The 72,089-nt window shown below is 33.0% G+C and overlaps 3 protein-coding genes, 1 long non-coding RNA gene and 1 pseudogene across 8 annotated transcripts; 3 read left to right on the plus strand and 2 right to left on the minus strand.

Annotated features, from left to right (window-relative positions):
- The first annotated feature begins 3,183 nt into the window (after positions 1 to 3,183).
- On the plus strand, positions 3,184 to 9,524 carry LOC111405598 (E3 ubiquitin ligase BIG BROTHER-like). The gene is made up of 8 exons (XM_023034558.1): positions 3,184 to 3,328; positions 5,403 to 5,605; positions 6,195 to 6,420; positions 7,029 to 7,066; positions 7,162 to 7,218; positions 8,135 to 8,259; positions 8,794 to 8,902; positions 9,116 to 9,524. Exons 2-8 carry the CDS (start codon positions 5,462 to 5,464, stop codon positions 9,152 to 9,154), a joined length of 738 nt encoding a protein of 245 aa, XP_022890326.1. The 5' UTR covers positions 3,184 to 3,328; positions 5,403 to 5,461; the 3' UTR covers positions 9,155 to 9,524.
- Positions 9,525 to 11,110: 1,586 nt separating this feature from the next.
- On the plus strand, positions 11,111 to 26,692 carry LOC111406582 (annotated as a pseudogene).
- A 124-nt stretch (positions 26,693 to 26,816) lies between these two features.
- LOC111405597 (probable transcriptional regulator SLK2) lies at positions 26,817 to 34,260 on the minus strand. 5 transcript variants are annotated; one of them, XM_023034554.1, is made up of 11 exons: positions 34,242 to 34,260; positions 34,007 to 34,067; positions 32,094 to 33,036; positions 31,714 to 31,845; positions 31,413 to 31,461; positions 30,239 to 30,453; positions 30,079 to 30,147; positions 29,640 to 29,740; positions 28,660 to 28,753; positions 28,496 to 28,565; positions 27,094 to 27,953 (listed from the first exon to the last, which is right to left on the minus strand). In XM_023034554.1, the coding sequence occupies exons 3-11, from the start codon at positions 33,012 to 33,014 to the stop codon at positions 27,094 to 27,096; spliced, it is 2,511 nt and encodes an 836-aa protein (XP_022890322.1). In that variant the 5' UTR covers positions 33,015 to 33,036; positions 34,007 to 34,067; positions 34,242 to 34,260. The 5 variants fall into 5 exon arrangements, with proteins under 5 accessions (XP_022890321.1, XP_022890322.1, XP_022890324.1 ...); XM_023034556.1 differs by having other exon boundaries at positions 32,094 to 33,051; positions 34,242 to 34,257; XM_023034557.1 differs by lacking the exon at positions 34,242 to 34,260 and having other exon boundaries at positions 32,094 to 32,817; positions 32,914 to 33,036; positions 34,007 to 34,148.
- Positions 34,261 to 50,099: 15,839 nt separating this feature from the next.
- LOC111405599 (BAG family molecular chaperone regulator 3-like) lies at positions 50,100 to 52,752 on the plus strand. The gene is made up of 4 exons (XM_023034559.1): positions 50,100 to 50,838; positions 51,184 to 51,440; positions 51,860 to 52,006; positions 52,094 to 52,752. The coding sequence occupies exons 1-4, from the start codon at positions 50,619 to 50,621 to the stop codon at positions 52,484 to 52,486; spliced, it is 1,017 nt and encodes a 338-aa protein (XP_022890327.1). The 5' UTR covers positions 50,100 to 50,618; the 3' UTR covers positions 52,487 to 52,752.
- On the minus strand, positions 52,737 to 56,977 carry LOC111405600. Its single transcript, XR_002704839.1, has 3 exons — positions 56,848 to 56,977; positions 54,230 to 54,335; positions 52,737 to 52,847 (listed from the first exon to the last, which is right to left on the minus strand). It is a non-coding gene; the product is annotated as an uncharacterized LOC111405600 (long non-coding RNA).
- Positions 56,978 to 72,089: the final 15,112 nt, after the last annotated feature.

A 72,089-nucleotide genomic window follows, 5' to 3' on the forward strand; every position in this document is an offset into this window, starting at 1 on the left:
AACAAAGTAATTAAATAAAGAATATACACAATTAATTAAGATAATTAATTAATGAAATATTTAAATAAGAATTAAAATAAATATTAATTCTTTTATTTAAATAAGTGATTAAATAAATAATTAAATAAAGAAATTAAATTTTAAATGCATGATATACATAATCAATTAAGATAATTAATTAATGAAATATCTAAATAAGAAATTAAATTAAATATTAATTTTTATTTAATTAAGTGATTAAATAAATAATATACATAGCTAATTAAGACAATTAATTAAAATAATATTTAAATAAGAAATTAAAATAAATTTAATTTTTTATTTAAATAAGTGATTAAATAAATAATTAAATATTAAATGAACAATATGCATAACCAATTAAGGTAATTAATAAATAAATATTTAAACGAGAAACCAAATTAAATATTAATTTTTTTATTTGAGTAAGTGTTTAAAATAAATAATTAAACAAGGACCAATTAAGATAATTAATAAATGAAATATTTAAAAGAGAAACCAAAATAAATATAAATTTTTTTATTTGTGTAAGTGTTTAAAATATATAATTAAATATACATTTATCAATTAAGATAATTAGGTAATGAAATATTTAAATGATAAATCAAATTAAACATTAAATTTTTTATTTAAACAGGTGATTAAATAAATAATTAAATAGATTAATTAAATATTAAATAAAGAATATACATAATTGATTAAGATAATTAATTAATGAAATATTTAAACAACAAAGTAAATTAAATATTAATTTTTTTATTTGAGTAAGTGTTTGAAATAAATAATTAAATATAAAGTGAAAAGTGTTTGGTTTTTAAATTTGTAACTTAAGGGTATTTTTGTCTTTTTAAAAAAAGTTCTATCTTTGTAATTGTATAAACTATTTAAGGATATTTTTGTTTTTTACTCAACAAATGGTCATTTTGAAGATTGGCAAATTTTTTTGGTCAAAGTGGAAAAATGACATTTTAACTTGTCTAATCTCAAAAGTAGCCCCCGTGGCGGTGTGTTGGGGGAGTTTGGAGAAGATGAACGGACGGGTTGGGGCTTGTGGGGGCTGAATTTTTTTTTAAATTGTTTAAATTGTTAATATTTGAAATAATGTAGATGTACCATTTTACGCTTTTCATTTGGTCAAAAATGGACAAATTTTTATTTTCTTGGTCAACTAACAGTTAAATGAACGGTTTCCATCCATTTGGACTCTAGATGATAATTTTTTAAAGATTTGAGATTGTTGATGACACAAACTAAATGTTACGATAAAGTCTGCAAAAAATTCAAAAGTTTGGGATCGTTGCTGCAAATTTTCCTTTTGTATCCATAGACTTGCTAGAGAAGGATATAAGTGAGCCAAGATGACTTGCCAATGGGGCCTAATCCAAGCAAATGCTACTTAATTTGATTGGCCCAATCCAATTATCACCACAAATAGCGAGTGAGCTAAACGGGATCTATGTTATGCAAGCCACATGCCCCCGTAACAAAGAATAACACTACTAGTATCAGTCCGTATAACATTATGTATGTTCAATTAATTGTAAAATTATGTAAATGAATTATGCATTCTTCCTTTGGGCTTTGCAACATGTACATTAAACTTAGAGGAAATTACATAAAACTAGGCATTTCAAAAATATAATTCAAAAATCAGATAATAAGTTTGTTTAATCACAAATCAGGTACCCATCTTATCCATTCAAATTCCAAACCCTAAAATTTTCATTTTCACTCGTATTCTCTCTTCAGTCTCTCCGCACCTCCAGCACCGTCGCCCATTGCCGGAGATCGCCACGAACTCATAATGGCAATAGTTGATGGTACAAGTGATTGTTTTCCCTATTCCCTCTTACTCTTCTATGTCTCTCTAAACACACGCAGTCACTTATCTTCTCTTCTCCCTAATTTCTCTTATCAAAATAGTGGCGGCGTCGCCATTGGAAGAAGCTCTTTGACTCAGCGGTGTTACCATGGATCGTCTGCACAGCAACATCACCATCGACCGTCGCGAGTAGCAACACCATGAGCAGTGTGCTGTTGTTCGTTTTACTCACCTTGATTTGAGCATCGCGGACATCGTTGCTTAGCCATGGTTTTGGGGTGGTCTTCAATCATGAATTTGATTTCGTGGTGGTTGTGGAGTAATTTTGAGGTGTGTTTTTGTTGGCGGTAGTGTTTCTACCGTGGCGGTAAAGTTGCATTGGTGGTGGTGTGGTATTGTTGGAAACTTGGTATGTTGAAGGGAAGCAGGTGGCGACTGGTAGCCGACTTGGCTTAGTACGCCAGTTGGTGGGTAGCCATGGTGTTGTTGTTGTTATTGTTGGTGTTGGTTGTGATGGTGTTGTGGCAGGGGGGGGTAATGTTTGTGACGAAGTGTTGTGGTGGAATGGGAACGGGATAAGGTCTGGTGATGCGATAGTGTTGGTGCAAGTTGCGATTGGGCAGTGGTGATTTGGGAACAAGATCGGTGTTGGATTGATCGGTGGTGGAGGTGTTTGGAATTTGTGACCAACTATTTTGGTGTCTGCGATCCATTATTTTGTTGATTTGTAACCAAAATTTATGTGTCAGTAATTAAAAAATTATTTGTGACATATGTAACACATAGATAAAATGTGGTATATAATTTGAATGATTTGTAATTTCGAAATAATCTATGACCTACAAAATTTTTGATCTGTGACCAAGGAATAATCAGTGACCAATTAATTTGGCTATATGTGACCAATAAATAAATCCGTGACTTTTAATTATGAATTTGTAACCATTAATCGTTTAACTGTGATTTTATTATCTTTATTTAATAAATATTTTTAATTAATTAAAAATATACCTGAATTTTGAATTTTTGTACTATCTACCTGATTTTTGAAATGGTGTAAAGAATACAACTGAAATATGATTTTTTCCCTTAAACTTTACCTAATGAATTATATTGAGCCTGTTTGTGCCATATTTTTCAAATTATTTTCATAAAAAAGTTGACATTTGGAATAGGATATGGAATCCCACAAATGAAACAACGGTCAACAATTGCAACTTGAAGAGGGATATAACAGTAAAAAGTTTCATTTTTATGCCCCCAAAAAGTTGGCTCAAACAAAGATATAATGTCATATATTAATCTATCATTTGTAATTTAAATTTAACAATTAAATTTTTCATTCAAGGTGCAAAATCCTTCTAGACCCTTTCATCCTCAACTTTTGCACTCTCTCATTTACTGAGTAAAAGAGTTGCAGTTACAGAGAGAAAGAGGTGGGGGAAATATCAAGAACACATCTCACGTTCTACCTGTCTTCATCGAAAGGTAATTTTTATCTCTACTTTTCCTGCAATTCAGATTGTCAATTTCGGGACTTGGGTTTCTGGGTAAATTCTAGTAAATATGCTGTCTTTAATTTTGACTTTTCAAACAATAATGCTCAGGAAATACAACGGATTCATCTCTACATACTCTTTAAAAATTCTCATCTTTCTTGGATGCACTAATAATTATCAGGATTAACTTTTTGGGATTCTTGGTTTGGTTATTTATAGTGCAGCATAGTTCTATCTTTTATCAGTGATTTCCTGATATGTTTCCAGTATTTTCGTTATAATATCTACTCAATTCTATAAATCTTCTATAAAAAGTATTCAATTTAACAGAAATATATTGTTTGCGTCTCCGCCAGTTAAATTCTCTTTTTTTTAATTTAAGCTTAAACACAGACTTTGGTTGGTCAAATAATAAGCTTTAAATATTCATACACGTAAGTTTATTCATGCATATATGTGTTTTCTTTGGGTTAATTACATGAATGTTTACTTCTTAATAATTGAACTTAAAAATGTATCTCAATGGTCACTAAACTTCATCAAGTATTACTACTTCATAACTAAACTTAAAAATATCTAAATAGTCATCGAACTCTGCACCATGTTACCCATCCATCACTCAACTGGAAAAATCCATTAAGTTCAACAAATAGCGTTGACTTGAGTGATGAATAAATAACACGGTGCATAGTTCAGTAATTATTGAGATACATCTTCGAGTTCAATTAAGTAGTAGCACTTGATGAAATTTAGTGACCATTGAAATATATTTTTAAGTTTGGCTCTAAGTAGTAAAAATTTCTTTTTTCCTCAAATTGACTTCTTTGAAAGAAGAAACTAAAGAAAATGAAGGAAAAGAAGTTCTATTTTTATTCGATATACAGTTTCAATTAGGATGAGAAGTACGTTTGATTTTTAGATCAACTGGTATCAGTTCACCATATCTCGAATTTCGTATAAAAAGATTGAAAGAGAAACAGTAGAATTACTTAAAGAAAATGATAAAGAAAAAATAAAAAAATGTTCGAATTAGTACCAATGTAACTGAGGTCGATTTGATTTTTCAACTTTTTTCCTTTCATTTTCTTTAGTTTCTTCTTTCACAAAAGTCAATTTGAGGAAAAAAGAAATTTTTACTACTTAATGACAGAACTTAAAAATGTATTTCAATGGTCACTAAATTTTGCCAAGTGTTACTACTTAATAACTAAACTTAAAAATATATCAACAGTTATTGAATTATGCACTGTGTTACTAATCCACCACTCAAATCAACACTGTTTGTTGAACTTAATGGATATTTCCATTTGAGTAATGGATGAGTAACACGATGCATAGTTCAGTGACCATTGAGATAGATTTTTGAGTTCAGTTATGAAATAGTAACACTTAGCAAAGTTCAGTGACCACTTAGTGTAGTTTTTAAGTAGTAACATATGACAAAGTTTAGTAACCATTCATGTAATTAACCCGTTTTCTTTTATATTGATTTCTCACTTGAATATACTAAAAATATGCCTCTGTTCATTAGTTACAACTTATCCAATATTAAATTACTGCACAATTTTGCACATTTCACGGGGAGAGGGGAAGAAACTGTAATGTAAAATTCTAAAACTGTGAATTTTTGAGAATTATTCTTGAGGTTAGGCATACTTTTTTTTTCCCTCTTAATGATTAGCTGAAGTTCTCTTTTGGAGCTATTATTAGTCGCATGATGGACTTCACGATTATCTGAAGTTTTTCTATGAATTCTTCGTTTTTTAATGTTTCCAACCCTTATCATCAGCTATCTTATATGTTACATCCTGTAGAACAAAAAAGCAAAAAAGTTGAAATGGCTAATACCTAAAAAATCAAAGTATCATAAAGAATTATTATAAGTTGCTATCAAGATTATGTCATGATCTTTACATGGGTATGTTATGTCATCACATGTAAAAATAATATGAAACTATGTTGGCATCTTTTCTTAGAAATATTGTATGCATTTCCTTAGACTGCTTTATTTATAGTTAAGTATTTCACCTGCTACTTTTGAAATCTTGTTCTTTTTTATTCAGAAAATCAGGAAATTTGGGGGAATTAAAGAAGAGAAGTTGTAGGCCTTTTTGTGGTTACGATGTCTGAAACAAATACAATGAGTAACAATGAGGTGGTTCACCATTATTTTAGTGGTACAATACCAGCTGAAGTTGCTAAAAATTTGAAAGAGATCTTTCCCGAGTTTGGGGATCTTGATGACGACGAAGTTCTTTTGCAACAGGTATTTCAAAATTTATGCAGCTTTTTATTTTAGATTAGCTAAAGATAGTGTTAGATTGTCGAATTACATAAGGATAGTGTTGGATTGTGGAGCCACAAGAAATTTCCAGCACGGATGATGGAGGAAACAAAGCCATGAACAATGGATCTTGTGGAGCTTAATTGCACCTTACATTTTTCTGTCGACTATGGGATCTCGCGTCATAGGGGTGGTTGCCCCCAAGTCAGTTACACACGCGCGCGCACACACACACACACTCATATATATCGCTCTAATACTCCGAGCATATAAAGAATTTATGAAATTCCACTTTTGGATGATATATATAGATTAAGAGGTGTGAGATCACTATTGTAATTCTCCTAATCTCCTTATTATATTGAACAGTTTGCAATGGTGAATAGACATGAATTATTATAAATCTGTGTGCTTGCTCATGTGTGTTGATGATTTTTTTTGGCTTAATATGCTAGTGATATGGGAATTATGTCTTAATCCACCACACGTAGGATACATGCTTTCAGGATAGTCTGGTATTCTGCTTTTTTATTGTCAAGGAACTAATTGACAACTTTCTGTTGTGTTCCAGGAAAGTGCATACATGTATATTCAAGCCAATGAAAAGAACAAAGATACGACCTTGGCTTCTGGTCAAACCAGTAACAGGAGTGAGTTTTCAACAGAAGTGGGCGAATCATCACGTGGCACAAGCGTTGAATCACAGTTGGCCTTTGATGAAGCCCTTGCTAGATCCTTGGAGTTGGGAGATGATTTTGACAGTTTATATATTTTGGAGCACAGTGGCGCTGCAGTTGGTAATTAATTCCCGTTGGTAGTCTTTCTTTTTATATTTTACTCAGGTGTTGATTTTGACAATACATCTAACTTCTGCAATATATGTTCTTTAATTGATAAAATTGCCAATTTTTTCGTCCTTCTGTGTTGTAAAAGAAATTTTTCTGCACGTTTGTCCTCGATACCGAATGGATATTGAATTATACCCATTTCCTTTGCCTCCTTTTTTCCTTTTATACCCAAATTGGTAAGTGTTTTCCATCCCCCATATCCTTTCCTCCCCTTTCCCACTATATCAAACTCGCAAAAGCAATTGTTCTGCATTCTGTCTTAATAGTAACGTGATACAGAAAAAAACTCTTTAAATTAACATTTTAATGCTGGTCTTGAAAATACCAAGTAGGACCAGGAAGTAAATAAGAAGATATAATGCATTTTTTGTTTGCTAAATCCTGAGAAACTGTAATCGAAGGCAAATATATGAGCAGGTATGCATATGTACACAACTATGCATACAACATTTACATCCTTATCAGTTTAAAATTTTTATATTTTCATTGCCATATGGAGCAATTATTCATTTTTAATGAATGCTGATTCTGTAAGTGACCTATATACTTATCTACAGAGAGCAGAGAATCAACACCTAGGGAAACACCTATCCGGGTACTTGCGCTACTTTATCATGCTTCATGCTTTTTACTTTTCATTTCATGAGTTAAAACTCGTGGTATGATATATCATTTGTGTTTAAAATGCAGATTGTGAATCAGAACATAAGAGATGATGAAATTGATACGGACAATATGACCTATGAGGTAAGTAGACTGTATAATCGGCATAAAAAGTTATGCTTGACTTGTAAATTGTTTGCTCCAAACTTTTAATGATTTCTGGTTCATTTTATCCATTCTCATTTCTCCTGCTTATTGCTGTGGTTATATGCTTTTAACTTTGAGTGAAATGATAATAATGGATTGTCCATCAATTCAATTCGATGGTGAGTTAATTTACACCACATAAGTACCAATATGAAAAATATGTTAAATGCTATTAGGAAACATAAGCACATCATATTTATTGGGACTATGCCCAAGAATATGTCAAATGACTTGTGACATGTATGGTGGGAGGATTGAATAACAGTAAAAGTATCTCCAAGAGACTCTTTAAAAAGTCTCGTGATTTCCAAATGATAAAATATGCTTTTTAAAAATAGAGAGTCTATTGGAGATGCTCTAAGGAAGATAAAGAAGTTAAGACATTGTTTATTGGATGTCCAGTCGTGTCTGCATACCAAACGTGCGCTTGGAGTTCAGAAAGCTCACACACTCCAAAGCCCTCACAGCAAACAAAGCACAAAGCCGAAGATAGGGAAGGAATAAATCCCGAGAAAATTTACAAGCACAGAAGCATTCATCTTTTGTTGTCTTTTTTGTTTCACCTCATCATTCCTGCTCCAAATGTACATATAATAGCCACTGGACTGTTGTACGCTATCCGTATAGAATCAGTCTACATGTACGGGGGAAAATTGTACAGAAGCGTTACAGATTACACACAACAATGGGTTGGGTGGTTTATTTTATGCAATAAAATATTCACATGAGGCCCACCCCAATGTGAGGGCCCTGTAGAACTTATGTGAATTTATTCCCTGTACACGGGGAATAATACATTCGTATATGCATTCTTTTCTGTTCTTGCTGATTCTCTCCTGTTTCATTGTGTTAGCAACTGCAATCACTAGGGGAAGCTGTTGGACATGAGAGCAAAGGACTTTCAGAAGATCTCATCGCACGATTACGAAGTTTCAAATACAAAACTGGGTTGTTTTCAAAGAAAAGGGAAAAGGAAGAGTAGGAACCTATAACTCAATACATCCGTTTGTTGAATATGTTGCATGTTTGAGTAAAATATATCACTAAAACACACATTCATTATTAGAACTCGTAAATGACTTGTTTAACTGACCTATGATCCGTGATATAATATATAAATTCATGTTTATTATTGTTGTGTTACATGAATTCAAGACGTATATTGACCTGATGATGAAATACACATAGGATAATATCGTCTCGTTGGTGTTATTGTTTTCAAGAAGACATGGGGTCTTTTATATAATTATTCGTCTATTACATATTATTTGGTGACTTTTCTCTTTCAATAAGTTATTTGCTTTTTCATTCTTATTTATTTCTTTTTTTGTTGGGGTAACATAATTCCTACACAATGAGTTGTGCCTCTGTTAGTGTCACGTATCTGAGGATTTATCTCTCTTCTATCATCCATTCCTTTCTCTCTTCCTGAAATTATGTCTCTTGCATCATTTATAGAGAAAAAGAAATTATGTTTTTATTTATTGCCTTCTTTTCATCTTTATATCTTAGGTGTGTGATATGTTATGCCGAATACAAAAACGGGACTCGACTGACAACTTTGCCTTGTGCACACATATATCATTCAAAATGCATTATTCGGTGGTTGAAACTCAATAAGGTACCCGTTATTTAAGTCTTCTAACTCCTAAATTACATCTTCAGAGACTGCTTGGCTAAGCTTGAAAAATAAGTAAAATTTACTTTATAACAACTTAATGTTTCAAAACATGTTTGAATAAGTTACTATTTTCTTACTCTTTATGTTTAAAGAAGTTAGTTACATTGAAAGTAACTATGTTCCATTGAAGTATGATTCTATCTCTATTAACAGAATTGCCCTGTGTGTCAAGAGGAGGTACGAGATGAGTAATTTACAAAAGCTCACCGGACAGAATGCAGTTAAAGTCTCTGCTGCTCTAATATCAGAATTTCACCAGTTTTCCAGTTCCCAAATTCTACTGCTTAAAAGGAATTACTCGTATTTTTCTTACTTGTGTATAGACAGCTTCTGGACTTTAAACAATGTAGAAGGCAGTGTATGTAACCTTTGTCTTGTTTTAGATTGTCATTTAGATACGTTTACTGCAGCAGCATGTAAACTATATGCTGGTTTGATATGCAGTGGTATAGACAAAATTACCTTTTTATAATTCAGTTAGCCAAACAAGCTCGATTTTCTGTATCAAACCTGACAGGTTTTTACTTTGCCAACTTTTAAATATTACTCAAGCATTTACGCATCTTTTAAAATTAATTATCGATCCATTGTTCACTGAAAATGATTCCAATTGTCGACGGATAATCTCAAGTGATAGTGGAATCCAGCTATACGAGTTCATATATTTTCAGTTCATTTTCATCCAACCTCTTATTTTCCTCCTCCAATCAAAGGTAATACTCCAAATAAGCTAGCATCTGAAATCAGGATGGGACTACCTTTCTTGCAAAGTTGCAACACGAATTTGGAATTTCTCTAGTTCGTAACATGCATTACTAGTTTCCAGTTATCTGTTCCATTTCTACTCACTGGCATTAAATATAAAACATTTTGTCTCAATTATTTTTCCATTTGCAGCATCGCCTATGTTCGAGTTGTTGGGTGACCACTCTCACCATCACAAGCTAAGCATTCTCAATATTAATTTTAACTGATAGAGGTTTGGTGCAAGGCAAGCGTAAGGGGTTGGGAGCAAAAGATCCTCAACATCTTACTGGGAGCTGGACCGATTGATTCTCCTTGCCTAGGTTTAGTTTCTTGGTTACTTTGCTCATTCTCTGTGTTTCTTGCCCGCCCGCATTACTCGTACTAGCTACCATGTCATTGAATTGAGTGCTCGGGCACCTTGTAACGGGGAAATGATTGTTTGAGCCATATTATTTTCATAAAAATGCATTTTTGAATGGTGTAATGATGAAAAATGTGCGGTTAAAAAATAAGAAAAAGTTTTTGATTTGCGTGTAACATTATTTTATTGAAGAATATGTGGTTGAAATGATTTTAAATTACTATTTAAAAATGTATTTTTTTTCAAATAATGAGGATCAAACATGTCCGGACTAGAAGAAGTTGTTTCTTTGTTAAGATCTTTTGAATTGGGAATATTAAGCTCAAAATTTTCGTAGTGTGTATTGTATTGAATTTATGGCATCTTTTCACTTTCATTAATTTGTTTATAGAAAATTAAGTGGGCAAGGAATATTATAACTGAAATAACAGTTTCATTTGACTACACAAAATTATTCTTATTTATATCGACACACCATCAAGGAAAAAGAGAGAAAAAAAAATAATGATATATTTATATATAAACAAGACAAAATAAACTAAAAACGGAAATTCTGAAAGTAAGGGGTTATTTTATTTAATGAATGAAGTTTAACGTAAATATGGATTGCTGAAAGAAAAAAATTGAATGATCAGTCTCAAAATTCACACTTTTCCTTTCATAATGAATGGAATGTACTCCACGACGAAGAAAATCCACCCTTTATCTAAAGGGGAGCTCGAGAATTAAATTGAACAACTAGAAATAGAAAAATATTTGATGGTGTGTAAATGTTATTTTTAAAAATTAAATTTTATTAGTATATAGAGTAAGAATAATTTAAAAATTATATTACAAAATATGTAACTTGAAATAAATCTAGCCTAATATTCTGGCTTTGAGCACGACAAAGATGGTCTTATTCTTAAACGAATAAAATCTTTGCAAGAAACCTCTAAAATCCTCGTTCCATTTTATAGTAAGCTTTTAATGCTATTTACCTCCAGACACTGGTGTCGCCTCCCTCTACTCTATTATACCTCCGCCGCTTCTCATCCTCAATGGGCGACTCGTCCGCCGCCAAGTCGAAGCCCAATTCCAACTCCGCCTCGCCGACTCACTCCAAAGACGAAGCCTATCTCCAAACGGTCATCCCCAAATGCCAACTCCTATTCGAATCCATCAAAAGCCAGCAGCGAATACAGCGCCTCTCCCTCTCTCCTGATCCTATTCAGTAATCACAATTATCATACTGCCATCCAAATCACCATCCTCTTTTTGCTTTTATTTTTATTTGTTCTAGATTTTTGTTTCCTCAAATTTTTGAGAAAAATATGTTAGGATTGTGTTGCCAGATGGGAAAGTAAAGGAGGGAAAGAAGTGGAATACAACACCGTCTGATGTAGCGAAAGAAATTTCGAAGAGCTTGTCGTCAAATGCGTTGATTGCCAAGGTTGATGGGCTTTTGTGGGACATGCATAGGCCTTTAGAGGGTGACTGTGAGCTCGCGCTCTCACTTTCGATAGTGATGAGGGCCATGAGACCTTTTGGCATTCCAGCGCACACATTCTTCGCCAGGTTCAACACACAAGCTTACTACAGTTTCAGGTCCATGTATGTTTGTGCGATATTCCATTGAAGTGCTGATAAATGCGTTTTACACAATTACTGGGTCCACAAAACATGACTAATTGTTGATCAGTGCATTTGGATTATGGTTTAGTTCTGTATAATTTTTTTGGTTGGACTATGATGGATTAGGCGGAATTCAAGAGAAAAGAAAAATGGGGAAATTCAAAGTATGAGGACTAAATTGCAACATTTCAATAATTGATTCGGACCACAAAATGAAGATTAAAGGTGCTGCGGGTTCAATTGGATGCAATTACAGCTCAAGGGTTGAAAACGCAAGAGAAAGGACTTGAAAGAATCAAGAATCGAATTCAGGAGCTAAAATGCAACATTCGAGAGTTTTTATAATTGTGCGACGGCCCAGTTATTTAGAGTGGGTGACTGCCCAACGTTAAAAAACAATTACCGAGAAGAAAACTTTGAACCAGACGATTGCTCGGGTGACTGCCCAAGCCAATCGCGGCGAAAAAAATTCTGGTTTCCTATTCTGATTGAAATGTTGATGGAAATAAATCTTTGGAGGTATTTTACAACCCCAGTGCTGTCCCTAAAGGGTGAGAACGCATTGAGAAGGAGAAAAACACATATTGGAGAGAATTGGAGCACAACAACGAAGAAAAACACAAAGACCGACGGAATTTCTCGCAATTAATTAACCCGGTGATGTTATTTCTTCAAGTTATTATGTATTTTGTAATTTTTTCCATGCTAGGCTAGAAATTTTTGTACTATGAGATCGACGAACTTTGTAAAGTGATTTTTTTTCATTTTTCTATATTTTTGACATTAAAACACGTATTAAATATTTTGAATGGTTTATATACATTTAAGTTCTTCCATAATTATTGGGCCGTAATTGTGTGAGTATGGTGATCTATTTCTTGCATTCGAGAGAAGGGGAATAGGTACGACAAGGTATAAATCATCGTAAAGTCCGATAGGGGGATAGAGATATACCACTATGCTCTATGTGAATTTTTAAGTGCTCACAAAACTACAAGCACTCTTGTATATTTGCACTCATCATAGAGATATAGGCTGGTGTTATATGAGAGTAGGTTCAACTTTACTCGAGAGAGACTGTTGGATAGATTTAGGAGCATTGATTTTTTATAATTTCAACGTGTTGTCAAATTATAGAACTGGGGTTAAATTGAGCATTATTTGGAGATTCGTGATCCTAGTACGTTATACATTCATTGATTACATCAAACTTGCGTTCCAAACATTCAATTTGTAATTTTAGTTAATCTAAGCGTCAGTTTGCATACTAATTCATTCAGCTCGTACACATTTGCATACCTAGTTTAGGTTAATCACTTTTGATAATCTTGTTTCGGTTAAGGCCAACATAAATAAAATTAGGCCACTCAATTTCTGTGGGACGATATTCGAACTCTAAATTCCACTTTATTACTTGTTACAAACCGTACACTTGCAGTGTTTTAAATCGAAAGAATATTTTCGTGAACAAATGCATGATAATGATTGATTGTTTGTATGTGATTTTTGTTTTACAGTCACTGGAGGTGACTTAAGGATGCAGACTGTGTATTGGCCGTGCGCTACAAGAGGAGAGGTGAAAGCTTTTATTATTATTATTTTGTTGAATGTCAGCCAAATTTTACGATTGGTTTTCCTTTTTTTTCCTCGTGAAATCTTATCGAGCTTGTAAATTGGTGGGCATTTGGTTTTTGATTGCCGATTTGTTACTAGTATAATCTGGTAGTAATGTTATTGGATATTGCTTTCTCGCATACAGATTATTAGTTTAAATTTTATACTTCAGTTTGAATGGAAAAGTATGGAAGGAAATAGTAGGAAAACCTGAAGAGGCCGTTTTTCCTGTGTTTGGTAACAAAGTAAAGCTGGTGGAAAGCAAGAATAAACTGCACCAAGTGGTATACTTGATTTCTTTACATCTGAGTTTCGCTAATGTTGATTTATATGTATATTGCAATATATTTTTTGGATCTCTTTTTAAGTCTAGAATGGAAACCTACAAGAAATTTTTGAAGTGAAGGTAGAAAAATTAATTTCAAGGCGTCTAGTTCATGAAAAGTATAAATAGAATACCTGAAAAATGCTAATGTCATATAACTTCAGTAGTATGTAATTTATTTTTCCCAGATATGTTTAAGTAGTTTAGTGTCATATTTACTTTATTACGATGGTTCCATTTTTGAGTATATTTCTCAATCTTCTTATCCCATACTGAATTAAATGTGGACTAGCTTGTACTTTATATTTTCTTGAGATCACTGCGTTTGGGTGGTTCCAAGTTTCTCATTGGCTTTTACTTATACTAACCATTTCCAGTTACTTTCCTTGTGCTGTTTCCCTGCGGCTGCATATTTAATGAAGTAGAATTTCAGTTGGTATTGATTTCAGGTTCTCCATTTAGGGGGATGAGTCCAAATGGGTCTATCAACTTGAGCATTTCTTCCCGTTGACGTCAAGCGATATTTTTAATCAACTAGTATATTTTACTCAATTTATGAAAATTACGTTGTTTACTTTTTTTCCGAAGTTTGCATTATATGCTTATTCACATGTAATTGTATCATTTAACTGGTAAAGTATTCGTATTTGGAAGGTTTCTCACTATAATCAACTCATTATACAATCCCTTTTTCCAATAATCATGAATTGGAAGAATGATTGACAGGGATTTTATTATGATGCATTTTAAGGTGATTTGGGATTGATTGATGACCACTTTAAACAAATTGAAGCAGCAGCAAAGAAAGCTGTTGATGTATGGCTCTTTCTTTATCTCAAACCACTTTATAATAAATTACCTGCTTTGCACACTTCTAATCACATTGTTTCTGCTAGTGGTATTGATGTTACATTTTTATTCTTTTTTACTTTGGTAGATTTGGAATTCAATTTGACCCTTATCTCATTTTCTTGATCATATCAATTATCACATCATATCTTTGCCTAGTTTTATTCTTCATATTTATTGTCTTCGCACAATATTTGAAAGAAGTTATACTTGCAATGTTGTCCTCAACTCAAATTCTATCCAAATCTAGATGTTCCGAACTCAAACTTCAATAGATTAAATTAAAATCCATACAATGACTTGTGGATTTCTAATGATTTTATTAATTAGAAGGATTTGAATAGATTTTGGTGGATGTTTAATCAAATATAAATACTTAGCTCTTTAGAAAATATTGCCTGACCTCTCAGATTCCAATGGATGTCAAGCCCACAAATATAAAGTTGAAATTTTTTATTCTTTTGACAAAAATAAAAAATATTAATAAATTAACTTAAGTAAGAAATGAAAAATATAGAAATAGATAGTAATAAAATAACTATTTTCAATTTATCAATTGGAAGTTTAAAGCGAGAAAGAAAAGGAAATGAGCAATTGAGTTCTTGTTCCTATTAAAATTTGGTATCAAATTTTATTATTGGCAACTAAGAAAAAAATGAATTAGTGCATTTTGCTTTTGAAATTCTATTCACCAACTAGACATGTTTTTAATTTAATTATTTATATTTATTTGCTCGATTTTGTAGATTGTATTTTAGTTCAATTTTTAAGATGGAACTAATTTCTAATTTGTTGATATTTATTTGCTTGATGTTCTAGATTCATGACTTTAGTTCTTTTTTATATGATAAAATTATGAATCTTCTGTAATAAAAATGATAAGGTTATGAATTTTTATTTTCTAATTACAAAGCTGTAAAGCGTTTGGGCAATATTTTAAGAAGTTATATAATTTTACAGCATGCTGGTTATCATCCCTGTTTTGGTCCTACTGTGTTACCAGCTTTTCTAGACTAATTAACAAAAGATTACATGTAATTGCTGTTCTTTCCTATTGCTAAATCTCCACAAACATGTTTCCACAGGCTTTTATTTTTCTTTGTTTAGTTCCATGCCAATATCACGTTTAATGCCCTTTATGCCCTCAGGAAAAACAACCTTTTGAACGTATTGCAGTTACCCAGCAGCAAGCTCTAAAGATGTTTTCTGATAATCCATTCAAGGTTGATGTGTTTAATGAATTGTTCATCCTTTTTTTTTCCTTTTCTTTTAGTTGATTGTGGTCTTCCTGTTCTTACAAGGTTGAAATTATTAATGATTTACCTGAAGACAAAACTCTCACAGTATACAGATGCGGTCATTTGGTTGATTTGTGTCGTGGACCACATATACTAAACACATCTTTTGTGAAAGCGTTCAGTTGTCTGAAGGTGAGATCTAGTACCTTTTATTGATACTGCCTATTTGCATAAGAAGGTTAAATTTATCTGTTCTTGTACTTTGTGAAATTAGGCTTCCTCGGCCTATTGGCGTGGAAACAAAGACCGTGAAAGTTTGCAAAGAGTTTATGGCATATCTTATCCAGACCAAAAGCATCTGAAGGTTACTTTCTATTTTATTCTATTTATGTTCTTTTTCACAACTCGATTCTGTATTCTTACTCTCTTGTATTGATGCGAAAATTCTTTGTCATTCTCCAGCTATTGGTTTTCTATTTAACGAACTCAATCAATTGTTCACTTATTGATGTAATGCTTCAAATATTATGGTTACCAAGTTAAGCCAAATAGATTTGTGGACGGTTTAGCTTTTTTATGGATGACATAATGTATGAACGTTTTCAGCTATTTACAAGCTTCAAACTGCATTTTTTTTTTCTGTGTGCAACCTACATCTAGAAGCTACAAGTTCCAATGGTTTTCAGATGGAATTGTTCAGATATAACTCATTATTAATTAAATTTTCAATTAGTTCTTGTATTTCATTTCCGGATCATTAGTTAGGCAGTAAGAGTTATGTCTAGAAATTGAAAGGTTGACTTCAAATGCAATGTTTCCCTCCTTTTTTTTTTTTTTTCCTTTCACGAAATTCGTCTTTCTTTGCATCTCCACTAACAGTTGACATTAGACAACACCCTGAAAATGTTACGGTCTGGTTCTACTTTTAGATACACAATAACTGTATGGTTAAATTGAAATTACGTTCATAAACATAATTTTCTTTTTTGCATTGAACCATGAGATGTCTGAAAATTTTGTTGTCCTTGTTGAAGTTTGCAAGTGATTCCTCCTTTAGTAGACATCAAGTAGGAAATGTTGGGTTAACATTGTATTTACCTTTTGGCTCATGTCTAAGTATGTTCTTTGTTATTGGCTTTGATCACGCTTCTTGATAATTTGTACTGTACATATTTTTTAAATCAAGTTCTATCAAATTGCAATTTAATCGTACTTAGAGCACATATATATTATTCTTGCAGGAATACAAGACCATGCTGTAAGAAGCGAAGAAATATGATCACAGAGAATTGACTAAGAAGCAAGGGCTCTTCTTTTTTCACCCACTTAAGTAAGAATAGATGCTAGCTTGCCATCATTTTTCTTGTCAAGATAGTTGATGGTTTTCATTAGATGTGTTACGCATGCAATTTAGCCCAGGAAGTTGTTTCTTCCTTCCTCATGGTGCCCGGGTTTGCAGCAAGTTGTTAGAATTCATACGAAGTCAGTACTGGAAAAGAGGCTATGAAGAGGCAAGTTAGATTATTTCATAAGTTGTATTCCTAATACACAACTCCAGGGAAAAGACTAAATAATTATTACTGGATTTTTGCAGGTATGGACTGCAAACATGTAGAATATGCAGCTGTGGGAAACTTCTGGCCACGCTGCAAACTACAAGGAGAATATGTTTGTGTTTGAGGTTAATATTCTCCCTCGTGTTTAAATCATGATGGTTTTGTATGAAACATATTCAATTGAAGTATAACTAGCTTTGATCTGAGATTGCCATGGGATAGACTTTTAGGCCCCGTTTGAACCACATTAATAGAAACTAGTCGCTGTCACGTGCGTTGCACGAATTTTATATTTATCATATTTTTATTAGCGTATGAATTTTAGTTTTTTGGAATGTTTTTGAAGCAATATCTAGAAATATTTTCATGATATAAGAAAATAATTGCAAATTATTTTTACTATTGCATAACAGTATTGTGTCATCTAGAAAAATATGCTTGTATATTTCATGCTTAAATAAGAAATATACGAGGTTATATAAACTATTTTGCCTGTATGCTTTGACAGTGTTGATATGATTGAGTTGAGTGTGAAAATTATATTTCTAAATTTTGTGTAATTCAATATTGGAAAATTGAAGATTGAGCACAAAATTATAAATTGACTTGCATATTCATATGCGTTTATATTTTGTGTTTCATATATTTTAATATTTATTTTCTGCTTATGTTGAAAAAATAAAAATCTGGAATTTTTTTTTTGACATTCGTTTTGTTAAGTGAATGTACGGTGTTCTGCATTCTCGATATTTATAAGTGCAAAAATCGGCATATGAAAATACGGTAAACTGTAAATACGGTAGGCAGTATATACGGTAAGCTACAAATGCGGTAAGGTGCAAATGCGGTAAGGTGCAAATACGGTAAGTTGCTTGCAAATACGGTAGGCAGCATATACGGTAAGCTGCCTGCAAATACGGCAAGCTGCATATACAGATTTATAATTTATTATAAATGTATAAAATTTATAATATTGAATTTCTTAATTCTTCAGAACTAAATGTTTTGATTCAATATTGTCTTCTTTTTATATAATTGTTTTTTCGGGAATTAAAAAAAAAAAAAAAAGGATGGTTATGTAATTGCTAAATTTTTTCCTAGTGACTTTCCCATTTTAAAGTCATTCTAACAAATGAAAAGCATTGCTGACTAAATAAAGTAGATTAAATGAGGAAAATAGTAAACACATTCATTATGATCTGTATTTTATACAAGTGAAAAATAGATAGAAATCATATTAGAAACAATCTTTTAAGGTTTGAGGTAAAAGATGAAAAACTAACTTAGATATTTTGTCAAGAATCTATGGTAAAAAATCATATTCGAGAGGAATATACATCTGAGAAAAGTAGATAAAGCGGAGAGGAAAAAAGAAAAAATTACCGATAAAAAAATGACCATCTCTTCGCACAGTGCTTTTCAATTTGGGTGGACTAAAACTTTTTTTGGGGACAACTTTTTTACCATGTCCTACTATCTATCGACTAAAATAATTAATCTAAAAATGTATATTATCTTTCACATTGAGAATTTATGTGAATAAATTAGAATTTTGGTGGAGAATTGTTACATATATGAGATTACAATGAAATTAGATTTAGAACTTGACAATAGTTTTTGTATCTTGTATACATTATTTTTTCGTTTAAATGTGAAGATTATATTTCTAAATTTTGTATAATTCAATATTGGAAAATTGAAGATTGAGTACAAAGTTATAAATCGACTTGTATATTCATATGCGTTTATATTTTGTGCTTCATATATTTTAATATTTATTTTCTACTTATGTTGGAAAAATAAAAATCTGAAAATTTTTTTAACATTCGATTTGGTAAATGAATGTACGGTATTCTGCATTCTCGGTATTTATAAGTACAAAAATCGGTATATGAAAATATGGTAGGCAGCATATATGGTAAGCTGCAAATACGATAAGTGCAAATACGGTAATTTGCCTACAAATACCGTAAGTTGTAAATACGGTAGACAGTATACACGGTAAGCTGCAAATACGGTAAGTTACATATACTGTAAGCTGCATATACGAATTTATAATTTGTTATAAATGTATAAAATTTATTTAATATTGAATTTCTTAAGTATGTTGTAATTCAATATTGTTTTCTTTTTATATAATTGTATTTCCAGAAATTTAAAAAAAAAAGAAAAAAAGAAAAAAGAAGGGTATTTATGTGCTAATTTTTTTCCAAGTGATTTTCCCATTTTAAAATCATCCTAACAAATGAAAAGCATTGCTCACTAAATAAAGTAGATTAAATAAGGAAAATAGTAAGCCCCTGTTTGATCCCCATTACCTGAAAATGGAAATGGGGGAAATAGTATTTTTTAGAAAAATGAGTGGTTGAAAAAGAAGGAAAAGTTTTCGATTTACGTGTAATATTATTTTATGGAAGATTGTATGGTTGAAAATAGGAGAGAGAAAAATGAAATGTAATGTAATTTAGTTTAATGGGGATCAAACATGGGCTAAACATGTTCATTATGATCTGTATTTTATACAAGCAAAAAATAGATAGAAATCATATTAAAAACAATCTTTTAAGGTTTGAGGTAAAAGATTAAAAACTTAGATACCTTTGTCAAGAATTCATGGTCAAAAACCATCGAGAGGAATATACATCTGAGAAAAGTAGGGAAAGTAGAGAGAAAAAAAAATAAAAAAATTACCGATAAAAAAAAAGGACCATTTCTCTACATTTTGCGGAGAGAGTTGATCTCTCCGCAAGTAGAAATAAAGTTTCCACTTGGGGTGGACTAAAACTTTTTTTGGGCCAACATTTTTACCATGCCCTATTATATATCGACTAAAATAATTAACCTACAAATGCATATTATCTTTCATATTGAGAATTTATGTAAATAAATTAGAATTTTGGTGAAGAATTGTTACATATATGAGATTACAATGAAATTAGATTTAGAGCTTGACGAGAGTTTTGTATCCTGTATATATTATTTTCTCGTTTAAAGACTTATTATATATTGCTCTCTCTTGAAAGAATCTCAGTCGGCTGGACAGTGAAGCGGAACTACTTTGCCGGGAGAGGAAGATTTTCCAATCGGTTCAGTGAAAAAGGGAAGTCAGGTCAGAAGTAAAATCATTAGTGCTAGTAGTTTGGTTGAATTTATGACTATTTTTCATGTAATGCAAGATTATTTAATAAGCAATAAGGATTAACATTAATTAGTTAGTAGTAAAATGTGTCTATATTAACAGTCAGACATAATCATAAGCCATATAAGGTGAAAACACGAAGTAACAAACTTTTAAGAAAAATGTTATCATTTGCTCCGAAGTAAGCCTTACATTTTTGTGTTGTGCAGAGAATTGGGAAATATAGTGTTGGAGTATTAAGAAAAATATGTTTTGTTATTGTATGACATATGGAACATGGTCTTGTATTTATGCTTGTCATAAGAAAGGGATCTGTTAGACAAATTTTTGTAAATCACTTTAGAAAACTTCCTACTCAATTTTGAGCAAATTATAAGCATGAAATAATTTTACATAGTGAAGATTATGCTTTTCCGAAAAAAAATTATCTTTCTAGTCATCTTGAGTTATAATTTTGTCTCTTTTTCTTCTCTTTCTTTTTAAATATTTTCCTCTTTTGTTTCTTTTCTCCATGTTTAGAGTATGATATTGTATAAATTTAGGTACATTGTAAAATCGAGCAATCTTACAAATCCAAAAAATATTTAATTTGATCAGAAGCAAAATGTGAATGAGCTTAAGATACATTATTTTGGTAACTTGCTAGTAGAGTTCACGAGAAATTGTAATAAGACCGTAGAACAAAGGTTAGTACTTAGAGTTTGAACAAGTAAATAAGTTTCATCAAAGTATCTAAAAGGATGATCGACTTGATTTTTTGATGAGTTTCAGCACAATATTAAAGTTTGACTTGAACAATAAAAATATTAAGGTGTTTGAGAGATAAAATATGAATTGAACAAAAATTTTACAATTTGGTTGAGAGAGAGGAGTTTGAGAGAAAAAGAAATGGGGTTGTAGGAGAGAAGAAAGATAAATGGCGTAAAGAAGTAAGAAAAAATAGATATTGCGTAAAGAAATGGAGAAAGTAGGAAAAGCAGAGAAGGATAAAAAAGAAAAAGAAAATCTCTCTGCACAGTGTAGAGAATTGCGGAAAGTTGGTTTGTCATCTCTCCGTACTGTGCAGAGATTTTTTTTTACTTCGCACTGTGCGAAGAGTTTGCCAACTCTCCGCACATGGTTCAACTCTTTCCGCACTGTGCAGAGAGGCTTTCTTTCTCTCCGCACTTTTTTTATTCCGCACATGGTTCAACTCTCTCCGCGCTGTGCGAAGAGTTTTTTTTTTGTTTTTTTATATGCTTTGCACTATGCAAAGAGTTTGCCAATTCTCCGCACATGGTTTGTCATCTCTCTGCACTGTGTGGAGATTTTTTTTTTACTCCGCACTATGCGAAGAGTTTGTCAATTCTCTCTCCGCACATGGTTCAACTCTCTCCGTACTGTGCGGAGAAATTTTTTTTCTTTCCGCACTTTTTTTTTACTCCGCACATGGTTACTCTCTCCGCACTGTGCAAAAAGTTTTTTTCTTTCCACACTGTGATGAGAGTTTTTTTCTCTCCGCACCGTGCAGAGAGTTTTGCCATGGTGCAAACTTTCTGCACTGTGTGAATAGTTTTTTTTTTAATTAATACTTTGCACTATGCGAAGAGTTTGTCAACTCTCCGCACATGATTTATCATCTCTCCGCACTGTGTGGAGTTTTTTTTTGTTCTTTTGTTTTTTTTTTTACTCATGACAGTTTATATATATTTAAATTATTATTATTTTTTTAATACTAGTGGCATGAGGTGCGGAAGAACATTTGTTTGACCATAAATAAAATGGAAAATAAAAAAATGACATCATGCACATTAAAATTGGATTAATTTACTGTTGTATCAACAGTAGTCCTCATTCCCCTTTTTATAATTATATATAAGAAGTTAGAAATGAGAATGAAAAATATAGTCGTTACGGGACCACACAAAATAGATTTTCAAATATGGTGGCTTGATGTGATGGATAACGGTAATATTTTTCATTTTAATGAGTAAATAATGGGAAACAAACGGGGGCTTAATATTTTGTATGTGTTATTATTATAATTAACTATTCTTTCTGAATCAAACTTGCAACCAGGAAGATCATATTGGATAATATAATAAATATACTTTTTCACCCGTTTCCCTTAATGGATAATGCAGTTAAAAGCTCTTTTACAGAGTTACAAAGTACTGATTGTGTAAGTTTGCTGAGTTTAACAAGATTGTATGAATGGGTTCCGTTGCAGGTTGAGAAACAAGAGTTTGGCCTCAAACCCATGAATTGCCCTGGTCATTGTTTAATATTTGATCAAAGAGTTCGTTCATATAGGGGTGAGTTTAATTTTATTGTGTCTTATATCTGTTTAATAGCATCTGTGTACCTTTGTACTTCTTCAGTCGAAGCCAATATTCTGTTTCAAGTGATTTCTTTGTCTGATGTTTCCCCCCCCCCCCCCCCCCCCCCCCAAACACAAAAAAATGGACGCTCTCAAAGCCGAAAAGGGACAATAGTGTAGGGACAATAGCTTTATATCACTGGAAATGTCATAAAATGAATAGTAGTAGTCAATCCACTGTACATCAAGTTTCCCCTTTAAAAAGGACGCTCTCAAAGCCGAAAATCCACCAAGAAACATTTAAAGAGATTTTTCCAGCTATAGTGTGTTGAGATGGGAATAAAGTTATGGGTAACATTAGTGATGCTAGTGCTTTCATTACTAAATGGATGGTACTGTTTAGGGTGTTGGGAGGAAGAGAGGGCTGCTCTTTTGCACCTCAAAGCAAACATAAACTTTCCAGATGGAAGATCGCTGACTTCATGGGTGGTTAATGAGATTGGAACTGACTGTTGTCAATGGCAAGGGGTTGAATGTAGTAACACAACTAAACAAGTAATCCATCTTAACCTTGATTTCGCCATGGATCAGAAATTAGGAGATTGGTATTTTAATGCCACTTTTATTCTAACTCAATGGTTTTATCCAGGATGATGCTCATATCTTCTGCAGGGAATCCCAGGTAAAATAAGATTTTCTGATATGCAGCTTGCAGTTAGTGCAGGTTGTTTGACCCATTCTTTCATTTACAGATAAAAGATGAAGTCAAGGGCGTCTTAGAATTCATCAGTAACGTGTATAAGATATTTTCACTTTTGACCTGAAATTATCTACGGTATAAATTTTTGGTTGTTCATTATGGTTCTATTATTCTTGTTGACTTTAGAACAAATTAATGTTAATTATGTATTAATATATAGTGCTTGTTTGATTTAGAAAAAAAGAAGCTAATTTATCAACTTTTCAACTTATCAAACTCCAATTTTATTCACACATCTCATTACTCCCACAACTTTTATCAACATTTATCAATATCTGCTAAAACTTTTATCAAAGCTTTGTCAAATGGATTAGTGCTTTACCTGTGCTGTCTATAGCTCGCACAAGTGCTCATCTCTCTTCTTTACCTTTTGAAAAAACTGACAATGCATAGCATGAAGCATACAGATCTAATCATCTTTTATGGTGAGAGTTTAGTAAAAATATAGTCAAAAGAAGTTTATGTAACATGGTTTTTGCGTTGCAGAGACCAAAAAAATATCTTGGAGATTTAGAAACATGGAAAAAGGCCGAAGCTGCTCTTGCAAAAGCATTGGATGAATTCGGCAAGCCCTGGGAGGTTAGTGATCAATATCATGTGATATGTTATGAATCCATCCCCATTGCATAATATATTTCAGTTATGAATTATTGAGGAGATTTTGGTCACATTAACTAGCCCAATGTTTTTTATACCTTGGTGTATTCTGTCTTTACTATTGTGTTATCGTGTCTTAGTATATATGTTTTATTATCGCAACTTACCTTCGTATCTGTCGTCCCTGTAAATAGATAAATGAAGGTGATGGTGCTTTTTATGGGCCAAAAATAGACATTAGTGTTTCTGATGTAATGAGAAGAAAATTTCAGTGTGCAACATTGCAGGTTGGTTTGTTACCTTGAACTTGTAGATTATAAGACAATTTTCCACTTTTCCAGAAATCACAACAATTTAGTTTTAGATACTTTTTGTTACAGCTGGATTTTCAACTCCCTCCTTGTTTCAACTTATCTTACTCAGCAGAAGATGAGAGCAAGATGGAACTTATGATACACAGAACCATTCTTGGTTCTGTTGAACGAATGTTTGCTATACTTTTTAGAGCACTACAAGGGCAAATGGCCTTTCTGGCTTAGTCCACGCCAGGCAATTGTTTGCCCTGTTTCTGACAAGTTTCAGTCGTATGCACCGGAGGTGGGTTAAGTGCAAGTGCTTTTTACCCTTTTCTTATGGACTTATAGATGGACCCCCTTCTATTGAAATCATGAAATGTGAAATGTAACACTGCTTGTTATCACATTGATGGAAAGAAATGTCCTAAAGCATAACATAGACTACGTATTACTGCTTTGTCTTCCTTTCAATTCATGAATGTTTTTGGTCTTAATAGATTACTTCCTAAAATTGCGGAAATCCTTGTCTTGTTGAATATAGGTAAGAAACCGCATTCCTGATGCTGGCTTCTATGTTGATGTTGATACAAGTGACAGAACAATCCAGAAAAAGGTGTGTTTAGAGCTTCTCCCTCAAAACTTTATTTGCTACCGTGTCAACTGCTCTGGTGTTCTGTTCTAGGAAGAATTATGTTCATAAAATAATCCATATTATATATTTCTCTTTTTTCTCCTAAACATGCTTGTTTCTGGTTTTTCAATCCTTTGTGGTGGGCACCTGTGTGGAAATTTTTATCCCAAGTGTCCCTGCGTTATTGTTGTGACCAAGGACCCTGTATTATTTTTTCAATTTCCATTATAGGTTTTCTCATTGATCAAAATTTGGAAGAACTATTATCACTTTTTTTACTGCCTATGTGATAGCATAATACATCCAGAAGGATGAAGACTAGCTAGCATATCTGTCTCATTACAATTTTACTCAGACCGCTCAATTTACATCAAGCTTATACAGCTCATGTTAGGGTCATGGATGAAAACATTGTTTGACCAGAGATGAGAATAGTATTCATTTTGCTGAGCAATTAAAAACTGCATAATAATATAATGTTTTAGGATAATTTTAAGCATTGTACAGGTTTGTCTCCAAAGCCTAAAGCATGAGTTTTCATCTGCCAACTATTTTAAAGAATTTTTGAGCTACAGGTTAGGGTTGAGTGTGGGGGTATGTGGGAATAATAGTATTTTGTGAAGCTGGAAAAATGAACTCGTAGACCTGATAAAGAATTCAGATACTCATTTTTATGAAGTTTTTCACATGTAAAATTTTTGTTGTATACCAAATTGCGCGGTAGGTACTTGTAGGTACGAGAAGCTCAATTGGCACAGTACAATTACATATTGGTGGTTGGTGAAGAGGAACCAAACAATGGACAGGTTAGAATCTGCCATTTTGTGCAATACTAAAAACTTCACATGATGTGAACTTAGTAGTATTTTATGTCTTTATCTCAAAGGCAGAGGTGTCCTGGTTGAATTTTCATTTGTGACATCTTTCCACAATCTCAGACCTCGTATCCTTTATCGACCACGCCCCAGTCGCTTTATAGGAAGAAGTGTGGATTTGTGGTAGTGGCATTGGTTAAAGTTATATTCATATGTTCCTAGGATGACAGGCTTTGTAATGTCTCAAGGTTGACAATATTTGTGGATGTCAGCCTGGTATTCTTCGAGCCAAATGATTGTTCAGTGCATTCATAAGCAGCGACAGGCTGCAAATATCCTCTATCTTGACGTGTGCGCGCTTATTGAGGACCCATAAATTGACATTGCTGGGTTAAATGCAATTTTTCATTGTGACATCAAATAAGATATAAAAATAAAATGATAGATGTTTCTGATAGAAAATTTCTGAATATGTTAATGTTATGGTGAATCTTTTCTTGTACTGAATTATATGCAGTGTGGAATTCTTTGCATGTCTCTCTTTTTATTTTCCCCAATTTATTAAAAGTTGTGTTAATTATTTTTGATAATCTGTACCTTTTCATAAAATTATATTTCCAGGTTAGCGTTCGGGTTAGAGACAAGGCCAATCATGCTGTCAAGAGCATCGAGAGCCTCCTCACAGACTTTAAGGAAGAAGTTGCAACTTTTCATTAGAATTCTCTATCCATTGGAAGATTAGCCTGCAACTGAGTTGAAAACTTAAGAAACAAAAATGAATCCTTGTATACAAATATTTTTATCGAAATAATGGGGTTGGTCCCTTGTGTAGGTATATACCTACATTTTTTTTTTGTGCATGTTGGAGTTTCCTCATCCCTCCAATTTATGTTTTCGATTTAATTTGTGAACGTATACAGTAATGGAAGCCAAGAAATCGCAACAAAATCAGTTACGAATACAATAAGAAACACTTCCGAGTCGAGTGATGGATTGTTATCAAGGAATAAAGATAAGAAAACCAAGCCAAATTATCAATATGAAGTTAAAAGACATTTCAGTTTATATCCTTCGATTACATTTTGCCAGAAGATTATGAAAAGAAAAGCAACAAGAGGTTAACCATATAAATATTTTTGAAAAATAGTACACTACTAAGTGCTGCAGGCAAGCTCCGTAACTTTGCAGAACAAGAAGAAAAAGAGAAGATAATGACTGGACAAACTGTGCAGACATTGATGACAAAATTCACACCCTGATTATAGCTATTAACGAGGTAAATTACATTAGTCATGCTTTCCAGCTATAGCTCATTTCATCCAGATCACTGTCAAAGAACCCATTCTCTGTGAATTCATGCACAATGTCACGTACTATTTCACCTGATAAAGGTAAACCTGATGATGCTTTTTGGCTGCATCCATTATTCCCACCCCCAGCAGACGATTCACAGTGTGAAGCAGTTTTGAAACTATTACTCCCACTTAGAGTAGGTCCAACAACATTTCCAGGTCCATATGCAGATGGAGCAGTTGCCCCTGAATTAGGTCCGTCCCCTGGTACATTGCCACCTGCACCTTGCATAGTGACGGGCTGCTGTGGAACCGAAGTCCCATTATTGTTATTGTTCATGTCCTGCAGATATTGCTGGATCATTTGTTGTTGTAAAGCTTGGCTGCCTTGGGAAGGTTTAGGTTGATTTTGCAGCATTAACCCATTACCACTGGATGCACGTTGCTGTTCATGCTGCTGTAGTGCATAAGAACTAGAAAAGCCACTGACCGATAAATTCTGCAAATTACCAGTAGATGAGCCTCTAAGTGTAGAATTGGGAACCAGGTTAGAATTATTAAAAGAAGAGGACGCCTCCTGCTGAAGAGAATTGTGGTTTGAGTTCGTTGAGTTTTGTCTCATCAACATATTTTGGTAGTTTGCCAATGGAAGAGCACCCTGCACTGATCCAGTCAAAGGTTTTCGACCAACCATATACTGGTTATTGTTCATTTGGGTATTGAGTCCAGGATGCAATGACATTAGTTTATTGAGCGTGTCACGGTCAGTAGGCAGACCCTGAAGACCTCCCATCTGCTCCATCTCTTGCATCTTTTGCATCTGAATGTTGGTGGGCCGCGGAAAATTCTTCAAGCCATCTGAAAATGGAAGATGGAAATATATATATCTATATTAGCATTCTATGGATGTCTAGGCATACTTAAGCCCCAGTTCGATGGCCATTATTGTGTAAAAATGATGTTTTGAATATTAATTTTTTTTGGAGAATGTGTGGTTAAAAAGTAGGGCTTTAAGGAACGAATGGAGATTAAAAATTTACGTGCAAAATATTTTAATGTGTAAATATGTGGTTAAAAATGGGTATGAGAAATAAATTCTTCTGTTTTAAAGGGAGACAAACAGGGGCTTCACTAGAAATAGAGAAATCAAATTACAAAGATGGCATTTGCAGCCAAAAAAGGGCAAATCATTCCATGCATGGATTGTTGCACTCTATTGTGAAGTCTCATCAATGATCTCCCGACATATGTGAATGTACAGAAAGGAGTGTATACATGATTATATTTTTGGCTAACTAAACAATATTAAGGTGGAAAAAACAAAGCTAAAATACTGTTGTCATATCCAGTACTCTGTACCAAACATGCTCAAAAGAATAAAAACTGGCAAAACATATTACCAATTGGCCCGACTTTTTGTTCCCTGCAGAAATTCATCAGGTCTTTCATGCTATTGATAACCTCAGCTATCTGTTTAAAGCAGACAAATACAAGAGGCCTATTAAGAAACCTTCAGCGATCAGTCAGTAGAAGTAAAAGGTTCACTAAAAGGTAAGAGACGTGCCTGTAGGCATCGCACATATCTTTTGGAAAATCCAAAATCATTAACTGATTGTAACTCCAAATTCCTAGCAAGTTGACGTCCAGCTGTTACAACCCTGAAATATGATGAGACACCCATATAATACATCAGAACAGCATACAAATTATATAGTCTGACAGAACAAGTCTACTAGGCCAGACTTTATAAACAATTGAAGTTCGTCATTATATTTTACGATGTTTACATGATTCCTCTCAACAAACATATAAAGCCAACACGAGAAGATAGACAGGCTGTTTCACATCTCTTTCCTATAGGACATGTAAATATTCATGTAGTCAACCCATTCAAGAACCAGTTGGCTTTATAACTAAATGCCAGAATTCAAGAAAAATCCAGTTTAGAAAAGAGTAATTATTAAGGGCGTCTTTGACAAAGCCTTTTATAAAAGTTGATGAAATATGTGGTTGAAAAGTTGATAAAAGTGTACGTCCCATAATGTGGTCAAAATTAATTGACTTTGACCTCAATTTTTAGCAACTTTTTAAGCTTTTCCAAACAAGCATTATCATTTCTAGCTACACTGTGAGCTTTGAGCCAATTATAAATATCAGATCTTATGACCACGGAGAACTTTACAGGGGCTAAGGCATCAAAGATAGAAATCTCTTTATGTTCTACTTCTAAAACTTACATGCTTTACCATTATTATGAATGATGTACAATCCAATTACAATATAAAAGCTCTCAAAAAATCACACGCAATAAATTCTAATAATTTAAATGGTATGCAACCTTCCAAGAAGATTATGTGCAATCAAAATGCACTTCAAAATCCAGTTCGAAGATCTGGTGCCCCAACTCTTAAAGATATAAGAATACTATCTTTGCAAACCAAGAACTATGAAACACTCAAATACTTCCCTTTTTATGGAAAAGAAAATAAATTAATGGACTAGACTTGGTGGAAATAAAAAAGTTGAAAAGAGATTTTCACTCACATAATGCTGTTTGCCTTTAAGTCCTTGGGAGAAACTCTGTCAGGTCCACTTTCGTCGATCGAACTTTGGCACTTCTGAGCAACTTGCAATAATTGGTTTACCTGTGGAAGGCATTTGTTCACGAGTTACACCATCAAAATGTAATGCTGCATATCTAGACCCACTTTTATGCTAGATGGTGTTTAGAGTCCATATTTGGTGCCACAGATCCTATATCTCTTATCTCACAGAGTAAAAAGGAAAAAAGACTAGCACATTGATTAAAGCTGGGATGTCAACTTAATATATTGCTCAGAAGTGTCAGTAATGCCACTAGCAAAACTAACAACTGGCAAGCCTTAACTTCATTGAGAATGTCACTTGACTTCTTCATAATTGTATAAAATAAAAAAAGATCAAATTCAAGAGATGAGTATATCAAACATTATACAATATTTACCTGTGGTGCAACTAATCTACGGGGAAGAAGTTCTTCATGGCGCCGAGCACAGAATTCCCAAGACAGTATCTGTAAATGATCAGGAACAGAAAGTGGTAAAAAAGTAAATTGAAAAATAAAAAACAAAAAATATCCAAGTCAAATTTACTTCCCAGTTTACCTTTAATTCGGGGGTGAAAATAATACGTAGCTGACCCTCATGAACAACACGAAGTTGCTCATATATACTTTCTTGAACTGCCTTTGAATACTCCACCATCATCATTCCTGAAGGGAGTCTACACTCACTTGGCAAGTCCAAGAACAAGATCTCATCAATGACACCACTGCTAAATTTGATTTCATTAAGTCTAGGGAGTATTTCAAAAGTTGCCTCTATTGACCCCCAGCAAGAAAGAGGAAAAATAGGGTTAGAACATATAACGTGAAGGCTGAAGTTCAATATATACTTGGCATGAGATGAATGAAGCTTCAACAAATTCTGCAGTAATCTCAATTTAGAGTCCTAAGCATCACTTGTGACTATATTATGCATATGTATCTGTAGATTTAGCAGTAAAGAGAAGAAAAGTGCTATTATAATCTAGATGTTGAAAGTAACACAAAATATACTTTTACTAAAGCCGTAATTCTTTTAGACCTGTTCTCCTATAAAATAATATAATAAAAAACGTAAATAAACCATAACAAAAATATAACAGTAGAAGCAAAGAGACAAAGTTGGAATAATTAACGACTAATACAAATTAAGCAAAAAAATAGATACGCTAAGGAATGGATACTTAAGTCGTAGGAGGGAGCTAGGAGTCTTCCCAATTTGACTGTAGGAAGCAGTGGTGTAGAAGAAAATGGAGCTCGTAAATGAAAGACGCAGAGTGGAGTTTGAAAGAGGCAGAGTGGAGTAAGACGATGGCAGGGGAAGTTTGGAGATGGAAAAGGACACGAGATGAGACAGAGATAGAGACTCAAACTTTCTCAAAAGGTCCATTACAGTCCATCACAATGACTAATTTGACAGACTCCAATTTTTCAAAACTACAGCATCTTATACTTCAACCTCCTTACAGCTTTTTGAGGTCCCTGAGGTTAAAACATCAGTTCAATGCCAGATAACTAGATTTTCCCATTGAAAATTGCTGGCAATTCAAGAGTATCCCATAGTATACAAAAACCTACTGCCCCATAAGCATGTTTTAAAAGTTAAACAATAAGGACAAGTTAAGGAAATGACCGTGGCAAAACATAATATCTTACCTGAAGCACAATATAATTAACATTTATGGGCAAGGAAAGAAAAGAAAATCAAACATAGAGAACTGGAAAACACAACTCACCAAATCCCCTCCCAGATTTTGAACCACAAATGTCACATTGCCATGCATCCTGAACAAAAAGGAACCGATAAAAAATGACTGATCAGAAATTGTGCTTCTCAGAAATGCCACCCAGGGACATATTGGAAGGAAAGATAAGAGAGGACCGAGGAGGTAAAGACAATTCATAAATGCGAGAAAAATTGAAGGTAAGCAATTAGTTATATAATATATTTGTAGTTCTGTGTATCCATATCAGCTGAAACTTCAAGTCAAACTATAACACATTGAGCAAATATAATCGACCATCCAAAAGAATTACCATCGCTGCCTGGGGGAATACCCCGAGCGATTGATGGCCAACGTTATCATACAAGGATAGACACCACCTCTTCTTTGCACGTGGAGAGTAATATTCAGCCACAAACTTCTTCCAATAAGCATAAGTGTTGTCCTGGCAAGATAGAATTAGTTAAAAACAGAATACATGAGAGACAAATTTCAATATTAACAATTGGAATAGAGGGAAAATAGAAAATCAATACTACTAAACATACATTTGATGTAAGATGAGGTGTGGGGAAAGAAAATAATCCCACCAAACACGTCAGATGCAAATTGTGTGTCGGTGAAAGATAATAGATGGTAGAAACAAGTTGTAAAATATGGTACCAAACTGCTAATTGACAGATATTTACTCACAGGAGGCCGCTGTCTCTGATGAAACAAGTATTGCATTAGGCGGCGAGAGCATACACCGTTATCATTGGGACGCTTCACTGCAGATGCAGGTTGCAATCCCCGTTGTTGAAACTGCTGCCTTAACTGCAACTGCTGCTGTTGCTGCTGCAGCAACTGAGCCCGCTGCATTGGTGTCATAGACTGTAGAAGCTGTTGTTGTTGTTGCCTTAGTCTCTGCTGCTGAATCAGAGCTTGCAACTGAGGACTTGGGTTCTGTAAGTTCATGGGATCTTGTCTCTGTAGCAGCTGCTGCAGAACCTGCTGTTGTAAAATATCTTCCTGCTTGATATCCAATCGGGGTTTCTTTTGCAGATGAGACACATTCGTAGGATCTTGAATGAAGGCACTAGGGAGCCTTGGAGCACCAGGAAGCTGAATTTGTCCCATCTGAGACGTAGGTAAAGATGTGGCACTTGAAGCTCCCTGATGCTGCTGCCTTTGCTGGACTTGTTGGGAGCTTGGATCTTGATGTGAGCTTTGCTGCACAACAGAGGAACCATCCATAACAGACGAACCAGAGATGCTAATGTTGTTAGATGAGAAGGACATGGGTGACGCAGGCAAGCGCATGTAAGATTCTGTATTAATGCTAGCACTTCTCTGCAGACGGGGGCCTCCTGATAGTCCTGAATTGGCATCTGTGACCAAAGAACTTGCCCCGACACTTGGCCCTGAGCTTGCTGCACTGTTCAATACTGTATTACTAACATCTCCGGAAACCAAACCCATATTAACAAAAGCATTCTCTGGTATTGAATTAGACGAGTTCCCAAAACTCAATTGGGGATTTCCTTGGACCTGGGATTGCCGGTCTCCTTGGAAAAAGATTCCAGAACTCGAAGAAGAGTTTGTCATACCTCCATTCACCCGAGGGAGCACCATTGGACGCACCGTTACCTGGTGGCTGAGATTCAAATATCTACATAGTTTTAAACTTCGCAAGCCAAGCTAGACTCAAAAGCTGATATTAGGAAAAAATTAACTTCATCCAAACACCAAAGAACATCTCCAAAAATGCTCTTATTTAAAGAGCATATTTTTATATATAAAGATAATCTAATAGAAAATATGAAAAATAAAGAGTGAGATTTTTTTACAACTCCAATAATACTCTTTATATTTATTCTTTATTCTGCTTTATTTCCATAAGCTATTATAATGTAATTTTTTCTCCATTGTCTACCTTACTTTCATCCCTAATATTTTATCATTTTCCTTGCACGTTTCTTTATAAACTAAAGAGATGCAGGCAAAGTTGAAAAATATTGCATGAAGGCAATAAAAGTATAATATGGCTCTGGAGAGTCAATTTAACTCTTCATTTTAAATTTTAAATTTAAAGAGCTAGTTGGAGCCCTAAAAAAGAAAATTGACTCCTACAACATAGAAAATTAAGCTAATAAAGAGCTATTGGAGATGCTCTAATATAAAGATCCAAAATCTAAATTTAAGATAAAAAGAAAAAAGAATCTTGCAGATTCATGTTCTCGCGTAACCCCCGTGTTTTAAGCTCGAAACACACCAACCTTCAGACAAATTTTCTAAGAGTTCTTGAAGAAAAGGAAAAACAGAAGCATAAAGCTCAGTAGGAGAGAACTCAAGAAAACAAACCTAGCATGGACAATATTCACAAAATCAATCCAGAACGAATTGAAACTTAAAAAAATCAAGAAGCTCTATATTTTGACCACTGAGATTAAAAACACCCACACAGTAAAGCCGTAACAATGAGCTGAAAACAGGACAGATTTTTCAGTCACAATTGAAATAAAACTAATTAATTTCTTTATTAATAAATCAATAACAACCATCCCAGATAAAAAAATAAAAAAGCGATCGAAGTCAAAAATCAGTTAATTCAATAAATTACTAACCAAGTTCTAAATCAACAGTGAAAAATCCGCTAACCTCTTCTATTCAGCACCCATTTTACACCTAACATTCACAATTATTAAAATCGAAAATTTATACAAGAAATGATTAAAATAAAAATGTACACCAAGGAATCAAAGCTTTATGCTTCAACAAATTACGAAAAAAGAAAATAGAGTAAAATTAATAAAATTTAGATGAAATTAATATAAGAAAGCAAAGTATTGAAATCCGAACCTGTAATTGCTGGGAGAATTTTGCTTTTTCTGTACTGATCGAATTTATATACCTAGCGGAAATTGGAAGACGGCGTGACATGCTACAGGCGGTAGATGCCAGCTGGTGACCGGGTATGGGCAGTGGTTTTTTGACACGTGTCTGTAATTACAGGAGCATTGAGTCAACAGTGTCAAACGCGAGGTCATCAGGTTTCATGAATTTCGTGGCGAGATAGTATTGGTTCTAAACAAAAAAAAAAAAAAAAAAAAAGTTGAACTCCAACTTTGAGGGTCCTACCGTCCCGCCCTTAGAGCTTTGTGAGGGAGGTAAATCGCAGGACGTGCTTCAACAAGTCAGGGAACAAAAACTGTTTGTACACTGTGCCTACAGGAAGTCCAATTCCATATCTCAGGAATCGAACTCTCACACTGCGGCTGCCAGTAAGGCGTGGGATAACCTCACTCCTATCATTTGCACTACTGGACTATGCCCCGAGAGGCAAGATAGTATTGGCTCTAGAATTTAATAAGAATTATGTATTTGCAATTGCTCATTATCGCAGTCGCACTGCGTGGCATACATATGGCAGTTATAATTTAATAAGAATTATGTATTTGTAATTGCTCACTATTGCAGTCACACTATGTGTCATACATATGACATTTAGTAATTAGATGCATGAGGCAATAAAAAAATTACTACATTGATGCATTAAATCACTAAACGCCGTATGTATATTAAGTAGAACGACTATATCAGTAAGCGATTGCAAATAGTATTACTCATTTAATAATATTCGATTAAATCGGGATTATTCTCTTGTGCTTGTGATGGATTTGCAAGAACACAATTTACCTCTTGAAGACAATCATAGTGCGACTTGAGTCAAGTGGAGTTGGGCAAAAATGAATTCAAATAGTCCAAACCAATCAATCCAGTACGGGTTCTTTTTAAGTTCAATATGTGCTGGGTTGGATTAGAAAATCAAATTTAAGGTCAGATTGAATTGTGTCTTGAGTTATGAGTCAAAACCTAATTCGACATGACCCAACAAATTAAAAAAATTAATACTTAAAATGAAAAAATCTACATAGACATAATAATGGATATAAGATAAAGATTAAGAATATACAAACGCCCATTTTTTAACATAGGCTAGTTGGTATGAATACAATGTGCAAATGCAAAATAGTAAAACAATAAACTAAAAATTAAGGACACGAAGTGAAATGAATAAATTTCAAAAAATTATATAAAAAAAAAATTCCATAGTTTCAAACTTATTTATAAACTAATTTTCAGAAAGAATTTTTTATATAGGTTAAAAATAATGAAAATTTTCAAGAAGTTTCAAACTTTAAAAATTGTTCAAATTCAATAAAAAAATAATTGAATCCAACTTGAAATGGGCCCAACCCAAGCACAAACCAACCAATCCAATCCAACCTATGCCAACCCTAAGTCAAGTACGTAGTGAAGAAAGGGCCTTTTTAAATTATAGTCTATTTTTAATGGGGAAAATTTCATAAGTAAGAAATTAATTATGGCACATTTTAAAAATAAGAAAACAAGTTTCAAATTTCAAAAATCAGATTTTTATTAAAAATTATTTATAATTTAATTAATTAATTAATTAATTATTTTAGCAATTAAATATATTTAAGTCACGAATTTATATAATTTGGTCACAAATTAACGATTTAATTTGTCACTTATTTTTTTTTGTCACAAATTATTTTACGATCACATTTCAAATATTTTATAGGTCACAGTTTGTTCATCGGTCACAAATCGAAAAATTCATAAGTCACAATTTATTTATTGGTCACAAATATTACAAGTCACAGCTTATTTTACAGTTACAAATTTTCGATCACAAATTAACATTTTTTTAGGTCACACATTATTTTTCGATCACAATTTATCTTTTTCATTAGCTACATATTATTTATTGACTACAGATTAATTAATTTAATGATCACAGTCAACCAAATAATTTGTGACCACCACCAACACTTACGATTCACAGTCACAATTTTCAGGTCACATATCCAATTGTGAGTCACAAATCAACCAAATCGCCACGGCCACCACAACCAACTATGACTCCCGAATTGTGAGTTACAATTGGAAGTCACAATCACAACTTTAGGTCACGGGACCTATTATTTGTCACAAAATCATCCAAACCGCCAAAACCATCACCACAACCACTGTAATCCACCACCACAACCACCGCAATCCACCACCACAACCACCAGCATAAACTAATGTAAAAATCACTACAAAACAATATAAAACCATCGTCGATTTACAACTGCATAACCACTATCACCACCAACCCCAACGCCAACGCCGCCACCACCACCACCAACATCACAGCCAGCAGCACTACTTTCTGTAACAAAAATCACAACCACTATCTCAAATTACACCACATTCAACAAGAAATGCCCAAATCACCACTCTATCAACAATGTCGTTGCCTCACCTCTCTGCACAGTTGCAGTTGGCCTCAGTTGAATCGTTAGATCTATTGCAACCAGTTGAGCCATCGGCGATGATGGGCGCTTGTGGTGACTACCGGAGCAACTCCATTGCCAGTTGTCGAATCTGAATTGATGAAAGGAGAGAGGGGCGAGCAGCACACCAGTTGAGTCACCGGCCGCTCGTCTGACGATGACAGGTGCTTGCGGTGACAACCGACCAGAGCATCTTCATCGTCGGCTGTTGAATCTGAAATAATGAAACAAGAAAGAGAGAGGGGCGAGCCGGCGTCGAGAGAGAGAGAGAGAGAGAGGAAAATAAAAATAAATTAGGGTTGTCTAAAATTTGTATTATAATATTTAATAATTAAAATATCTGATTTTTGAACAATGAAATCTTCCCTATGATTTTAGAATTTTGATCTTGAAAAGAAGGTAGAGATGGAATTTCCATTTTTTAATAATATACGTACTTATTAACAAGAAATTACTTGCTCAAAAAATAATAATAAATAAATAAATAAATATAAAAGTCATATAACTAATTTGACTTAGTGTCCGTTTGGCCCCATTATTCCTCTCATTATAATAAGAATTTGATTTTGGAGTAATATTTTTTGGAGACTGTGTGGTTAAAAATGAAAGAATTTTTTTTTTTACATGTAATATTATTTTATTGAAGAATGTGTAGTTGATAAGAAAAGAGAGAAAAATAAATTATAATTTAATGGGAGCCAAACAAATTCTTAAAAATCTCTGTCTCTAATGAAAATGTTGTATGTAATTTGATAAGTAATATCTGTCCTTAAAATGTCATAAGCTGACATTTATCTTTTGTTGAGAAGAAGTTGGTTCATTTCAGCTATATTGTGATTCAAAACAGCCCCACTCCATTAGGGGGGCGCCATTTTTATTTTTTTTGGCCGGTTTTTGAACCTGGACAGAAAGCAGGGTTAGCCGAATTGTAGAAAAAAAAAATTGATTTGTTTGCCTTTTAAGCTAAAACATGCTGTTGATTCGATTTTATTGATTTAAGAAATAGATCGAACCGAGATCTGGTGTCGGCTAAGCGTTGTTGGGCCTGTACTCGAGACGAGTTGAAGAGCTGACAATAGGCCTCTTAAATTATGTTGGTTTTTAAGGTCCAAAAGCTTCGGATAATTTTGAGGGTGCAAACCTGCAATCCTATATTTGCCCCAATAATAATAATAATAATAATAATGAAATAGAGAAATGTTATCTAAAGGGAGAGAGGATGTATGTTTATCTTGTGTTTTCATATAGGAAATAAGTTTTTAAATGTTTTTTTTATTTATTCTTAAGATGGAAAATCGTACTCGAAACAATGTTTGGGTTAATAGTTGTTATTTTGTTACCAAAGGAGATAATTTTTCTCTTATTTATTTATATATTGTCTTTGACATGCACATCGATATGCTGGTCGTGTTATTTTCCACTAAATATACTTTGAGATGCAAGAATGAGTGGCCATTTAACGAGTGTACGGTACAATGGCGAAGTTCACGACATGGCGGCCCAAGACAACAGTTACTGGGCCCAATAGAAACTAGACGGAACAACTTGGTTCTAGGCCCAAGAGTATGATCGTTCATGATCGGGTGTGGTCATATATTCATTGTGATGGTCGAGAAGGGAGAAAATCTACACTTCCTCTCTTTAATCGATTGTCTTGATTTGATGATGCATTGGATTAATCACCAATTATCAATTTTGACCTTTCTTGAATCTTGATCGTAATTGGTCCAAACTCTAATTTATCCTAAGGTGACAAATGTCTTCTATTGAGTTGTATAGCCCTATTTATCATTGCATACTCTATATATAACATGGAGGCCAGTAGCTCCGTCGTATCATTAGCTTATTTATCCTATGTTTAGTCATAAATATTACATAGTAAACATTCAAGGTGTAGTTATAATCCAGTATATGTATGGCAGGCCTCCTTTGCCACAAGAAAAAGTCTAAATTTTGTTTGATAGACCAGTGATAGCCTAAGTCTTGTTCGGCTTATCAGGGCCCGCAATCTGTCTATTGCGGCAAAGCCCCTTTTGAAGTGGTGGGACTGAAAGATGTGCATTGTGGAAGGTTGATAGACAGCTCAATGAATGATGATTTTAGGAGGAAAATCCTGAAAAATACGACTCACTTTATATATCTACATGTGGGAGACTAAAGGAGTTTGGGAGAGTGTGCACGAGATTAAATTCATTGTTTCGAACTTGAAGTTCTCTAATAAAATTTTTAACACCTTGACATATGGCATTTCTTTAGCAAATAGAAAGACCCCGACACAATTTTCGACACAAGGATAAATTGCATCTTGACGTCTTCCCATTTGCTAAGAAAATGTGATAGATAGAATTGTCAAAAATGTAATATAGGAATAAAACGAATTTCAGCTAGTTGTGTAAGGTTGATTACATGAGTAGTCACATTTTTTTAAATTTTAGTTGGCTTATCATAGGTTTAAATATAAAAGTTGTTCGATGAATTAATTAAATATTTCAAATGGTGTACAAGTTGGTGATCAGCATCAAGGAGATGACACAAGACTCGAGTTGTTTCTTGCTTAAAATCTTTGAATTATGTTGAATTTTTTGATTTGGCTTGGAGGCTCTGCGTTTTTGTGTCAATTTTTGTGACTGTGTGTAGTAAGAAGGGTTAAATCCCTGTAGAAGTCATTTGAGTTAACAATTCATGATTAACTGATTATGTCAAAGAGTGACATTGCAAACTTAACTAGTCACTTTACTTATAAAAGGACTCAAATAATAGGCAAAGATGGATTTACTTAGGTGCCGTAGCAACATTCACACAGTCTTTGCAGCAGTTGAGTCAAAGATATTTACTCGAGTATAGAATACGGGTTAATACTTATTGTACAGAAAAAAAATTCCAGAATTCTTATAGATGTGTCTCAGATGGGGTAAATTAAAATATTACAAAAAATAACCCACCCACCCTGTATGTGTGTATTCTGTAAGAGTTTTGTACAATAATTTCTGTACGAGTAGCATTGCTCATAGAATACGTACAAAGTAACAGTAATATGGGCCTTACAAAAAGTAGCAAATGAAATGAGTTAGCATGTGTTAGAGATAATAATCATGAAATTTGCAAGTCTTTAGATACAAATGTTATCATCACATTCTTTGCAAGTACTTCTAAGAAAAAAGTAGGTCCAAATCAAATATCTACTTGCCATCATGACAACTTGACTTTCTTTAAGGTCCATTTGGTATACATTAATGTAGAAATGAGAATGAAAAATATAGTAATTACAAACCTCACAAAAGAGATAGAAAATTAAATATGGTGGCTTGATGTGATAGATAATAGACATATTTTTCATTTTAATGAACAAATAATGGGAAACAAATGGGGGCTACACCTCCTTCCCCCCTCCAATTATAGCCCCAGTTTGAATCTCATTAAGCCCCCATTTGACCCCATTTTATGGAAATGAAAATGAGCGGAATAATATTTTTTTGAAAAATGAGTGGTTGAAATTATGATAAATTCATACGTTCAAAATCTAATTAATGTTTAATGGGTATTTGGTCAATCCATCTATATTAAGGGTCCGTTTGATTGTAATAATGAAATTTGGGTGGAAAGAAAACGAATTGTAAAGAATTGAATTGCCTAAAACTTGTTTTACTGGAAATCATCAATTAAATTTGTTTGATTGGTATAATTTTCTACCTGAAAAATGTTGAAATTTTGGATCTATTGATGTTCGTTTGACTTTATTTTTCATGAAAATTGTCAATTAAATGGATAGATTTTTTTACAGTTGTGAATATAATTTGTTTCCATAGCAAAAAATAAATAAAAATTGAAAACCCATTTTCTCATCAAAACCCAAGGAATTGAAATTCATTCAAAACCAAGAAAATGGCTTCACGTGAGGGAGAAGTTGAAAAGTAATTCCATGGAAAATTTTGGGAATCAAACAATACAAATTGGGTGAAAAACTAAATTTTCATAAAAAAATGGCTCTATCAAATAGGTCCTTAATATTACTTAGAAAATTAAAGGGGGAAAGAGAGAAAATAAAAACGAAAAGAGGAATATAAATCAAAATATCTTCTTTTTGAACCGAACACTGCCGCCTAACCAATCCCTCATCAGTGCCCGTGCCAGTGCCAACTACTCTTTAGAGTGAGATTTTATACTAATACCCTCTCTTTCTTTTTCTTTTTCTTCCTTTTTTCCTTTTTTTCCCATTTAAACACATATCTTATCTTAACAAAACATAATTATAATTGTAAATTATTCGGGAAGCATTTTAAATCTCCTTATTTAACAAACAAATTCATAATCATAAATTATTCGGGAATCATTTTAAATCATTATTTATGTTTCAGTGTTAAGTTTGTTAGATTTACATGAAATGGACCATGCTACTAACTTGACACATACCATCGCTTTTCCTTTAAGTACAAGAATTTGGTCACCCTTCAGCTGTTTGATGTTCATTTTCTTTGGCTGTTGGCCCCTTTGTTTTCATGTATAATTATATACCAAACTAAATTGGCGATAGAAAGAAATCACCAATGAGAGAATAGAAGTGCGATTTTTTCTCTTTAAGAAACAACTACAAATAGAAAGTTCGTAAAAATGTTAAACTTGATGTAACTCTCTTTTTTTTTTAGACAATTTGGGTTAAACGCTACTTAAATCTAAATTGTCCGACCTTTTATTATTATTATTATCATCATCATTTTCAAATCTCCATATATACCTCGACTTTCTACTATGGTTCAATTATGTTCAAATCGACCATGCTCAAAATGTCGTATAAACCCTATAGTCCAATATACTTCCCACAGAATTTGCATAAACCACTTGACATAAAACAATTATATTTACTGTGCAAACTGTCGGTACAATGTCTCATTATTAAATGCACGAGAAATTTGAAAAATAAAATATTTTTTAATTAATAAATAAAAATATATTACAAATTCAGATTGTCAACAGCGACGACCACCCTAATTACATTAAACTATATTTCTTTATTCATACGAAAGTCGGTTGTACCGTCTCTGTCGGAATACGACTGCAGAGAATATTATCCCATGTGTTGACGGTTCAGAAACTGACACGTGTCGAGTGGTTTAATCTTGTGGTCTGAAAGTGTCGGTGGGATTTTGTTTTGCTTTCAAGGTAGAAAAAGAGGTGAAGGCAGACAACTGACTTGGACAGATAGGCGGTTGGGGACATTGACTGACACTTGGAGGTGATGATATGTGACGTAAGCATCACTGTTTTGTTCGGCTGGCCACGTATTAATTAGGGAAAATTGCAGCCACAGTACCAAATCTTTTTCTTTTATGCAGACTTGATTCAAACTTTTCATTTGTACCCTCACAATACCAAACCTTTCAAAAACTTATACCTAGAGTCCAAATGAATGATTTTTTGTTAGTTTGATAGTTAGTTGTCCATAAAAAATAAAGTTTGACATCTTTCGACCAATTTTGACCAATTCAAAAAGGGTAAATAGGTACTTTCATAATTTTCTACATAAAATAATTATATTAATTAAATAAAATATAAAAAAAAAAGGTTGTTCTTCTTTTGGGTAATTGACACAAAACGCCCCTACCTTTAAGGTTTATTGTGGAAAACGTCCCCACATTTCATTTTTTTTGTTTTTTTGTCCTTATTTCCACATTTTTTTGCGAAAAACATCATTTTCACCATTTTTAAATGTAAAATGACCAAAATACCCTCCTATTTAAATAAAAGCCAAAAATAAAATAAAGAATAAATTACAATCTTACTCCTAAATGTTTTAAAAAGTGCAAGTGAATCCAAATAATTATTAAAAGGCCTAATAGCACAAAACGTCTCTACGTTTGGTCTATAGTGTGAAAAACATCCCTACGTTTCAAATTGGTGAAAGTGGTGTTTTCCGCAATGAAACGTGAAAAAAGGGATGAAAACTCAAAAAATTGAAAAGTTGGGGTGTTTTTCTGCAAGAAGTGTCAAATGTATGGATATTTTTTGCTATTAACCCTTATTAAAATATTAAAAATAACAAAAACTTTCTCTCTCCCCCTCTCCCTCTCTCTTTTCTCTTCTTCTCCAAATGTGCCAATCACCTAAGAAGCCAAAAAACTCCAGCAAATCACCATCCAAACTGGACTACCATACCACTGAAAAGCCCTTACTTCCTTCTGCACATATCACCCAACATTCAATCTTGAAACCTTCGTGCCAATAAATTTGTTAGGAATTGCAAACCAAAATACCCAACTCGCGAATGTAAATATTGGTGGCATCATCTATTTCGGAGAGACCCATGTCATTTCCAACACACCAATCGATTATACTCACTAGGGCGTCTCTCTTCATGGTCTTAAAATATCAACAGATAGTTTAGCGATATTGAAGTTCGACGATTTGGGTGATGGTTAGTGGAGGTTTTTCACTTCTAATGTGGCAATCCCATTTGGAGAAGAAGAGAAGAGAGAGATATTTTATTATTTTTAAATATTTTAATAAGGCCTAAAAGGAAAAAAAATCCCTACGTTTGACACTTCTTGCGGAAAATGTGCCTATGTTTCAATTTTTTTGCGTTTTTATTCCTATTTTCGCGTTTCATTGCGGAAAACGTCCCTACCACAAATTTGAAACGTAGGGACGTTTTTCACACTATAGACCAAACGTAGGAACGCTTTGTGTTATTAGGCCTTTTAATAATTATTTGTATTTACTTGTACTTTTTTAAACATTTAGGAGAAAATTGTAATTTATTTTTAATTTTTTTTCTTTTTTTGGGTTTTATTTAAATGGAAGGGTATTTTAGTCATTTTACATTAAAAAAAATAGTGAAAATGACGTTTTCCTCAAAGAAAGGTGGAAATAAGGGTAAAAATATCAAAAAATATAAGGTGTGGACGTTTTCCACAATAAACTTTAAAGGTAGGGACGTTTTGTGTCAATTACCCTTCTTCATTCCTCCACGCCACCCATCCACTCTCCAAAACCAAATCCAAATGCCACCACCCCCTTCCACTGTAATCGTCGACACCACTACTTTAACCTTTAGCCCCAAGGCCGCCTCAAAACCAGGCACAGCCAAATTATTTGTATATTTTTTCTCTTCCACGAAATTATTGTCCATCGATAGAAGCTCGAGCTTGGCAATCGGCGAAGCCATAGTTCCAACCAAAAGCTGAGAAAAAGAAAAAGGAATTTGCTTGGAGAAGAAGATGAAAACCACCGTGCAACACCATCGACGCATCTAGGGACCTAAACCTACCAAGATTCTGTTGAGACCGATTGACCAATAATGCAGGAATTGAGATTTAATGAATACAACTTGTTGTAATTGAAATAATTAACAAGATCACGAATAACCCAAGAACAAGATTAAAGTAAAGAAATAAAAGAACTGATAGAGGAACGATGTTATTTTATTCAATCTATGAAAGGAGAGAATTACAACAATAATGGCTTCTGCAATACTGAAAGAGGAGCCTTGTATTTATAGTATAAAATTTAGCCCTAAAAAAGTCCCAGAAAAAAGTAAGAAATCTAATGCAATTTAGACTCCTATTTGAGTCACACTTCTAACAATCTCCACCTTGACTCAAATTTCGGTGCAACGAACGAAACTCCAAAATTTCTCCACCTTGAGAAATAATCCGTCTGCATCAGAATGAACTGACTAATCTCCTCAACACAATAACCAAACTCTCCACGATAACACGTTTCCCCGCCCAACGTCCACAAGCGACACCCAAACCCAAACCCGGGTTCCCAAAATTCCTCCTGGAATTAACAATTATTGGACAGGGTTGAAGCACACCCTGTAGCAGAAACCACACCAAATGCACAATCAGAAGGTCCCTTGCCAATATTGTCGCCTTCAATGATTTCTAAAGTATTACAGATATTTCTAAAATCGTACCTACGCTCCATGAGTCCATTAGCATTACAAGAACACAGTGTACTCGCTAAAATTGGTGGCAAAGCGGAATCACCAACACTCCCTTGAGCAAAGTTCTTAACTGACCCAGAGCCAAACCCGAGAGGTACTGTATCAAATTGAATGTCCACCACGGTACTGAATTTGTCCAAATGTTTCTGAACTAGTTCTGTGCTCCCCTGCAAGATGTGCAATTGGGATTTCCTCCGTCCCTCCAGTACAACCCGGACACCCTCTCGAACCTTCAAGACTCCACCTCCATTAGAAAATTTGTACCCTTTTTCATCCAAGGTACTCAGTCATATGAGATTCTTTGTCAAGTCTGGAACATGGCGAACTTGATTAAGTGTCCTCACTGTTCCATCTTGTAGTCTCAATCTGATTCGACCGATTCCTACAACCCGGCAAGATTGATTGTTTCCCATGACAACTCCACCTTGGTTCACCGTCTCATACATTTGAAACAAAGCCCTATTGGGACACACATGATACGAACAAACAGAATCCAGAATCCACTCTTCAGGTTTGGATTTCCCGTCAGATACAGCCAACATCACATCTCCATCATCACAAAAAATTTCAGCAATATTAGTCTCGTTCGAATTACCTGATTGCCCCGCATGATTTGCATGTAAATCACTTTTACCTTGCAACTTATCGCAATTTTTCTTGATGTGTCCTTTCCTCTTGTAGTAATAACAATACACATTGCTGTACTTCACCTTCGATCTACCCCTCTGTCGATCACCATGAGTAACAAGAAGCATCCCCATTCCTAGATGCAGGATCTCCAACCAACAACTCCACCTTCTCTTTTGAGAATAGGGCGTCGTATACCTCCTCAATGGATAACGTGTCACGACTATATAAAATAGTATCACGAAATGACAAAAAAGAATTGGGTAGCGAACACAACGGGACTAAGGCTAGATCCTGTTCATCATATTTTACCTCCAACGTCTCAAATCTGCAACGATCTCCTTGAACACAGCAAGGTGGTCCTGCAGTGACCCTCCTTCCGCTATGCGATGAGAATACAACCTCTGCTTTAGAGTCAGTTTGCTCGTCAAACTCTTTGTCATGCACAACTGCTCCAACTTGAGCCACAAACTGCCGTCTTCTCTTTCAAAACATCTTGCAACAAATTGTTGGATAAATGAAGTTGGATTTGCGCTAAAGCCTTCCGATCCTTCCGTTGTTTCTCCTCCATAGGCAAGTTTGCTGGCATCCTATCAAAACCCAGTAAAGTATCATCAAGATCTATATGCATTAACACAGCTCTCACATTTACTTACCACAGCGAAAATCTTGTATTGTGATCCAATAGCAGAATTTCATACTTCAACGAATTCATCTCTAAAAAATCTCAATCAAATCAGGAAGAACTTGCAACCTGCAACACCCAAAACTGAAAAACTACCGAACGTGCAAGAGGCAAAATAGTCTACAACCACAATTTTGTCTAAAACTGAAATTGGACACTACCACAACGTCCGTCTTGTCGTTCGGAGAAAACTGCCTGAAGACACCATCACCGAAAACCGCCGCACGTGCCGCCACTCTCCTCACTGGAGTTCCATCGCCGGCAACTGACCGGAAATTCGTCGACGACCTGTGACCCTTTCTGGACCGTTTCTGCCTGCTGAGTCCACTGGTGGTGTTCGTTTCTTCAAATTCTTTCTGGTTTGGCCAGAAAAAGAAAAAACAGATCAAGAAAAAAATTGAAAAATTGGACAGATTCGTTTTCTGATTTTTCAGTAATTTTCAGACGATTTTTCGATCAGTTTCAGGCCAAAAATCCACCAACAACCCCGCTTCGATACCACTTGTTGAGACCGATTGACCAATAATGTAGGAATTGAGATTTAATGAATACAACTTGTTGTAATTGAAGTAATTAACAAGATCACGAATAACCCAAGAACAAGATTAAAGTAAAGAAATAAAAGAACTGGCAGAGGAACGATATTATTTTATTCAATCTATGAAAGGAGAGAATCACAACAATAATGGCTTCTGCAATACTGAAAGAGGAGCCTTGTATTTATAGTATAAAATTTAGCCCTAAAAGAGTCCCAAAAAAAGGTAAGAAATCTAATGCAATTTAGACTCCTATTTGAGTCACACTTCTAACAGATTGTAGCTTAGGTCTCTAACTTCTCTCCAAATTCGCCTCCATCTCTTCCACCCGTTGCAGACTCTAGGCTACAGCCAAAAATGACGCTTTTAATCAACTGCCCATTAACAGACTCAAGACCGGACCCAACAACTTTATCACAATAAGCATTTCCAGATTGAGTTATAGTAAACTCACAGGCACCAAATTCATTTGCAAATAAACTGTAGAATACCATAAGAGAACCAATGCCTATTGCTTCTTTTATGCTCAATTATTTACTTGTACAAATTAAGAGTGATATTTATATTGTGGATTAGGGATTTTGATAGAAATTGATTAAATTGTGTGCGAGTTTAGAGTGTGCATTCCGTTAATGGATGGTTTGCAGTATGTGGGTGGAAGGAACGGTGGTGGAAGGAGCAATGATGTTGGCGTGAGGGTTGGGTGGCGATGGCGTCGATCGTTTCCACCGGTGGTTTTGGGACAAGGGGATGGTGGCGGGCAGTGTATTTTTTGTTTGACTTTTGACTTTTTATTCAATAATTAATATATTATAATTGTCTTTTTAATTTTAAAAAGGTAAAGTTACAACTTTATCTTTTTAAAATTAGTCAAAATTATGGTCAAAGTCAAATCTCTGATTAACTACCAATCAAACTAACAAAAGCCATTTATTTGGACTTCATGTGCGAGTTTTTGAAATGCTTGGTATAGTGAATTACACAAATTAAAGGTTTGGGAAATTTGCATAAAATTTCCCTTCTAATTATCGCTATTTTTTGTCTTTCTGTTTTCAGCGTGAAATGTTGAATGACCCGTAACACCCTGGTAAGGAAGACCTCATTTGACCATCATTATTTGGATAAAATGAAGTTTTATATTGTCATTTTTCAAAGAATGCGTGATTAAAAATGTAGAAAAAAATTTGAATTTACATGTAAAACTATTTTATGGCATGTATTTGTAATCGTAAATAAGTATGTAAAAAATGAGTTTTTAATATAATGGTTGTCAAATAGGGACGAAATATGATTGCTAGGGTAATTAAAACGAGTGGCAATTGTCCCCAACTTATCACCAATTTTTTTTTTTTTTTAAATTAACTCCAACATCACGTCAAAGAAAAAAGTAGGGTCAACGGTCAAAGACTTAGATCAAAGTTGAGGTGGGACTAAAAAAAAATTGAAATACATGAAAAAAAGAAGAAGGGTTTTTGCTAGAATGACAATCGAGGGACGCCACATCCACCCCTTGTTCGTCTAGGGCCTGTGTTTGGGTTTGACGGGTTATTTAGAGAATTATTTTGAATAGTTCAAGTCTTCTGTTTAAGTTCCTAATTTTTTGGTTGATCTTGATGGTATAGTCTGTTTTCAACTATTTTGCTCATTACTTTATAAATTATCGAGCTAAATAGAGCAAATTGATTATCAACCTTTCATTATTACAATTGTCCAATCAAACTTATTTGATCGAAAATAGTAACACGATTCTCATTTGTCCGATCACGTTAAAATGAAATATGACTCTCAAGGATCAAATTTTATAAAGTTAGATTTTATTTTCCAACTTAGATATGTTAAAAGAGGAAACCAGTCTTAATTTGGAGAAATTGTCAACATTATTAGTTAACAAACATTTATATATCAATAATTATGTATAAATACCTATATAATATGAGTATAAGGTCATTATGGTGCACATATTACTCCTAATAAAAAAATAATGGGAACAACACACTTAACTTTATGTGAGATATTTTTTTTAAAATAAAAGTAACCCAAATAATAAATGCATTTTTAATACATAAATCAACAACATAACAAATAATATTTAATATATATTCCTTCTTCATTATATTTTATACCTTCACTTTATCGTATCGAACATGTCATTCTTGTAGGTTTTTTTTTTCATAAAAGATTTTTTATGTGTGAATTTTTTTTTTTTAACCTATTAGTCCGTGTTAAAATTTTATAGATCCTTAATCCACCTCGACCAAGTTGATTCTAAGTCACTATCAAAACATCGTGTAAAATTAAATTTTTTTTGCAATTAAAAAGAATTATACTAATTTAATACTAGCTCTCTTTTAACTTGCCCTATTTAAATCAAGAGCCTGTTTGGGAGTGATTTTGAGAATTAATTTTTTGATCGTTAGGCGAAAAGTGGGGTTCACCTGTGAGAGAAGAAATCGAATATGACGATTGAAATAGTGAAATAACGATCAAAAAATTAATTTTTTAAAGGAAATAATCACTCCCAGACAGATACAAATATAGGAGGTATAAAAAGCATATATCAGATGTGTAACAAAAGCAAAAGAACCGGATTCGCTTACTGGCCATTTCCAATCATCCTACTGTAAAAGGACGTCTGCTCTTATAATTAACAACACAATGATTAGCCGCATCTCGAATTCCTAAAACACCCTTCCTTCAAATCAATAAAACCTATTAATTCTTGGCGTGTCTATTACTGTAGCTTTCTCGGTTCATAAATCATACGCGTCTCCTTGCTGGCTTTGAACAATGGGCTCGTCTGGCCCATGTCGGCTCGTCTCTGTGTTTGACCTGACCTTATATATTATTATTAAAAAAAAATTAAAAAGTAATTTGCGTGCACAATGAGATTGAAGCTAATATAAGTTGTGTTGTCTAATAGAGTTAATTATCCAAATGATTACTAAATTTTATAAAAGATTTTATGGGATCACTGAACTTTAAAAATCATCCAATTTATCATTGAATTTTGTAAAAGGTTTCTACGAAATCACTGAACTTTAAAAATCACCTAATTCATCACCGAACTTAGCAAAATGTTTCCTAGGGGTCATTAACTCCGTGGAAACCTTTTGTAAAATTCAATGATGAATAGAGTGATTTTTAAAATTCAATGATCCCATGAAAATCTTTTGCAAAGATCAATCATGAATTGAATGATTTTTAAATTTCAATAATCTCGTGAATTTTTTTTGCAAAGTTCAGTAACCATTTGGATAATTCATTCGTCCTAATAAACTCCTAGTTAAAGAAGTTGAGGATAATGTAGTACCACCAGGGTGTGATAAAATTTAGATGTATTTACCAGAAGTTAATTTGTTTTTTATTTTAGTTGATTAAATATTTTTAAATACAAAGCTCGTAAATAAATTTCAGTTCTTTCTCAAACTGTAGTCATGTCCAGTTGTTTTCAAGACAAGCTTTGGCGGTTTTGTTTGGTCGGTTCTTAATTACCCAATCATAATTCATAAATTAAATATTAAATCAGAATTTGTATATCTTCGTATCCTCAGCTCAAGGTTCTGTTCTATTCTGTTCGCTGTCCATTAATTTTTTATATGCCATATTTTCTTCTCTCTCTCTGTCCTTCCTTCTCGAGTCTTCTCCTTTTATACACATTCAACAGCCAAGCAGAGAGAGAGAGAACAAAAATCACTTCCATTTTCATTTCATTTGTTTTCTCATTTTTGTTCTGCATGTACAATAATTTTCTTGGTTAATTTCTTCCGGCTAATCGGAAGTTTCAGGATTTGCCGATTGCGAACTACAATTGAGTTTTTTAAATACATTTCGGGCTTTTTTTTAGGAGATCGGAAACTCATTCAACTCTCCGGAATATCACCGGACGGCGACCCTTTCCAGCGAAGTATAGTATATAGAGGTTCAGATTCTTCGAGTTTGTAGCAGCTGGGATTTTCTGGGTTTAGGATTATGTATGATTCAACTGTAGATCAATTCAAAGTCAATGCTTTGATCTGAGTTCAAATCGCTTCAAATTGAACTGTCGGCAGCAATTTAGTTGGGTGTTAGTACACGATAATCAACATGATGAGAATGAAGACTCAAACTAATGGGGTTCCATATATGAACGGTGGCTCCGCCGCCCCCCGCAACCCTAATGAATGGGAGCTAAGGCCCGGCGGAATGCTAGTCCAAAAACGAACCGATGCAGAACAAAATCAAGCTCCACCCCCCACTATTCGGGTCCGTGTGAAATACGGGTCAAGTTACCACGATATCTATATCAGCTCTCAAGCGACATTTGGTAAGTCTCAGTAACAAACCCCTCCTTTCAATACAAATATGTATTAGAAGACAAAAAATGAATGCATATGCTACAAGATTAAGCTTTTAGTCGAGATGTTTCAACATAGTATATAGGTTCTAGTGCCGTCGCAGCCATGAATACTGTCCAACCCTGAGGTATGTGTTGAAGAAAAGATAAAAAAAATTATGTTTCCTCTTCTAAATGCTCAAGTTTTTAGGCGAGGTAGTTTAACAATATAAATAGTCAGTAGAGAAAAGTGATGTTCCCCCTTAAATTCGTTTGAATTTTTTCAGATTTTAATTTATTATAATTGAAGTTCATTTTTGGGTTTTGGTAATCTAGGGGAGTTGAAGAAGATGTTAACAGGGCCTACAGGGTTGCATCACCAGGACCAGAAGCTATTTTACAAGGATAAAGAGAGGGATTCTAAAGTTTTTCTCGACACTGTAGGAGTGAAGGACAAATCTAAGATTGTGTTAGTAGAGGATCCAATTAGCCAAGAGAAGAGGTACATTGAGAAGAAGAAAAATGCTAAAATGGAAAGGGCTGCAAAATCAATATCCGAAATCAGCTTGGAGGTTGATAAACTTGCTGGACAGGTAATCCCACCCAAGTCTTCTAGCGAGTACAATAATGATATAGTAAGAAAGCAAGTCTTTTTTGTTATACAGAGTCGGCTACATGATTTTGTTCCACTTCTCCGTCCAGTTCATCCATTGCTAGACTATGAAAAGTTCTAAAGCAATTACCCCGTTAACAGTTATTACAAACAAGGCTCTACTAAGGTGTTATCTTGTAAACAAGATCCCTTTACGTTTATGCAAAACAAGCCCTACTGCCCAAGTCACTATTCCCTTAAAATCATGCTGAATTGGCCATTACTCCCACTTGTTGGGATGCATTATGATTACCTAGTAATCTGTTGAATAAATAAGCAAATAGATTTATAACTTAGTGGTCGATAGAATGAATGCAATGATTATACGCAGTAAACTGATATATGGTTGAAACTGGGTAGGTTTTGGAGCTTGAATCCATAATTTCTAAAGGTAGAAAAGTGGCTGAAAAGGATGTAATAAATCTCACTGAGTTATTGATGAATCAACTGCTTAAACTGGATGGGATCATAGCCCATGGTGAAGTCAAACTACAGAGGAAAATGCAGGTATAAAATTAGATTCTATGTTATGGCTAAAACAATGCAGTTTTTGAATTTGGAGCAAGTGTCTTGAATTTGTAATATAATTTGAAGGTTAAAAGAGTGCAAAGGTGTGTAGAGACTCTTGATGTGTTGAAGATTAAAAACTCAACGCCAACAAGCGATGAATACCAGACACCTGTACATTCACCTACGTCTGTCCAATCACAACAGCAGCTGAAGTATTCAAATGGGCATTTGCACGGGTCTTCTAATGGAAGCATGTCATCACCTGTGGAACAGCAACAAGCTCGGCATTCATTTATAGATTCACCAAAGCAACAGCAGAATCAGCAACATTCCAGGCGCTCGGCCTCAGGGGATGTTGTCATAACTACAAAGTGGGAAACTTTTGAATCTACACCAGCAACCTTTCTAGTTGCCCCTTCAACATCAAGCACAATGAAACCAGCACAACCAAATTTTTCTTGGGATTTGCTGAGTTAGGTGATAGACCAAAGTATTTGTGCTAGTGTGAATGTGCATTTTGGATTTGTTTCAAGCTGCTTTGGTATCTATTCTCAATTCTTTGCTGTATTTAGAGTTCTATAAACATCCCCTCCACGTCATTCACTTCAGAATAAATGGGGCTACTATAATAGAGTTTGATACTATCTTCATGACTATAGGATGTTCTTGTATCCAGCTATCCCATTTGAACGGATTCCCGGTTGTAATATTTGTTTTCTTATGTAGACTTCCGCTTGGAATCAGGTTTTTCGTTGATAAAGAACTGCATTTCGCTCCAATTTGTTAAATCTATGTTCCCACTCTGTCTCCGCTGGATTTGTTCCCGGGGTAGAGCATCCTGAAAAAGGAACTAACCAAAATCTTAAACCTCTTCCATACTGTTTATTTAAAGCAGGTAAATCCTGCTTTTGTGTTCTTCGAAATAAAGCAGACGTTGAGGCATGATGATTAATCTATGTACTTTGCTTCCTATTAGGGGCAAAGAAGAGCAAGGACAACATGATTGAGGATCATTTCACTTGAAGTTGACCAAAATTATTTGGAACTGCACCAACCCGGTTCAGCGGGTTTTGGTTCTCCCATCTGGTTCTTGGTTCCCTGCCTAAGAACCGAAATTTCATAACAGTTCCATTTCTTATTTATTTTTTTCCTCCTTTAATTTAAACACCCAAATTATAGACAGATAGTGGGTGCAGGAATTGATGAAAGTGGATTAGTTTAACCATTAAAATCAGGTTTTATTCTTTGGATCTGATGATCTCTGCAGCACTTTTACCAGATATGGAAACCTGCAACCTTATTATACCGTTATTTCTCTTCCTAACTAAGAAATTACTACAAATAGAAATTACTTCTCCATATAAGGTAGGTAAAACTAAGCAATGGAAGTTGATTCAGATCCTAGGTTAAGATATGGGAAAGAAATTTAGAAAGGACTTTCAGTTATACTGAATGTTTTATAGTTATGTCTATACTGTTTAGAAATACCAGTCTTATCTATATTTAAATGTCTGACCAAAAAATAGGAAGTTATATAAGAAAATAAATAATCTTCTAACTTAAAACTAATAATTCGGGGGAGGGAGAAATTTATTTGACAGGCTGCTTTTCTATGTTTGAAATGAAAAAGTACCATACTTTAAAGTTCTTGTCTAAAGGCCTCTTCATGCACCCGCAATATGTCAAGTATACCCTTATTAAAAGGGCCCATTCGACCAACTCAATCCTTTACTCCATGGGGTCGAATTGACATGAACCATAGGTTTATATATTTTTATAACTTTGATCTTTTATTCCTCTTCTTGTTCTCCATCTTCATTTACAAAATAAGCTCATAAATTAAGCTCCATAAAGTTATTTCTTACCTTCCTAAACTTGTTTGAGTAAAAGACTCTAAAAGAAAGAACTTTTCTACTTTAAAACTAGAACAATTCGGAGTTATGAATTGTTAACCAATGAATGTAAGCCTCTTTTAAGAAAGTTCCAAAAGAGGACACATTTCGTTTTCTCTCACACTACTTTAGTAATCCTTCCTTGCGAGAGGAAAATAAATCAGATTTCATTTCATTTATTTTTTTATTTTTTTTATTTTTATGAATAAAATACAAGGGTAATTTTTTACACGTATTCAGTAAAATCTCCTTCATTTAGTCTATAACGTTATTTGACTCCCAATTATTATGATTTATGACTAATGAAAAGCTCCCATTATATATGAACCTTCTCTTTGCCGTTGCCACAAGGAATTATGAACACAGCCCTTACAACCGGAGCACTCGACTTTTCCACAAACGCTCCCGCCGCACTCCTTGCAACTAAACTATTCCTGAAAGAGGAATAAAAGTTTTCAGTTGCAGTTCCTTCAGAAAAAAAATTCAGTTAATTCTAATGTAGCATGCAGTTTCTTGGCGTTCATTACTCAGATAATGTTGTTCTGTATTATAACTATAGCAAAACAGGATATTAATGCAGTAAGAGGCACATATGAATCTAGAAACAAACTTAATCAATGAATAGTTTTCTCCTTGAAATGTAATAAATTTTTTGTGGTCCAATTGAGGAGTGAACAAAAAATAATTTCAGCATTTATGGTGGGTTACCGTCCCGAATTTAATTCTCTAATTAGGACCTGAAGAAATGGGTGTGATATTGAATTTCTTCTGAATCCTCACTGGAACTGGGATTTTAGTGATTGATACTTCTGTGGATGGTATGTATTATTAGAGATCTATCAAGATTTTCATGGCATGAAACCACAATGTAAAGAATCCCCAAAATCTCAAGGGATTGTAGCTATCATTTGCCTTTTCCAGATTGATAAATTAATTCTTCCAAGAATATTTTCTCTCGATTTCTAAACTAATATTACAGATTACACCATAAAGGAAACCAAAGAAGACAAAACAAGCTAATGAGCGACGGATAGAAATTAAGGGGCCCCCTATTTGATTTCGTTGTCTAGTCATAATCCAAACTATATAACAATAATTAGTCTAACACTAGCATAACTCAAGAGATGCCCAGAATGAAAAGTGATACACATATAATCAAGGTCAATAACACCAATATAAGCCCACAATTTAACTATTAGACTTGCTATGCATAAGAAGGAATCAAGTTACTGAATATAACGGAAATGTCATGTCATAATTGAAGCACAAAAGAAGTAGCCTGCTCCAGTCCCTTAACAAAACTCTCGTTATTATGGGATTTTTATTTGTATAAATGGCATTCTGAATTTGGAGCGAGCATTAAAAAATTGACGATATTTAATCAAGTATCAGTTTGGGATCACGTCTTCTTAGGGCTATCATGGATGTACAATCATTGTGGTATATATCATTATATATATTTTATCCTGAAGTCAAGTCAGTTTCAATACTGCTCTAGATCAGAATTATCGAATTGGAAGGAAAAGAAAAATATAAAATACTAATAATTACAACAACAAACTACATTTTCTTGGGAAATAACATGATCACCACTGTGTTTGTTAGCCAGAAACTGCAAGAAATCACACTACTAAATGAAGTATTCCATTAACCTCAAAGATTTTGCTCAAAAGAATGAGTTTTGGGAAGAAAGCAGCAAACTATTCATGTTAGTTTGAAACCCCTCACTTCTGTGTATATCTGTACTTTTGTTGTATGGATATTCCTAATCGAAGCACCTCATCCCCCCACACACAGATTATCCGGTCAATCTTTCACTTTGTTATGTGTAAGTAGAAACTAAGTCATTCAACATAATAGAACAATGTCATAACTGAATCACAAAAGAGGTGGCCTGCTCCAGTCCCCTAACGAAATTTTCCTTATTATAGGATTCTTATTTGTATAAATGGCACTTCGAATTTGGAACAAGCATCAAGTATTTAACAATATTCCTATCAAGTATCAGCTTGGGGTCATGTCTTCATAGGGCTATCGCGGATGTACAATTCCATTGCGGTATTTATCATCGAATAAAATTATCTCCAAGTCTGTCATGTCTAGTACTGCTCCATATTAGAATTATCAGGTTGGAAGGAAAAGATAACTATAAAATACTAGTAACACCAGCAAACTACCTTTTTTAAAGAAATAAAATGATCACCAGTGTGTTGGTTGGCCAGGAACTTCAAGAAATCACACTACTAAATGAAGTATTCCATTAACCTTGAAGATTTTGCTCAAAAGAACAAGTGTTGAAAGAAAGCAGCAAAATAATTCATTTTAGTTTGAAACCCCTCCCTTATGTATATCCTCAATTTTGTTACGCTATGGAATGAGTATTCCTTATGCAAGCCCTGCAGTACCCCCCAAAACCAACACCACACACACCCGAGCACATATTATCTAGCCAATGCTTCCGCTTGACATACATTGAGAATGTCAATTTCTATTCCATGTTTAGTTTAAAAGCGTGCTCAAATAAACCAGCATATATCCAGGACAATGTAATCCAATTGATCTGATCATTATTTTCCTAATAATTTCATAGCAAACTTTGAAGAAAAATCTATGGGTGGTCAGTAAATCAACAATGCCAGCTTTAGGAATTTGATCTGACAACTCTTATTAAAAAATTATCCAATAAAGTCAGCTCTATTTGATTAAACTAATACTTAGTCTCCATGAAAATGCTTTATCTTCATAAAAATCGATGACTCTAAAAACTGTGGTATCAAAAAACAGTCATCAGAAAGTAATAGAAATACAGATATATTAACACCCAATTAATTTGCTGCAATCAAATACCTAAAACAAATATCAATTAAACAGATAGAGTAACTAGTGGACTAAAAAAAATAAAAAAATTTCAAGCAATTTAACTTCATATGTATACATTATTGTTACCTGATTCACGATATCATTGTTGAAGAAGCCTCGTTGTTTGGATCAAGAGTGAACGAGTATAAACGGATTGGATTTCGGAGAAGTTGCGGATTTAGGAGGGGCCGGGTTTTGATTTCCCGGGACAATTATGGCTCAACTGAAATTTCATTAGTTGGGCTTTGAAATATTTGGGTCAATTAAATGGATTGAGTAGTGACATAGTTTCCGGGGCTTTTGGTCCGTTAACTCATTTTTCACATGAGTTTTAGTAAAAATCAACCTTCTTTTACGAATTACACATGAGGGTAACATATGTATCATTATGAGCAATGTTATAAATACAATTTTTTCTATATAGAATTGGTACAATAAGACATTGGAAACAGCTAATCACGAGAAGACAGTTGGTTGTACCAATTTCGTTAAAAAAAAAAATATGTACTTGCAGATTAATTCATTATTATATTATACGTAGTAACTAAACTGTCAACATAGTCTTTTCCATTCACAATCCTACAACACCCATCTTATCTTTATTGACATCCAAAATTATACATTTTGCCCATAATGATATTTTCGTTTTGTTATCAAAGTTTCATACAACATTCTTGCTTCTTATGCTCTAACCAGCTTAACTAAATATATAAATAATAGATACACAAAACATTTTAATTAATCAATTTAACGGACTTTTTCAAATTATGACGAAGTTAAACTACATCATTTTTATATAAAAACAATATTACATACATTTATCCTTTCGTGATATGCACATTTTATTTCAAAACGCTTCACGAACATTCTTCTTCTTAAGTCAAACTACATCAATTTCATGTAAAAAGACTGAAACATTATCGGGACATGTGCATTTTACTCTGAAACGTATTCTGAAACATTCTTCTCATATCATTTAATACATATGTTACCCTCATATTATTTAGCACATTAGTTGGTAATTCCTAACTAAATAATATCAATGGTTAATTTACTTAGAATGCATAATGTTTAGGAAAGTGCTACATGTATATTATTGTCTACATAATGATGTCTATAATTACGTGTGGCACTGGATCCAATCTTTAATTCAAATATCACATTTTCACATCATCAATTGAATGATTATCACGTCACATTATAGACAATATTATGTGCAATAATTATGTACATATAGACTTTTCTAATGTTTATAACGTGCGTATTGTAATATATTATTTATATGAGTAGAATTATTGTTTACACCTTTCATGGTACAAAGGTTTTGAATTTTCACACATGAATTTGTTGTGACTTTTGACCCGTTATCTTTTCTAAACTGACATAGCTAGGTTGTGTAATTAATTTTGTAACCAATCATTATGTTTCATCATCTATTGTATTATGTCATGTCACTTGGGTGCTTGAGAGATGTCCTCTATATATAATAAATTTGTAAGATTAATTCCTCATTTTCTATTCCATGTTTTTCGAAGGCAAAAATGTGACGAGAATGTTGGAAAATTATTCGGATATTGTGCATATTATATTTATAAAGTATGTCATTTATGTTCACGAAATCGAAACGTAATTTTGTCTTATCAAAATGGATTTGGGAAAATGAAATGACAGATTCAATTATTTCCTTTCTTTATTTCAAACCTACATGAAATCAAAAGAATGTTATTAATTTTCTGAAATCAAATACGAAGAAAGAATTAAGGTGAGATGCGAGTGATGCGATCAGTCGAGGCAAGTGTTAGACACTTTGTCCTTAAGATGAATTTGCCCCGTATTGGTGCTAACGATTTTTCGGCAATCATCTTCCAAGATACAACGACCACGTCAAGCCATAGGAGCACTTCAAATTACTTCGACCAATGAACTTGAACGGAGTTCCCTCTCTACCATAACCATGACTTTGATGCAAGTGTTTAATGCAAAATAAAGTGTAAGTATGGAATGGAATGATATAAAACCATCTATTGACTTTCATGAATTTTTTGAATGATAAAATTCAAACACATGAGGTTTATATATAGTTGTTGGAAAGGTATGTCAAAAGACACAACCATACCAAGAGTCACACCCCTTGAAATTTATAATTATTGGAAAATGATTATGCCAAAGGTCATAACCGTTCATATGGAAATACATCTTTTCATCCAACTCTTTTCTAGAATATTCCACAATATTCTATACAGAGCCTGTTTGGGAGTGATTTTGAGAATTGATTTTTTGACCGTTAGGAGAAAAGTGGGGTCCACGTGTGAGAGAAGAAGTCAAATATGACGGCTGGAATAGTGAAATAACGGTCAAAAAATCAATTTTTTGGGTGAAAAAATCGGGCCCAAACAGGCTCACAATTTTCCAACAATTTCAAGTATTAAGTGACTTACATTTGATTTAATTTCTCATTCACTAAATTAAGAATTTCACTTAAATAATTATGTAAAATTGGTCACAACCAATTTTCGATACAAAATTTCAACAATCCCCCACATGAATTAAAATTAATGTAAATGTCTATGCAGACAGAGAGACCCAAAAACATTGCATTAGGTAAGGTAGCTTCTGGCTTTAAACCTTCCTTAGTGAAATACCATCGGATTACTAGCGAATTGATGAAAGCGATATTCTTGAACCATCAGCCGTTGGTGTAAACCAAGACAACAGTACTTACACAATATCTCCCATAAACCGTTCATCGTTCTCATGACTTGGTTCATTTTGACCCTGAATCCATCTTGGTTCTGTAAGTATTTAGAGAATTCAAGTCTTGAATAATTCTCATTGAAGCGACCCCACTTCACACTTACATAGGTGATATCTTATTAAGAGTATTCTGTCCTACTCCACTTGACTTAATCAAGATATATGAATCATTAAAAGTTTATTTTAACCTCCAACAACTCTGCAGAAAGCACTTTGGCATCATAGGAATGAGTTGAAAAATTAGTTTCCAAAGTGCTTCATGGAATCCTCATAACTTAGTTGTCCCTTTGAACCAAGAACTTGGTATCTCCAATCATCATGATAGGGTTACCATCATAAGGATTCTTACTTAGTCGGCTTAATCTCATTCTCTTCGATATGCAGTATACTTGATCTCTTGGTAAACATATATAAATAGATCCACAAGTCTACACCAATGAGATCAACTGCTTATGGTATTATGTCGTTTAGACTTACCATTACATGTGACTTAGTATCTTATCAAATTTAGCTAGCCAATGATTTATTCACTTGATAGACACACATTGTCACCACCAAGAAATCCTCTTATGAAGCTACATGCTTCTCATTAGCTTTATCTAAAGTTTTATCAATTTTCAAATATGATTGGAGGATTTCTATCAAACCATTACACTAGTCTATCTTATTTACTAGTGGATTTCAGACATGGGTATTCAATATCATCATTAAAGCATTGCAATGCATTTGAACTTTATGAATATTCTCTAATATTCCAATTGTTCTTGTATATCCAAATAATCTTCATGATCGGCTTTCATTCCATTTCATCCACTTTAGGGCTTTCATCCCTTTTCATCTATAGACTTAGTGTATACCTTCGCACCACAGGATATCTTGTGAAATGTAATCTATAAGTCATGGTATATTTCAAATACCTAAGGGCTCCCGTCAAAGCCACATAATAATCATGGTCTGGATTACTCGTGAATCTACTAAATTTATTCACAGCAAAAGCATTATCCGATCGAGTACAGTTCTTAATATATATTATAATGCCAATTACTTGTGAATATCTCAGTTGTGACACACTTTCACCCTTATTTTGACCAAGTGTAGATTTGTATCAATAGGGTTTTTACCGAACTTTCCTCTAATACTTCAAACTTTTTAAATATTTTCTCAACATAATGAGATTAGGAAAATACAATTCATTCCGATGTTCTAGAGATTTTTATCTCTAGTATTACATCTGGCACACTAATGTCTTTCATGTCGTAATACTTCGCAAGCATTTTTCTGGCGTTTAGCACCACTTGTGACTATTGCCCATCACCAATATATAGTCTACATATAGACACACAATCACATAGGCATCTGGTGTATTTTTTACGTATACACACTTGTCGCATTCATTTATTTTGAACTCGTTTGACAATATCGTTCTGTCAAACTTTTGGTGTCATTGCTTAGGAGCTTGGTTCAATCCATATAAGGACTTAACAAGATTACAAACTTTATGGCTTTCACTTGGAGACACTTTCAGGTTGGTCCATATATATCTCTTCTTCTAACTCACCATTTGGGAATCCGGATTTCACATCCACTTGGTGAGTCTCGAGGTTATGTGTTGTCGCAGTTGCAATTAGTAACCTAATCGAAGTGATTCCAGTTATGGGTGAGTAGGTAAAGAAGTCAAATCTTTCTTCCTGCTTATATCCTTTGGCAACCAATTTAGCCTCATATTTGTCAATGGATCCATCATGTTTTAATCCATTTACACCCTAAGTCTTATTCCCATTTATGAATGAATTTATATTATGGAATCTATCTCACTATTGATAGCTTCATTCCAATGTGGTGCTTCTAGAATAGACATTGATTCTTCAGAAATCTTTGAGTCATTTTCTAACATATATGTTAGAAAATTCGGGCCAAACGAATTGGACGTTCTAGCCTTCTTACTACGCCTTGGTTCCTCCTCATTTGAAGACCCATTTGTAGTTTCATATGTTCTCTTATTTAACTTACATTTTCCTTATCTTTGTAAGGAAATACATTTTCAAAGAATATCACATTTCTTGACTCAATTATGGTACCCTCGTGTATATCCGATTTGTATACAAGAAAACGATATGCACTACTATTATTGGCGTATCCAATAAATATGTAATCAATCGTTTTGGGACCAATCTTTATTTGTTTAGGCTTAGGAATCTCCACCTTTACTAAACACCCCCACACTTTTAAGTGTTGATAGGAAGGATGATGACATTTTCATAACTCATATGGTGTCCCTTCCATTTTCTTAAGAGGTATAAGAAAGTATAACTTTAAACTAAGTTACCCCTACAATTCATAAATTAGGGTTATGTATCCAATTAGTAGCTTTGTACCCACACGACTTGAACTTTTCACATAAGTTCCCAAGTATTTATGATAACCCCCACATTTCTAGATTATTCTTGAATTTAGAGTTTGTCAACTCTTTCATAGTTTAATCCATTTATCACTTAGATAAATATCCGAATCGGATGCTTGGTGAAAGTCTAAATACTTTCAAAATAATGGTCATTTCTTCATGTGAATGAAAAATTATTTTCCATTCGAAATTGTACTTCAATAAACTACATTAATTTGATCATCACTATACCAACAATGATTTTCCAAGCGTAAACCAACTTAATTGGTTCTACGATTGAAGTCAAATTCAACAATAAAGAAGACTAAGCATCTTCGATCATGTGCAACTTTCATATTTGTGAAATTTCACAAATAATATTATTCACATCAAATAATAAGGTACATTTCACCTTATTCATCATATTCATATTTGAATAAATTAATCAACCATCAGTTGAAAAGTTGTGTTTGCAAACAACACAACTTTACAAGAGGATACGCCTCTTAAAATTATTTCTAGAATATTTCATAATATTCTTCACAATTTTTGCATAACATAATTTTTATCTTTTACAAATGAATGTCATTTTACAATCATTATTTTTAAGAATTTTAGGCACCACCGCCAATTATAAACACCATTTGTGCTCTATAAAATATTTTCATATCCCAATAATTGGACACGCAATTTCCACTTTAAAATGATTAGGACAAAGCCACATTTTGCCACTCTTATGCAACTATAATTTTGCCTAAGTCAGTTATCATCATTAATCAAGGTTTGTATAATTTTCAAACCAAAATTCATGGACATATACCAGATTTACAACTTCATACCATAATGTCACTTATCGGATTGACGCATACCGTATATGTAACTCACCGTATATACAACTTACTGTATATGCGGCATATCGTATTTGCTGTTTACCGTATTTATAGCATATCGTATATGCAGTTTACCATACTTACACCAGCATACTGTATATTCAATTTATATGCAACTTATAGTAAATACCGAATTTGCATATACAGACCAAAAAGTCTATACGAATACCAAACCCTTGTATGTATTCACGAAATGAATTCACTATTTGGAATTCACATTTATACAAATGACACTATAATGTCACATTCCATATCCGCTTTTCATGATTATCATATAGACATCCAACAAAGTTGTCTATCAACCGAACATAGATTTCCTCAAAGCATATTTGTATAATGATTCCAAATAAGACGCAGGCCATTGTATTGACAAATAAATTCTATACGTCAAAATCATGAAACTACATGCCCATTCATAATTTTTAACTTGGAATTATTGATTTGTAAAATATAAAATGGTTCACGATGTCCATTTATAATTAATCAATTCATAATTTGAAATTATTAATATCAAAGATGCAATGGACACAAGCACATGCATAAGTCCACCATTTTCATTGCATTTAAAATGAAAAGTCACATTATTCCAATCATTTCCTCCTATGGCAATTACAAAATATATCATCAAAACGTATTCAATAATTTCAATAGAGAGGAAATTATTAATTACGTGAATCACAAACAAAATCATGAATTGCATTAAACATATATTTAATGAATCTTTATTTCACATGCAATAATTTGGAGTCCATATCACTTCCAAATTAATTCATAAACATTCATTTCCGATTTTCAATTTAAGAATGCAAATAGATATTGGCAAATGAAACTACCAAAAAGGACAAATTAACCGGTAAATGATTTTTATCCATTACTCATCATGATAACATTATTTTCCAATTGTTAAATGATTTATACACATCTTATGCACAATTTTTTTTTCATGCAGTTTCTCCATTGGCGGGCAGTTGATCAGACAAATATTCAAACATAATTCAACATATCTTTAGGTAACAATTTAAAAGTAAAGAGATGTGAACCAATGATCACAAAATCTTGCACATTCCCTTCGTTAATGAAAAATGAATCTTCTATCATTTATATTTACACACAATCATGTAGCAGTGGTTATATTATTAAATTCAATTACTCTATCAGAATATTATGAATGCACAGATTGATTCTCTGATTCATCCATTTTCATGCAAAAACATTTATGAACCATTTGTAAAGAATCCACGTGATGGTATATTTGCCGATTCTAAATAAAATCTTGGAACATAATGCACAATAAAAATCACTAAAATTCATCTTAAGATTGTTGAAAAATTACACCGCTATTATGCATATAATATTCACAAAGCATGCCATTCATGTTCACGAAATTGAAACGCAATTTCGTCTTATCGAAATGGATTTGGAAAGATGAAATGACAGATTTAATCATTTTCTTTCTTTATTTCAAACCTACATGAAATCAAAAGAATATTATTAATTTTCTGAAATCAAATACGAAGAAAGAAATCAGAAAGAATTAATGTGAGATGTGAGTGATGCGATTGACCGAGACAAGTGCTAGACACTTTGTCTTTAAGATAAATTTGCCCCGCATTGGTGCTAATGATTTTTCGGCAATAATCTCTCAAAATTCAACGACCACGTCAAATCATAGGAGCATTTCAAATGATTTCGACCAACGAACTCGAACGGAGTTCCCTCTCTACCATAACCATGACTTTGATGTAAGTGCTTTATGCAAACTAAAGTGTAAGTACAGAATGAAATGATATAGAATTATCTATTGACTTTCATGAATTTCTTGAATGATAAAATTCAAATACATGGGGTTTATATATAGTAGTTGGAAAGATGTGTCAAAAAACACAACCATACCAAGAGTCACATCTCTTGAAATTCATAATTATTAGAAAATGATTATGCCAAAGGTCATGACCGTTCATATGAAAATACATCTTTTCATCCAACTCTTTTCTAGAATATTCCACAATATTCTATACAAATTTTCAACAATTTCAAGTATTAAGTGGCTTATATTTAGCTTAATTTCTCATTCACTAAATTAAGAATTCCACTTAAATAATCATGTAAAATTGGTCACAACCAATTTTTGATACAAAATTCTAATAGAGAAAAGATTTTATCAATTAATGGATGATAATCTGCAAATTCATAATGTTAGTTTTTGATTGCCCAGGCATTGGGAAGGGATGGGGGAATAGGAAACTCATATATGTATCCACCGTGTGTCAAGTTAAATCAAGTATGAGAGATAACGAAAATGTTTCAATGCTCAAATCAAATGAAGTATTGTATATTATATTGCTAATAAAGCCTACTATATTTACGTCGTCGCTTTCATGTTTAAGAACAATTTTTACATATTCACAGATTATAACAATCAAAGAATAACAATACACATATTTTGGAGGAATTTGCCACCAAATTTAGTAGTTAACCATTAATATTTGAGTTTTATTTTAAAAGATTAATCGTATTAAGAGAAATATGCCCTATTCACATTAGTTGATATTTTTACTAGTAACTAAAGTAAGATCTTTTTTAATTGTCCCCTAATTCAAAATTATTTTAAAAAATTAATCTTACTAAGAGAAATATCCCCTCATTCAAAATTAATTTTGACTTTTCATGGTCTTGAGAAAGTTTGACACTTTGACCTATTTTGCGAATATGGTACAAACTCCAGCTCCGGTGTGCACAAGTTGTGCGGTAGATCAATCACTGCAAGCTGCCCTTTTGCTTTTACTGACATGGGTCAGCCAACAGAGGTCAATTATGCACAAAACTTTTAGAGGCAGCATAATTATCCCAACAATTACCATCCAAATTGGAACAAGCCGAACTCTTCATGGCTACTAATCAAGGGCAAAATTATCATAACAGATCAGCTGGTTCTAACAGCAAAGCAACATTAGTAAGAGTGAAAGATGTCACTGGAAGATTTGCTATCTCAGCACATTACAAAGACTGAGACCATTTTTTTAGAATCAATAGGCTTCTATCTTGATAGTAAAAGGCATTATGATTTGACCAATTATTATGTGTCACCCTTTCCATTCTCTCAGAGACTGTGAAAGCAGCTAATAGTGCAACAGTTCAAGCCATCACTACTAGAAGTAATGTTCAGTTGCCAGAAATCACTACAAAGAAAAAGTAGACAGAGAACACTCAAATATCTATTAAAGGCAAGGAACAGGTAAAGCAGCCCGAAGAAGTAACAGAGAAAGATCAACAACTAGTCTCAGGCAACTTACAATTTAAGGCAACAGTTCCTGGCATTTCACTCACATCTCTAATAATTCCTTCTCTTCAAAGGTTGCAAAACACCAAAATAGAGAAATAGTTTACTAAATTTTTGGAAGTTATCATGGAATTATATGTCTACATCTCATTTCATTGACGTAAATATTTCAAATCCCAAACTACTTCAAGTTTTGGAAGAGATGTTGGCCAAAAAGAGGAAGCTGCCCGAGCATGAACTAATAACACTATCTGAAGAATACAGTGCAATCATCCAGCACAGGATCCCTCCCAAACTAAAAGATCCACGGAATTTTACTTTACTTTGCTCGATAGGAAATTTACATAATATAATTTGTTTGATTGATTCAGAACCAATAATAAATTTAATTCTTTTGCCTCTTTACAGGAAATTAGGACTGAAAGATCTTAAGGTGGCCTTTATTATCCTTAAGCTAGTAGACAGATCACTGAAACACACCTACGAAATAGTAAAAAACATGCTTATCAAGGCGGTGTAATTTATTTTTCCAGCTGACTTCATCATTCTGGACATAAAAGAGGCATATCAGATGCCAATAATCCCGGGAAGGTCATTCTTGTCTAGAAGTCGAGCCTTGATGGATTTTGATACTATATGATATAGTTCTAAGGGTGGAGGATAAATAGCAGAGCTTCACCATGGAGATTTCAATCAAGCAACCCTCCTACTTTGATGATTGCTAATGAGAGACCATTGGAAGAGTTACAAGAATAGGCTAAATGCAGGAGGAACTAATGGTAGTGACAACCATAAAAACATGATTGTTTGGAGAGTTAATGACGAACCAAAAAGTGCAACAAGTGTCTAAAATGCAGGACTGAAAATTCCATTTTCAAGCCACTTTTGAAGAACCTAAAATTAACAGGAGTTGAGCTAAGGACTTTAAACAAGCGCTTGCTAGGAGGCAACCTAACATTTTTATCCCTTTTATTTAGCCATTTTTTAGATTTAGAATAATTTAATATAATTTAGATTAATTTTTATTCAATTTTAGGGATTCATCATCCACACACACTTCTATTTATGTCCTTGATATATTAGTGAATGTTTGAGCTAAGTAACTCATGTTCCAGATTTTTTGATCATTAATGCTTTATTTAACTGCACTAGACAATAAGAATACTTAAACCAACATTAACCAATGAGACAACTAGAGTAATAAGAAAAGCTAGCCATTGAATTTCACATCATATTGGGGGAATATTTTTTTCATTTTCTTCCTCTCTTATATGCTGACTTAGGATTTAAGATATTGATGATAATGTCTATCAAGTTTGAGGTGGAAACACTTTGTGTGTAAATTTTTGAAAGGTTTGGTACCATGTATAGCATAAATGAAATATTTGGGTTAACTCTGCTACTAAATGAAAGGTTTGGTACCGTGACTGCAATTTTCCCTTTTATTTATTTGTTTAGCTCCACCACGGGCAGAAAGAAAAAAATATGTCTAAATCTTGTTTATATATTTTCTAGTTATTGTGCACTAAATATACAACCTAACATTTTTATCCCTTTTATTTAGCCCCTTTTTAGATTTAGAATAATTTAATATAATTTAGATTAATTTTTATTCAAGTTTAGGAATTCATCATCCACACCACACTTCTCTTTATGTCCTCGATATATTAGTGAATGTTTGAGCTAAGTAACCCATGATCTAGATTTTTTGATCATTAATGCTTTATTTAACTGTATTGGACAATAAGAATACTTAAACCAACATTAACCAAGGAGACAACAAGAGTAATAAGAAAAACTAGCCATTGAATTTCACATCATATTAGGGGAATTTTTTTTCATTTTCTTTTTCTTTTGTATGCTAACTTAGGATTTAAGATATTGAGGATAATGTCTATTTATGTTTGAGGTGGAAACACTTTAGGTGTGAATTTTTGAAAGGTTTGGTACTGTGGAGAGCATAAATGAAAGATTTGGATTAAATCTGCTACTGAATTAAAGGTTTGGTACCGTTTATTTTATTTATTTGTTTAGCTCCACCACGGGTAGAAAGAAAAAAAAAATATGTCTAAATCTTGTTTATATATTTTCTAGTTATTGTGCACTAAACATGAATTTATAGGTCATTTAATGTGGTCGAGTTTAATGTTGACTTTTAAATTTTGATTATTTATCTTTTTAAATTCTATTCAAATCGATTTTTAAAATATAGGTAGTGATGCTTACGTTTGAACAAATCCCAAGTGGATGTGGAAGTCGATGTTACGCATTATACAAAGAATATCTATGGAATAATTGTCTTAATTTCGTCTCTCAGCTTTTTTGAAAACATGAAACTCTATTCACTAGTTTTTATTTTTATTTTTATTTTTTTGTTGGATAAAAAGCTAAACAAACTAATTAAGATGAATCAACCTAATCCTAGAATATGAAACCAAACAAGATACAAAATGTCACTAGTTTAGAGCACAATAAAATAATATATGACAAATTTAAAAAATCAACTTCTTTTTCACTATTTTATTTGGCCTATGATCGGTAAAATATGAACAGAATCAAATATATATTGTCACAACTTTTGTTTGTGCTCTAATCAAATCCAATAGAACCAATGCCTTCCTAAATTAGGTTTTTTTTTTTTTTTTTTTTTCAACGTTAAAGAATTGCTTAAAGAAGAAGCTTAAAAAATTGATCCAAAAAAGCGACTTTTGATGTTGTCCAAAAGCTTAATGGCCGTTCAATTTATCAAACAACACACATATATTTCTTTATCTTTGCGTGTGTCCAAAATACAGCTTCTTTATTCGACATCATATCTTGTCTCCTTGAGAGAAGGCAGTCTTTTTCTCAATTTTTTCTTAATTTTTGCTAAGATTTACGTTTAAGGACACGTTTGGTGATCAGGAAAATAGGATTAAGATCGATTTTTGTAATGAAAAAATTAATAATTTTTTTTAAATTTAAAAGTAGCCTTTTTTTTTTTTTTTTTTTTAACTTGCATATAAATTTATTCACAAGTGATTGTTATTTACTTGTACATAATTATTTGACTTATAAGACATAAGCTTATTATTGATATTTTTCCTCGTAAGTAAATATTTTAGCTATGTAAGTTTTTTATTCATAAGTGATTTTTACCAAATAAATAAATTTTAATATTAAATTATAGTGCTATAAGTGATTTTTTTTATTATAATAATGTTGAGCCTTTCAGTGTCAACCCATAACAAATTATTCAAAATATTATAGACATTGCAAATATTGCCTAATTAAAGAGAAAAAATAAATAAATTAAAAGTAACTTTTACATAATTTTAGCCAATGCAAACAAAAATGAATTAGAGCTACTTATGAGTTCTAGCTAGGGTTAAGCTAACTATTTGTGTAGTCAATTGTGTCTGTTTAATGTCGTCTTAAGGACACCCTAAATATTTTAATTAGGTCAAATTCATCTAAGAACACCCATTCACCACTTTTGTGTTGGAAAAAATATTCATACACCTCACTTAATTAACAATTAAATTATATTAAAACATACATTGTTTTTTGGGACAGCCAAAAACGGTTAAATTTTGAATTTCCATAATTGTTTTGGTCCATTTACTTGATTAATATAACTGATTGATTCTATGTAAACTACGAATGGAAACTTTTCTTTTCTAAAGCAATTTGATCCACTTGAATCACGACCATTTTTAATTTGAATCCACTTGTATTCAGATAACCTTAATTACAGCTAAATTAAATAGGTTCTAACAAGCTTTATTTCAGAATGAGAAGTCTCGAATCTGGGCTGTGTTCTTTTTCCTAATCACATTAACAGTTTCTCTTATACTTGACAATAATTAAAGGGTGGGCGAATTTTGAAATTTGACCTATGCAAATTTGCTAAATCATGTAAATTTGTGTTCTCTCTTTTCTACATTTTTTTCCCATCTTTCCTTTTACACATAACTCTGATTTTTAATTTTTCCAATAGGAGGAGAGTCGGGATTGATACACAGGGAGAGGTAAAGAATTTGGCAGCAGCATTCTCCAATGAAGTTCAAATCATATTGCTTAGCTAAGTCTCCTTGCTCTTTTGTTTTTTTGTTTTTGTTTTTGTTTTTTTTCCTTTTTTGTATAGAAATTTCTTTAAATTTTGTTGTATGTTTTTTTACTAATTACTCTTATGTCAAATGATTTGTTTCTTTCCGAATCTATTGGTATCATGGATAGTGCACATGAATAAATATTTAATCTGTTTTCTTTGAAATAATTCAGCGTTGGCTCAATTCTTATTTATTACTTCTCACTATTAAAATTTTCAAGTGTAGTTATCAAAAGTCTTCTTCAATTGATAGATTTTTTTTTTTGTTTTTTTTGTTTTTTTGCTATTTGATTCTTTAACTGCTTTTCGTATGAAGATATTCCAAATATCAAATTTGAATTTTCTAAATACTTATAGAAATAGATTTTTAAATTTAATGATTTTTCTTGTAACTCAAAAAGTTCATTATTAATTAAATTTCTTGTAATGGTTTGAGATATGAGTGTTTTAATAGCGTAAAAAATATATATCTATTATGTTATATGGGAAACTTGAACAATAATTTTACATTTCTTTCTTAAATTTATCGAATTTTATCCAATTTAAATAACATATAAAAGTTAGCGGTCGGTTTGAATTGAAAGCTTGAGGGACAAACATGATCTTCCAAATTAAAAAAAAAACAGAAAAAAGAAACTAGAATATAAATCTGTCTGAGAATTCTATAAGGGTGGTTATATTCACGTCATTTTATTTTATATAAATTCTCCATATTTTAATTACACTAAAGGTCATTAACCTTTATTTATTATCGCACTTATATTCTTAATTTTTTCTCCATCACATTCTTATTTCTAACATTTCATTGATTAGCAAATCTTATTCTTATTATACTTTTCGTCCAAAAATATTGTTAACGTGCTTTAAAATGATAGTTAAATAGTTAAACGCATTTTTGCATTATTATTTGTTTTGCTTATTAGAAATATAACAAGCAAATGACTCTTTTTACTATATCTTAAAGAAAATTTTGGAGAGAAACTGTAATCAACTTATGTTAATTTGATAATATGAATCGATGAAATTAGTTTGAGACATAAATTGAATAATGTGTAAACTTTTAATGCAATTAAAATGTAGTCTAATTATAAAATATTGCTGTCCGAATAAATTTAGTCATTCTATATTTATAATTGTTATGTTAGTTAAATTTTATGTAAAAGTAATGGTTTAAATAAATAAATAATTAATTAGGACACTTATATTTAGCAAAGAAGTATGCTATTTAGTCTAATTGGGGTCTATCTAACAATAATTTAAATGAAATAAGTTATTTAATTCAAGAGTTGAATATCCCAAGAAACAATTGAAAGGGTAACTTTATCTACCATCTAAGTGCATTTCACTCTTTATGTGGTGTAAACTACATTGGAGTTTGAATGGACGGTTTCGTTTGGCCACAGTTTGGATGGCTCTTTACAAATCAAATTGACTTTTATACTTCAAAAACTCATCTTGATGACCATATTACATCTTTAAATTTAGAGAAAAATATTTTATGCAACTCCAACAAACAATTTATTTTTCACTCTTAAGTTACCTTTTTTTTTTTTGCTCATTTGTCAATTAATTTATATATTTTAGATATCAATAACTAAAATATTCAATATAAAATAAATAATTCTAGTGGAGTACTGAAATTTGAAAATTCATTAAATGCAATCATTACAAAATATAATGAAATCGAGGTTTGATTATTTAATATAGATAATCAAACACATTCTCCATTTTAAAAAGTTAAAATTGAAAACCTCTTGGAACTTAATTTCAAGCTTTGACTTTTAAAATTGAAAAAAAAAAAAAAAAAACTCATTTTTAGTTATTCTCTTGAAGATGCAACAAACTCTAATCAATTAACATCATGTCATCTAAAAGTTTCGGGTTTGAATAAATTTATTAAAGTTCACATCAATTTTCCCAAATTCTCAATAGAAA

This window comes from Olea europaea, chromosome 12, assembly GCF_002742605.1.
Source record: "Olea europaea var. sylvestris chromosome 12, O_europaea_v1, whole genome shotgun sequence".
NCBI classification, from domain to species: Eukaryota; Viridiplantae; Streptophyta; class Magnoliopsida; order Lamiales; family Oleaceae; genus Olea; species Olea europaea.

Excerpts from the sequence above, each read along its gene's own strand:
- LOC111405598 (XM_023034558.1), top strand. The coding sequence starts at position 5,462 with ATGTCTGAAACAAATACAATGAGTAACAATGAGGTGGTTCACCATTAT. Across the intron at positions 6,421-7,028 it reads GCACAGTGGCGCTGCAGTTG|AGAGCAGAGAATCAACACCT; the intron begins GTAATTAATTCC and ends ACTTATCTACAG. Across the intron at positions 7,219-8,134 it reads CGGACAATATGACCTATGAG|CAACTGCAATCACTAGGGGA; the intron begins GTAAGTAGACTG and ends TCATTGTGTTAG.
- LOC111405597 (XM_023034553.1), bottom strand. The coding sequence starts at position 33,014 with ATGGTGCTCCCTCGGGTGAATGGAGGTATGACAAACTCTTCTTCGAGT. Across the intron at positions 31,462-31,713 it reads TATTCCCCCAGGCAGCGATG|GATGCATGGCAATGTGACAT; the intron begins GTAATTCTTTTG and ends CTTTTTGTTCAG. Across the intron at positions 30,148-30,238 it reads TTTTCACCCCCGAATTAAAG|ATACTGTCTTGGGAATTCTG; the intron begins GTAAACTGGGAA and ends GATCATTTACAG.
- LOC111405599 (XM_023034559.1), top strand. The coding sequence starts at position 50,619 with ATGATGAGAATGAAGACTCAAACTAATGGGGTTCCATATATGAACGGT. Across the intron at positions 51,441-51,859 it reads TTGATAAACTTGCTGGACAG|GTTTTGGAGCTTGAATCCAT; the intron begins GTAATCCCACCC and ends GAAACTGGGTAG. Across the intron at positions 52,007-52,093 it reads AACTACAGAGGAAAATGCAG|GTTAAAAGAGTGCAAAGGTG; the intron begins GTATAAAATTAG and ends TATAATTTGAAG.